The following is a 72,089-nucleotide window of genomic DNA, read 5'->3' on the forward strand; positions in this document are numbered from 1 at the left end:
CCAAATATTCTCGCTCTAAAGTATTTGTGTAATACATTTAAATAACTTTCAAGATTGCTTCAGTGCTATTTAATACAAAACCAAATAAGGCCAATTACATGCTAGACCAAACTATTGTACATATTTTAAATTTCCCATTTTTCACACTTACAGTCTGACTTGACCACATTCGCAATGCGAATAAATCAATGACAGCGAAATTTGTGCTACTCTGAAATTATTTAAATTTTTCTCTAATGTTTCTGCAAAAAAAAAAAGTTAAAAACAAATTGTTATTTAAATAATCAATGTTGCCAAATAAATACAAATAAAGTTTATAAATAGTTTTGTTTTTGATGCTAAAATAAACTAAAGCATACTTTGTGGCAATTTAAATTAGGCATACTTTTAGGAGAATTATTTTAACTAGCTGATTTTTAGGAGTATTGCATTTGCCACTTGGAGTAGACCGTTCTAGTTCAGTTCTAGTTCAGTTCTAGTTCAGTTCTAGTTCAGTTCTAGTTCAGTTCTAGTTCAGTTCTAGTTCAGTTCTAGTTCAGTTCTAGTTCAGTTCTAGTTCAGTTCTGTTCTCTAGTTCAGTTCTAGTTCAGTTCTAGTTCAGTTCTAGTTCAGTTAGTTCAGTTCTAGTTCAGTTCTAGTTCAGTTCTAGTTCAGTTCTAGTTCAGTTCTAGTTCAGTTCTAGTTCAGTTCTAGTTCAGTTCTAGTTCAGTTCTAGTTCAGTTCTAGTTCAGTTCTAGTTCAGTTCTAGTTCAGTTCTAGTTCAGTTCTAGTTCAGTTCTAGTTCAGTTCTAGCTCAGTTCTAGTTCAGTTCTAGCTCAGTTCTAGTTCAGTTCTTGTTCAGTTCTAGTTCAGTTCTAGTTCAGTTCTAGTTCAGTTCCAGTTTAGTTCCAGTTCAGTTCCAGTTCAGTTCTAGTTCAGTTCTATTTCAGTTCTATTTCAGTTCTATTTCAGTTCTATTTCAGTTCTATTTCAGTTCTATTTCAGTTCTAGTTCAGTTCTATTTCAGTTCTAGTTCAGTTCTATTTCAGTTCCAGTTCAGTTCTAGTTCAGTTCTATTTCAGTCTATTTCAGTTCTAGTTCAGTTCTAGTTCAGTTCTAGTTCAGTTCTAGTTCAGTTCTAGTTCAGTTCTAATTCAGTTCTAGTTCAGTTCTAGTTCAGTTCTAGTTCAGTTCTAGTTCAGTTCTAGTTCAGTTCGAGTTAGTTCTAGTTCAGTTCTAGTTCAGTTCTAGTTCAGTTCTAGTTCAGTTCTAGTTCAGTTCTAGTTCAGTTCTAGTTCAGTTCTAGTTCAGTTCTAGTTCAGTTCTAGTTCAGTTCTAGTTCAGTTCTAGTTCAGTTCTAGTTCAGTTCTAGTTCAGTTCTAGTTCAGTTCTAGTTCAGTTCTAGTTCAGTTCAGTTCAGTTCAGTTCTAGTTCAGTTCTAGTTCAGTTCTAGTTCAGTTCTTTAGTTAGTTCAGTTCTAGTTCAGTTCTAGTTCAGTTCTAGTTCAGTTCTAGTTCAGTTCTAGTTCAGTTCTAGTTCAGTTCTAGTTCAGTTCTAGTTCAGTTCTAGTTCAGTTCTAGTTCAGTTCTAGTTCAGTTCTAGTTCAGTTCTAGTTCAGTTCTAGTTCAGTTCTAGTTCAGTTCTAGTTCAGTCTAGTTCAGTTCTAGTTCAGTTCTAGTTCAGTTCTAGTTCAGTCTAGTTCAATTCTAGTTAGTTCTAGTTCAGTTCTAGTTCAGTTCTAGTTCAGTTCTAGTTCAGTTCTAGTTCAGTTCTAGTTCAGTTCTAGTTCAGTTCTAGTTCAGTTCTAGTCAGTTCTAGTTCAGTTCTAGTTCAGTTCTAGTTCAGTTCTAGTTCAGTTCTAGTTCAGTTCTAGTTCGGTTCTAGTTCAGTTCTAGTTCAGTTCTAGTTCAGTTCTAGTTCAGTTCTAGTTCAGTTCTAGTTCAGTTCTAGTTCAGTTTAGTTCAGTCTAGTTCAGTTCTAGTTCAGTTCTAGTTCAGTTCTAGTTCAGTTCTAGTTCAGTTCTAGTTCAGTTCTAGTTCAGTTCTAGTTCAGTTCTAGTTCAGTTCTAGTTCAGTTCTAGTTCAGTTCTAGTTAGTTCTAGTTCAGTACTAGTTCAGTCTAGTTCAGTTCTAGTTCAGTTCTAGTTCAGTTCTAGTTCAGTTCTAGTTCAGTTCTAGTTCAGTACTAGTTCAGTTCTAGTTCAGTTCTAGTTCAGTTCTAGTTTAGTTCTAGTTCAGTTCTAGTTCAGTTCTAGTTCAGTTCTAGTTCAGTTCTAGTTCAGTTCTAGTTCAGTTCTAGTTCAGTTTTAGTTTCAGTTCTAGTTCAGTTCTAGTTCAGTTCTAGTTCAGTTCAGTTCTCATTCAGTTCTAGTTTAGTTCTAGTTCATTTCTAGTGCAATTTTTTGCTTTAAAATTAAACGTATTCAAAATTTAATTAATGTTTACTAAATTTATTATTAAATCATTATTTGTTTAATTTAATTTTATTATTTATTAAAAATTCTTAGGTTTTTTATAATTATTTATTTTTTTGTTTCATTGTATCCAATTTATTTTTCAACTGTTAATAACTTATTAATGTTTGCAATTTTTTAAATATTTTATTGATATTTAATTACGTTTTTATGTATTTTTGTTTTTTGCTATAAAAATTATATTAATTATATTTTTTTTAACAAATAAAATATTGACATTTAATTTAGTCAGTCACTTAATATGTGTTATTTTAATTGGTAAAATAAATGTTTAAATTTGTTTGATTTTATTGCATTAATTTAAATGACCGATTGTTTTTTTTTTCATGCAAATTCAAATAACTTTATTTTTAGATGAAATGTTAAAAATAAAAAAAATAAATGTTTTAAAATATTAATTACATATTATATTAATTAAATTTATTAATTGCATTAAAGAGAAATAATGATTAGTTTTTTTGCTTGTAAATTTTATTACATTTTTTAATGTTAAACCTTTCACTCCTGAGTGTGGCTGGAAAGGACAATAGAAATCAATGAAGCAAGTTTAACACTGTTAGTCATTAGCCAATCATAACCCTTAATCATTTCCACCTTTCCTAGACTTTTTCACAATTTATTTAAATTTTATTAATAATTTTTGCAAATTTTAAAATATAACCTTGATGACACTTCAACAGAGCAATTAAATTTATATTTAATCCACTTAATATTCTTGTAAATAAATAAGTTTCTTTCTATAAATATTTTTATACGGAAATTACACAATACCAATTGTACAAGAAAATAAATGCAACATGTTGAATTCTTGTATTTAATTGTTTTGTTTGAGAGATTTTTTTTCTGCTGAATTCGAAAACCGCAAAATCTGTGTAACGTACAATTTGTGGTATTACTTTATGTAAATATAATGAACGTCAGCAACAGTGGCTGTAGCAGCAGCAGCAACAACAGCAATAATAAAAAAAATATGGTTTTGCATAAAATATTCATTTATTTTCATTGTTGTTGAATATAATTAAAACAACAACAACTAAAAATACATTACAACTTTAACATCTTTTCATCACCGGCATGAGTAAGGTATTTTTGGTGTTTGTTTTGTTTGTTTTTAACGAAATAATTAATTATCATCATAATGTTATTAATAACAATTGTTATATTAATAAAATAATAACAAACCATCGTAACAATGCAAACAGTTGAAATGTCAAAAATTTGCCAACAAAAAGGTACCAAACACATTACAAAACTCTTTAGCATTATGTTGGTTATTAACATTTTTCCATAAACAAACTGTTTACACTAGTGAAAGGAAATATGTGTAAATTAAACCAGTATCGTAAACTGTAGTAGAACTGAACTAAAACTACACTAGAACTGAACTAAAACTGAATAGGACCTGAACTAGAACTGAACTAGAACTGAACTGAACAATAACTGAACTAGACCAGAGCTAAACTAGAACTGAACTAGAACTGAACTAGAACTGAACTAGAACTGAACTAGAACTGAACTAGAACTGAACTAGAACTGAACTAGAACTGAACTAGAACTGAACTAGAACTGAACTAGAACTGAACTAGAACTGAACTAGAACTGAACTAGAACTGAACTAGAACTGAACTAGAACTGAACTAGAACTGAACTAGAACTGAACTAGAACTGAACTAGAACTGAACTAGAACTGAACTAGAACTGAACTAGAACTGAACTAGAACTGAACTAGAACTGAACTAGAACTGAACTAGAACTGAACTAGAACTGAACTAGAACTGAACTAGAACTGAACTAGAACTGAACTAGAACTGAACTAGAACTGAACTAGAACTGAACTAGAACTGAACTAGAACTGAACTAGAACTGAACTAGAACTGAACTAGAACTGAACTAGAACTGAACTAGAACTGAACTAGAACTGAACTAGAACTGAACTAGAACTGAACTAGAACTGAACTAGAACTGAACTAGAACTGAACTAGAACTGAACTAGAACTGAACTAGAACTGAACTAGAACTGAACTAGAACTGAACTAGAACTGAACTAGAACTGAACTAGAACTGAACTAGAACTGAACTAGAACTGAACTAGAACTGAACTAGAACTGAACTAGAACTGAACTAGAACTGAACTAGAACTGAACTAGAACTGAACTAGAACTGAACTAGAACTGAACTAGAACTGAACTAGAACTGAACTAGAACTGAACTAGAACTGAACTAGAACTGAACTAGAACTGAACTAGAACTGAACTAGAACTGAACTAGAACTGAACTAGAACTGAACTAGAACTGAACTAGAACTGAACTAGAACTGAACTAGAACTGAATTAGAACTGAACTAGAACTGAACTAGAACTGAACTAGAACTGAATTAGAACTGAACTAGAACTGAACTAGAACTGAACTAGAACTGAATTAGAACTGAACTAGAACTGAACTAGAACTGAACTAGAACTGAACTAGAACTGAACTAGAACTGAACTAGAACTGAACTAGAACTGAACTAGAACTGAACTAGAACTGAACTAGAACTGAACTAGAACTGAACTAGAACTGAATTAGAACTGAACTAGAACTGAACTAGAACTGAACTAGAACTTAACTAGAACTTAACTAGAACTGAACTAGAACTGAACTAGAACTGAACTAGAACTGAACTAGAACTGAACTAGAACTGAACTAGAACTGAACTAGAACTGAACTAGAACTGAACTAGAACTGAACTAGAACTGAACTAGTACTGAACTAGAACTGAACTAGAACTGAACTAGAACTGAACTAGAACTGAACTAGAACTGAACTAGAACTGAACTTAGAACTGAACTAGAACTGAACTAGAACTGAACTAGAACTGAACTAGAACTGAACTAGAACTGAACTAGAACTGAACTAGAACTGAACTAGAACTGAACTAGAACTGAACTAGAACTGAACTAGAACTGAACTAGAACTGAACTAGAACTGAACTAGAACTGAACTAGAACTGAACTAGAACTGAACTAGAACTGAACTAGAACTGAACTAGAACTGAACTAGAACTGAACTAAACTGAACTAGAACTGAACTAGAACTGAACTAGAACTGAACTAGAACTGAACTAGAACTGAACTAGAACTGAACTAGAACTGAACTAGAACTGAACTAGAACTGAACTAGAACTGAACTAGAACTGAACTAGAACTAGAACTGACTAGAACTGAAACTAGAACTGAACTAGAACTGAACTAGAACTGAACTAGAATGAACTAGAACTGAACTAGAACTGAACTAGAACTGAACTAGAACTGAACTAGAACTGAACTAGAACTGAACTAGAACTGAACTAGAACTGAACTAGAACTGAACTAGAACTGAAACGAGAACTGAACTAGAACTGAACTAGAACTGAACTAGAACTGAACTAGAACTGAACTAGAACTTAACTAGAACTGAACTAGAACTGAACTAGAACTGAACTAGAACTGAACTAGAACTACTAGAATGAACTAGAACTGAACTAGAACTGAACTAGAACTGAACTAGAACTGAACTAGAACTGAACTAGAACTACTGAACTAGAACTGAACTAGAACTGAACTAGAACTGAACTAGAACTAACTAGAACTGAACTAGAACTGAACTAGAACTGAACTAGAACTAACTAGAACTGAACTAGAACTAGAAACTGAACTAGAACTGAACTAGAACTGAACTAGAACTGAACTAGAACTGAACTAGAACTGAACTAGAACTGAACTAGAACTGAACTAGAACTGAACTAGAACTGAACTAGAACTGAACTAGAACTGAACTAGAACTGAACTAGAACTGAACTAGAACTGAACTAGAACTGAACTAGAACTGAACTAGAACTGAACTAGAACTGAACCAGAACTGAACTAGAACTTAACTAGAACTGAACTAGAACTGAACTAGAACTGAACTAGAACTGAACTAGAACTGAACTAGAACTGAACTAGAACTGAACTAGAACTGAACTAGAACTGAACTAGAAAGAACTGAACTGAACTAGAACTGAACTAGAACTGAACTAGAACTGAACTAGAACTGAAATAGAACTGAACTAGAACTGAACTAGAACTGAACTAGAACTGAACTAGAACTGAACTAGAACTGAACTAGATCTGAACTAGAACTGAACTAGAACTGAACTAGAACTGAACTAGAACTGAACTTTTAAATTTCTTTGGCCTACTGTAAACGCTTTAAAACAACCCTACTACAACTACGGTCTTCAAAACAAAAAAAGTACTTTTAAACATTTAGGTCAAAGTTAATGAGTATGCTTACTTTTTTTTGTAGTTTCATATTAATTTTTAAACTATGAAGGGATTTTTATATGAATATTTTTTTAAATACATTATTATTCTACATGGTTTCATGTTTTTGTTGGCAAGGCGCTATTAAGTACGTTGCCACTTTTCATTTATATACATTTTTCATTTAACATACATAAATAACAAAATATACAAACAAAATTATAAAAAAACAGAAATTAAATTAAAAAACAAAAACTTTAATAGAATTTACCATTAAAAAGGGTTATAAAGTCACAAGTACGAAAAAAAACGTAACATGATGAATATTTTTTTTTTTTTTCTGTTAAATTTACATTTTTCGGTTTAGAAAAACGTGTGGTGGTGTTTGACGTGACAGTTGACCCTCAACTATAAAAGTACATCGTATAGTTGAAAGGTTTTCATCAACAGTTTTTCTTTGTGTCATTTTTTTTCTACATTTAAATTTTTTTTTAAACTCTACTCATTTTTTATTACAATTTTCTTTATGTTTCATTTAAATTTTTTTTCGGGGTGTTAAACTCAATTTTTCATCAAGAGTTTTAACAATGTTTTTGTGTGTTGTTTAAATGTTTTTGTTGTTTTTGTGTTTAATAGGAGTTTTTCTATTTTTCGTTGAAATTTTAAAACATTTTCATTAAATTTATTATGGGAATGAACAATAATATGTTTGTGTCATAATAAATTGATTCTTTACGTTGCGAAAATAGAACTTTTAAGGTTAAATATTTTTGCAGAGAAAATGTTGAAATTTTGATAATGTAAATTGCCTCAAGTTGGCAACGCATGCACTTGACGTTTAACTTTTCTTGTAATTGTTCAATATTTCCCATAAATAATTATAAATAATGCATATTCAATACATACATATTTAAAGTTTTAAATATCATTTGACCACAATAGAATTTTTACCAATCACGAAAGAGGGATTTGAAATGCCAAACATTTAAATAACAATATAATGCCTAATTTAGAAAATTTTAATGGAAACATGGATTACGAGTGTTTTAATTTTAAAAATTGTTTTATGAATATTAAATGAAAAATTTACTAAAAACTAAAATAAATATTAATTTACTAACAGTTAATAAATACATGACACATTATGATTTTAATAATTAAACCGAAATTTTGTATGACCACTAAGCCTAAATACTATAAAATCTAAATTGCGTTTAATCTACGACAAAAACATTAATATACTATTTGTACGCTACAGATACAATTGTTCGGCTAATTAAAGTCCGAAAAATATATGTATATGAACTGAACTAAAACTAAAACAGCACTAAACTAGAACTGAACTAGAACTGAACTAGAACTGAACTAGAACTGAACTAGAACTGAACTAGAACTGAACTAGAACTGAACTAGAACTGAACTAGAACTGAACTAGAACTGAACTAGAACTGAACTAGAACTGAACTAGAACTGAACTAGAACTGAACTAGAACTGAACTAGAACTGAACTATAGAACTGAACTAGAACTGAACTAGAACTGAACTAGAACTGAACTAGAACTGAACTAGAACAGAACTAGAACTGAACTAGAACTGAACTATAACTGAAATAGAACTGAAATAGAACTGAACTATAACTGAAAAAGATCTGAACTGGATCTGATCTAGAACTGAACTAGAACTGAACTAGAACTGAACTAGAACTGAACTAGAACTGAACTATAACTGAACTATAACTGAACTAGAACTGAACTAGAACTGAACTAGAACTGAACTAGAACTGAACTAGAACTGAACTAGAACTGAACTAGAACTGAACTAGAACTGAACTAAAACTGAACTAAAACTGAACTAGAACTGAACTAGAACTGAAATAGAACTGAACTAGAACTGAAATAGAACTGAAATAGAACTGAACTAGAACTGAACTAGAACTGAACTATAACTGAAAAAGATCTGAACTGGATCTGATCTAGAACTGAAACTAGAACTGAACTAGAACTGAACTAGAACTGAACTAGAACTGAACTAGAACTGAACTAGAACTGAACTAGAACTGAACTAGAACTGAACTAGAACTGAACTAGAACTGAACTAGAACTGAACTAGAACTGAACTAGAACTGAACTAGAACTGAACTAGAACTGAACTAGAACTGAACTAGAACTGAACTAGAACTGAACTAGAACTGAACTAGAACTGAACTAGAACTGAACTAGAACTGAACTAGAACTGAACTAGAACTGAACTAGAACTGAACTAGAACTGAACTAGAACTGAACTAGAACTGAACTAGAACTGAACTAGAACTGAACTAGAACTGAACTAGAACTGAACTAGAACTGAACTAGAACTGAACTAGAACTGAACTAGAACTGAACTAGAACTGAACTAGAACTGAACTAGAACTGAACTAGAACTGAACTAGAACTGAACTAGAACTGAACTAGAACTGAACTAGAACTGAACTAGAACTGAACTAGAACTGAACTAGAACTGAACTAGAACTGAACTAGAACTGAACTGAACTGAACTGAACTAGAACTGAACTAGAACTGAACTAGAACTGAACTAGAACTGAACTAGAACTGAACTAGAACTGAACTAGAACTGAACTAGAACTGACTAGAACTGAACTAGAACTAATCTAGAACTGAACTAGAACTGAACTAGAACTGAACTAGAACTGAACTAGAAATGAACTAGAACTGAACTAGAACTGAACTAGAACTCGACTAGAACAACTAGAATTCAACTAGAAATGAATTAGAAATGAATTAGAACTGAACTAGAAAGAACTAGAACTCAACTAGAACTGAACTAGAACTGAACTAGAACTGAACTAGAACTGAACTAGAACTGAACTAGAACTGAACTAGAACTAGAACTGAACTAGAACTCAACTAGAACTGAACTAGAACTGAACTAGAACTGAACTAGAACTGAACTAGAACTGAACTATAACTGAACTAGAACTAAACTAGAACTGAACTAGAACTGAACCCGAACTAGAACTAAACCTGAACTAAAACTAAACTAGAACTGAACTAGATGAAACTCAATTAGCATCGTAGTACAATTTTCCGATTATCTTTATTTTTAATTACCATTACATATCATTATTTTTGATAAACTAAAGTACGTAGTGCCGCAGTTTTTAAAACCATAAAATAAATTTTACATTTTTAATGTTTTACTTGCCTTCATATTTTAAAAACAATTAAATAAACTGTCACATATTTTGTGTCTAATATATTTAACAGTTTATTGTTTTCAGATTTTTTTGCATAATTATTTTTAAACACGCCAATCTAAATATATTTAGATGAAAAAAACCTGTAATTATTATTTTCATTATTTATATTTTTAAAAACTGTTTGGTTTTTATATGTATAAGTTTAATCATTTATAATTAATATTGTTTTTCAAATACGAATTAAATTAAAATAAAATCATGATAACGTATTAATGAATTTTTCACACAAAGAGTTTATGGTATAAATATAATTATATTCTAAATAAACAAAAACAAATAAAAAAAAAACATGTATAATGAGAAGATTAGAAATTTAGATATTAACCTAATAAATACTGAGTTTATGATACGAAATATGCCACCAATTACAGTTAGAATTAATTAGATAAAATTTTGCAAACAAATTTTAAATTTTAACATTTTTATTTTGTGATATTGCCGGAATGCGGGAGACATTAACTTTCTGATGATTTTTATGTGGAGTAATATGATTCAGATATTTTTCATGGAATTATTTATGAATTATTTACTAGACGCATTATTTGTTTATATTATAAACAATCTTTATGTTAAATATTGTTGTTTTAAGTAATTAACAATTAAAATTGTAATATGACGAAAAAAATACTTTTTGAAAAAAGTATTTTCTTATGTAAATTAAAAACATTTAAGTGATATTACCACCTACAAAAGTACTTACGAAGGTAGACTAAAAATTGTTTTCAAAAAAAACTAACTGAAATAGAAATAAAACTGAACTAGAACAGAACTTGAACTGAACTTGAACTGAACTTGAACTGAACTTGAACTGAACTTGAACTGAACTTGAACTGAACTTGAACTGAACTAGAACTGAATTAGAACTAAAATAGAACTAGAACTGAACTAGAACTGAACTAGAACTGAACTAGAACTGAACTAGAACTGAACTAGAACTGAACTAGAACTGAACTAGAACTGAACTAGAACTGAACTAGAACTGAACTAGAACTGAACTAGAACTGAACTAGAACTGAACTAGAACTGAACTAGAACTGAACTAGAACTGAACTAGAACTGAACTAGAACTGAACTAGAACTGAACTAGAACTGAACTAGAACTGAACTAGAACTGAACTAGAACTGAACTAGAACTGAACTAGAACTGAACTAGAACTGAACTAGAACTGAACTAGAACTGAACTAGAACTGAACTAGAACTGAACTAGAACTGAACTAGAACTGAACTAGAACTGAACTAGAACTGAACTAGAACTGAACTAGAACTGAACTAGAACTGAACTAGAACTGAATTAGAACTGAACTAGAACTGAACTAGAACTGAACTAGAACTGAACTAGAACTGAACTAGAACTGAACTAGAACTGAACTAGAACTGAATTAGAACTGAACTAGAACTGAACTTGAACTGAACTAGAACTGAACTAGAACTGAACTAGAACTGAACTAGAACTGAACTAGAACTGAACTAGAACTGAACTAGAACTGAACTAGAACTGAACTAGAACTGAACTAGAACTGAACTAGAACTGAACTAGAACTGAACTGGAACTGAACTAGAACTGAACTAGAACTGAACTAGAACTGAACTAGAACTGAACTAGAACTGAACTAGAACTGAACTAGAACTGAACTAGAACTGAACTAGAACTGAACTAAACTGAACTAGAACTGAACTAGAACTGAACTAGAACTGAACTAGAACTGAACTAGAACTGAACTAGAACTGAACTAGAACTGAACTAGAACTGAACTAGAACTGAACTAGAAAGAACTAGAACAGAACTAGAACTGAACTAGAACTGAACTAGAACTGAACTAGAACTGAACTAGAACTGAACTAGAACTGAACTAGAACTGAACTAGAACTGAACTAGAACTGAACTAGAACTGAACTAGAACTGAACTAGAACTGAACTAGAACTGAACTAGAACTGAACAAGAACTGAACTAGAAATGAACTAGAACTGAACAAGAACTGAACTAGAAATGAAATAGAACTGAACTAAAACTGAACTAGAATTCTACTAGAACTGAAATGTATCTAAGTTGTTCATATTTATTTTTATTTTAAATGTACCTTTTTAGATTTGCCTCCTAACACAAATATGTATATTTAATTTTTATTTATACTGAAATATTAAGATAAAGCTCATAATCTGTGTTAAATTAGAAAAATAATACACATACACGACAGACCAACAAAAATGTATAACGGTTACCTTACAGTTCCTGTTGATGTTTGAAAATCATAAATAACAGATGGAAAACAAACGTACCCACACACACACACACACACACACACACCTGTAAAAGTGCAGAGTTGTAATTTTTGGGTACGTACATTCATGTACCTGTGCATGTGAATTTATGTTTTTTCATGCATTTAATACATTTTTCCACTTGAAGCCATTGTTCGTGTTACGCTTGAAGTAAGAAATGAAAGTGTTGTTTACAAAAAACCAATTTTAAATGAAATACAAGAAAATAACAGCCACTACAACGACAACAACAATATCAAATTATAAAGAATCATATTTTTATACCCACCATCAAAAAAGATGGGGGATATATTGATTTTGTCATTCCGTTTGTAACACATCGAAATATTGGTCATAGACCCACAAAAGTATATATATTCTGGGTTCTCATTAAATTCTAAGTCGATCTAGCCATGTCTGTCCGTCTGTCCGTCCGTCCGTCTGTCTGTCTGTCTGTCTGTTGAAAGCACGATAGAGTCCCAATGGAAAGAGCTAGAGGGTTGAAATTTCACATAAATATTTCTAACAGGTAAGGTTTGTTTGGTATTGAAAATGGGCAATATCGGTCCACATTTTCTGATAGCCCCCATACAAGTGGCCCCTCGAAAAGCAGCTTTAACAGCCATAACTTGTTTAAAAATACGAATATAGCGATAAAATTCGACATAAGGAAGTTTCTTATGATCCAAAATCATTATGCAAAATTTTATGAGGATCGGTTCATAATTGACCCTACCCCCATATAAGGTCCCCTTCAGAAAATGACTTTAACGCTCATTACTGGCTTAAAAATACTAGTATATAGATGAAATTCGACATAAGTAAGTTTCATACAAGTCAAAATCTATCTAAAAAATTTTATGAGGATCGGTCCATGATTGACCCTACCCCCCATATAAGGTCCCCTTTAGAAAATGACTGCAACGCTCATTAATGGCTTAAAAATACGAGTGTAGCGATGAAATTCGACACAAATAAATTTAATACGAACCAAATTCTGTCTACCAAATTATATTAGGATCGACCCATAATTGACCCTACCCCCTATATAAGGTCCCCTTCAGAAAATTACTTTAACGCTTATAACTGGCCTAAAAAATACGAGTATATAGATGAAGTTCGACATAAGTAAGTTTTATTCTAGTCAAACGAGGTTTGATGGTGGGTATATAAGATTCGGCATTGCCGAATATAACACTCTTACTTGTTCATTTTGTTTTTATTGTTTTGATTGTAGGTAATGAGATTTTTTTAGCTGTTACTGCTGTTATTGTTATTATTTCTTTAAATTTCCTGAAAATTAAGCGAAGGGTAAACCACAATTGTTTTTTGCTCTCACTCTCTTGGTTTCTCTCGCTTTGTAAGTTTGCTACCAAAACCATACTTTAAACATGTGTTTATATTTCTAACAAGATTTGTACGACTTTTTTTCCAGCAAAAGTTATCACAAAAGTTGGAGGTGTATGTTGATTTTGTTAGTCGGTCTGTAACATATCAAGACTCACGAACGTGCATTATACATATTGTGAGTGCTTATAAAAGTTTTTAAAGATCTCAATGTGCCTGCTTCCTCATCTACTATAAGCCCCACACTGCTTAGGTTTAGACGGATGAAATTTTCCCAAAATATTATTTATTCCACAATTGAACTGATATTAAACTAGATTTAGAACTGGGCTAGTACTGAACTGACTTAAAACTAAACTAGAACTGAACTAGAACTGAACTAGAACTGAACTAGAACTGAACTAGAACTGAACTAGAACTGAACTAGAACTGAACTAGAACTGAACTAGAACTGAACTAGAACTGAACTAGAACTGAACTAGAACTGAACTAGAACTGAACTAGAACTGAACTAGAACTGAACTAGAACTGAACTAGAACTGAGCTAGAACTGAACTAGAACTGAACTAGAACTGAACTAGAACTGAACTAGAACTGAACTAGAACTGAACTAGAACTGAACTGAACTAGAACTGAACTAGAACTGAACTAGAACTGAACTAGAACTGAACTGAACTAGAACTGAACTAGAACTGAAGACTAGAACTGAACTAGAACTGAAGTTAGAACTGAACTAGAACTAGAACTGAACAGAACTGAACTAGAACTGAACTAGAACTGAACTAGAACTGAAGTAGAACTGAAGTAGAACTGAACTATAACTGAACTAGAAATGACTAGAAGTGACTAGAATTGATCTAGAACTGTACTACAACTGACTAGAACTGAACTAAACTAAATTAGAACTGAACTAGAACTGATCTAGAAATGATCTAGAACTGAACTAAACTGAACTAGAACTGAACCAGAACTGAAACTAACTGAAACTAGAACTGAACTAGAACTGAACTAGAACTGAACTAGAACTGAACAGAACTGAACTGAACTAGAGTGAACTGAACTGAACTAGAACGTGAACTAGACAGAACTAACTAGAACTGAACTGAACTAGAACTGAACTAGAACTGAACTAGAACTGAACTAGAACTGAACTAGAACTGAACTAGAACTGAACTAGAACTGAACTAGAACTGAACTAGAACTGAACTAGAACTGAACTAGAACTGAACTAGAACTGAACTAGAACTGAACTAGAACTGAACTAGAACTGAACTAGAACTGAACTAGAACTGAACTAGAACTGAACTAGAACTGAACTAGAACTGAACTAGAACTGAACTAGAACTGAACTAGAACTGAACTAGAACTGAACTAGAACTGAACTAGAACTGAACTAGAACTGAACTAGAACTGAACTAGAACTGAACTAGAACTGAACTAGAACTGAACTAGAACTGAACTAGAACTGAACTAGAACTGAACTAGAACTGAACTAGAACTGAACTAGAACTGAACTAGAACTGAACTAGAACTGAACTAGAACTGAACTAGAACTGAACTAGAACTGAACTAGAACTGGACTAGAACTGAACTAGAACTGAACTAGAACTGAACTAGAATTGAACTAGAACTGAACTAGAATTGAACTAGAACAAAACTAGAACTGAACTAGAACTGAACTAGAATTGAACTAGAACTGAACTAGAACTGAACTAGAACTGAACTAGAACTGAACTAGAACTGAACTAGAACTGAACTAGAACTGAACTAGAACTGAACTAAAACTGAACTAAAACTGAACTAAAACTGAACTAGAACTGAACTAAAACTGAACTAAAACTGAACTAGAACTGAACTAGAACTGAACTAAAACTGAACTAGAACTGAACTAGAACTGAACTAGAACTGAACTAGAACTGAACTAGAACTGAACTAGAACTGAACTAGAACTGAACTAGAACTGAACTAGAACTGAACTAGAACTGAACTAGAACTGAACTAGAACTGAACTAGAACTAGAACTGAACTAGAATTGAACTAGAACTGAACTAGAACTGAACTAGAACTGAACTAGAACTGAACTAGAACTGAACTAGAACTGAACTAGAACTGAACTAAACTGAACTAAAACTGAACTAAAACTGAACTAGAACTGAACTAAAACTGAACTAAAACTGAACTAGAACTGAACTAAAACTGAACTAAAACTGAACTAGAACTGAACTAGAACTGAACTAGAACTGAACTAGAACTGAACTAGAACTGAACTAGAACTGAACTAGAACTGAACTAGAACTGAACTAGAACTGAACTAGAACTGAACTAGAACTGAACTAGAACTGAACTAGAACTGAACTAGAACTGAACTAGAACTGAACTAGAACTGAACTGAACTAGAACTGAACTAGAACTGAACTAGAACTGAACTAGTACTGAACTAGAACTGAACTAGAACTGAACTAGAACTGAACTAGAACTGAACTAGAACTGAACTAGAACTGAACTAGAACTGAACTAGAACTGAACAAGAATTGAACATGAATTGAAATGTAGGACATGTTACAGGGCTATCATAAATTCGGTACTGCCGAATATAACACTCTCACTCGTTTTTTTACAGCTTGTGGCAAATATAACTGCAAAATGTTGCAGAGATTTATACACAGATGGGTTGGTTATAGTTGTGGGGATATGTAGAGTATTTTTTTCTTATATTTTTAACCATTAAAATCACATTGTATGCTAATTAGATGTTTTTATTTTATGTGTATGTGTAGTGTAGTGGATTTTCTTTTTTTTAATTTTATTTAACAATATGTATGATGTAATAAAAAAAATTGTTAAACATGTTGAAATTTATAAAAATTCATATAATATACAACTTTTCATGTACAAAACATTTGCTTTTAAAGTATTATCACTTGCATATTTACCAAAAAAAAAAATAGGGTTATAAAAAAGGAAATTAAATTATAAACAGTTGGTTGTCGTTGATTTTTTCAAAAAAGATATATTCTTCTTGTTGCTAGTTAATTTTCCAATTTTATTTAAAGTCAAATTAGTTTAATTATCATGTACCTATTGAAACTTTTTTAATTTATAACGATTTAAGTTTATTACTGAGTATTAATTATATCTACTCTTTCTATTCACATAATTTATCCTTTTTTCTTTGATTATGTTTTTTATCAAACTTTCAACAGTTAAGTTTAGTATGACAAATTATTTAACAAACTAGCAGCAGCACCATCAAAAACGCCTCTTTGTCGTTGTAGTTATTTAAGATTTATTTAAGATTTGTTTTTACAAGTTTGCCTATAGAGTTAAAGTCAGCCAAATTGTTGCACCCGCATTTTTGTTTGGTTAACCGGTAATTTTTATAAAACAACATTTTAGTTTCTTTTTGTTGCTTTTTCGAAAGTAGAAAAAATCTTTTACAAATCTTCTTGTTAATGTAGGACATTTGCGGTTGGGATTTGCTAGGGGAGGAGCTTAAAAGGAAGTTAAGCTGAAAATTACATGATTATAATACAAACAAGTTGTTTTTTTCCATGATATTTAATTATACATACGTCAATGTAGATACTTAAAAAGTGTTTCTTGGTCATTTCGTATATATTCAAAACCAAAATATTGAGTAGTGTTTTAATTTTATCTTTCAGTTTGTAACGTAACGAATTATCGTTCTTAGAAAACATAAAGTTATACATTCGTGGAACTTGTTCAAAATCGAGCTATTCTACACTATTCTACACTTAGGTATATAGATAGATAGATAGATAGATAGATAGATAGATAGATAGATAGATAGATAGATAGATAGATAGATAGATAGATAGATAGATAGATAGATAGATAGATAGATAGATAGATAGATAGATAGATAGATAGATAGATAGATAGATAGATAGATAGACAGATAGATAGATAGATAGATAGATAGATAGATAGATAGATAGATAGATAGATAGATAGATAGATAGAGAGATAGATAGATAGATAGATAGATAGATAGATAGATAGATAGATAGATAGATAGATAGATAGATAGATAGATAGATAGATAGATAGATAGATAGATAGATAGATAGATAGATAGATAGATAGATAGATAGATAGATAGATAGATAGATAGATAGATAGATAGATAGATAGATAGATAGATAGATAGATAGATAGATAGATAGATAGATAGATAGATAGATAGATAGATAGATAGATAGATAGATAGATAGATAGATAGATAGATAGATAGATAGATAGATAGATAGATAGATAGATAGATAGATAGATAGATAGATAGATAGATAGATAGATAGATAGATAGATAGATAGATAGATAGATAGATAGATAGATAGATAGATAGATAGATAGACAGATAGATAAATAGACTAGTTCCTATACTTTGTTGTAATGGATGAAACCATTACCAATCAAAATGTATGAAAACAATTTTGACAAAAATTTAGTGCTAAGTAACAAAGATTCGTTACAGACGAATATATCTATCACATTTACTTGTTTGTTTTAAGAACACAAAACGGCCTTGAGGTTAATCGTAAATATAAATTGAGTTTTATTTTTAAGTTGCAATTTAAATCTTATTCTAAACTTACAAAATAAACTTGTTTTATAAACAATTTAACCGAGAATAAATTTTGAAAATTTTGTATAACCTTTAAAAAAAACAGAGGCAGGGCTTAATTTAAAATTGGCAACATGATATGGTTTTTCGTTAAGCAATAAGAAAAAAAAATCAAGAAACTTAACATAATTCAAAGAAAAAAAATAAATAAAAATATATAAGCACAAATTGGCATTGAGTTGTCTTTTTTGTTAGCAGTTCTTTTTTTCTCATATTTGATGCTACGTTTTTTTTTTTATTATTTGAAATTATTCTAGACCAAAAATTTATGTTTAAATATAAAATAAAAAGCTTGGTGGCCATTATCTTTCCATTGAAGAATAACTAACGTCTTTCTTTCCACTGGATACAATACAAATGTATTACAAATATCTGCAGCAATCTATAATTTTTAACAATCCAACACAAAAAAAAGAAAAAAAAAAGAAACAGTAAAAAAACAACCAAAATCTGTAAAAATTTTATGCCGCATTTTAATGGCGCCTTTATATGCAATTTTCAATTTATTGTATAACAATTCATATACAGAAACTTTAAGAATTGTGTCTCAAATGTTTATTGTCTCTACATACAAATACATTTATATATACATGTATACATACATGCATATGTACATAATAATAATCGTATGAATTATATTTATGAATTTTAGTATGTACAACTATAACTAACTCCTAAATAACAATGGAAAAAGCAATAATAATAAAAATAATAATCCCCAGTCTCCCAAAAATACCAAATCACATAATAAATATTTGGAAACATTCATATTTTTCCTCATAAGTACTTTATGGAGATTTTTAAAAAGTTGTTGTCTTAATGGCTGAGCTTGTCGTATAAACTCTACAATGGATTTTTTTAAAAGCCAATATGTTAGCTGTCATCATGAAAATTATATAATGTTTTATTGAAACTCTTTCATTTATTTATTTATTTATATGTACATTAGGTTGGCCCTGTTTATATGGAGTAAAAATATAGTAGTGATGTTGCTATCGAAAAAGAAAACATGGTTCTTTCTAAGATACCCTTTGTCCTTGATACAATATTTGGTGAGTTTTCAATATTTTTGAACTCGCTCAAAAGTTTGAAAAAAAAAGATCTTTTGATCCTTTAACCTAGATCAACAAATATTGACCTTAGGAAAGTAATATTTAGAAACGAAACTAGCTTTCATTTTCGGTGGAAATTTCAGTATCTTTTATCTTCTCCATGCAAACGGAACCACCCTAATGTTCATATCTACCATTCATATGCACATTTCTGCAGTTTATTGTACTGCAAGTAGTGATAGTTGTTTTGCAGTTTTGTTTCCTCATATATCATTTTATTAATTGTTAGCTTGACATTCGTAGGAAACCATTTTGAGCCAAAAAAAAATAAAAAAATATGAGGCTTAAAATCTTTAAAAAGCCATTAATTTTAAATATACTTGTAAGTAACAGTATTCACTCATACTTACCATATACGAAACACATTCAAATACCAATTATTCAATATTATTTATTGTTTATATTATTTTGTACTACACTAATGTTAGTAAGTGATGCCAAATTTTTTGTTCCTATTACATACATAGTAGGGTTCTATAAATCGACTTTCGAATAATCGAACAATCGACTTTTTGTCGAAAAAAGTCGAAAAGTCGAAGTCGACTATTTTGTTCCAAAAAAGTCGATAACTCGACTATCGTCTGTGAAAAAAGTCGAAAAGTCGACTTTGTAAATAAAAGTCGAAAAAGTCGAAAAGTCGAAAAAAGTCGATAAGTCGAAAAAAGTCGAAAAGTCGGAAAAAGTCGAAAAATCGAAAATTGTAGAAACAAGTCAAAAATAGTCAAAAATTTTAAAAAAGTGGAAAAAAAGTCAAAAACTCTAAAATAGTCGGAAAAACTCGAAAAAAGTCAAAAAATAGTCGGAAAAAAGTAGAAAGAAGTCGAAAATAGTCAAATAGTCGAAAAAATCGAAAAGTCGAAAAAAGTCGAAAAGTCGAAAAAGTCGAAAAAAGTCGAAAAAAGTCGAAAAGTCGGAAAAAGTCGAAAAGTCGACTATTTATAAAATATTTATAGTCGAAAAGTCTAAAAGACGAGTTTTATTTAAATGAAAAAAGTCGAAAAAAGTCGAAATGCAAAAAGTCGACTTTTCGTTTCAACTATAGAACCCTAATATATAGTGTTTTGTTGCACAGAGAGCACTTGTTGTACAATAATTTCGTTATATTTAAAGGCAAATCCGTTATACGTAGAAGCAAATAGAAATGTTAGATTTTAAAGATGGCAGCAAGGACTTTCAGATGAGTTGTCTTGTTGTCTTGGCGCTGTTAAAACGCCTATAGAGTGTCAAAAATTGTGTTTTTTTCAAAATTCAGGACACTAATCCCAGATGTGATGGAGAAAATCACACCAGATTTGGCTAAATATCGTGTTCTTCGTTATCCAAAAAATATGTTATTAAACTCATTGTCGCTAGTAGTTGTGGTGCCAATTGCAAAAATAACTTCTTTTTGTTACGCTCAAATGTGCTATTAGTTTGTGGTGAATGATCATTTAGTAGCATTCGCCGAAGAAGAAGTATTTGTTTACATTTTTATTTAATTATCATTAACAGATGAAAAAAATCAATATTAACAAAACATTTCGGGCTTTTTTAAAAATAAAACAATAAAACAAGTTATTGATAAGAAAGTTTAAGATAGAAACAAAAAAACAACAAAATACGTGGACATATTTCATTTTGCAAAAGTTATTTGTTAAAACCACACGAAACAATAGAATCGTTCTAAATATTTTTTAAAACAGCTGCACACGTCAGCATTTTAGTTATTAATAAATAATGGAAAATAAAGATAATCCTCCGAAATGTATACATTTAAAAGTTTCCTCCGGAGCACCAGTATTAGTTAAAGTAATTTATATTATTCTTTTTGAAAACCTAAAATAATTTCTTAAATTTTTCTTATATTTCTAGCTAACAACTAATGGTACTTCACACTTTTATACACCTATACCGGGTGGTTTTCCTCCGGGAGCTGGCGGTCAAGGTCCTGGGCCTTATCAGGTAGGACCTCATGGTCATATGCCACCACCGCCTCAAGCCGGTACACCACAACCTCAACAGCAGCAGACGTCATCAGTGGGAAATACTTCTCAGCAACAGCAGCAACATTCACCAGCATCACATTCCGCCAATCATTCACCATCGCCACCTAGTAATAACTATCACAAGGATGAAAGAACTCAGAGACAGCATACCAAATTGTTAAGAAAACTGGACAAGCAACGTAAGTTTTTAGATATTTATTGAATATATTTTAAATTGATTATATATACTCTATATTTTATATCACTCTTATTTAAATTTACCACATACATTGATTTTATTACTCACAAATATATTATGAATAATCAATATTAATTAACTTTTAAAGGTTCTGCTGTTTCATCGCCAGCACATTCTCCGTCACCCCGTCGCCAAGAGCCACAAATGAATGGTCACAATACTAATAATAATGGATCTTTAAGGTCACAACAACAACAACAGCAGCAACATAATAACAACAACAATCATCATCAACGCAAACAACAGCAACAAACACATCAACAACAACAACAACAGCAGCCACAACAGCAACGTAATGGTAATGTTTCTAATTATAATAACAGACAGGGAGCCTCTTCAGTTGCCTCCTCTGAAGAAGGTGATGATAATTTATCTTTAGGTGTTAATGGTGCTGACGGTGATGAAGAAGAAGATTATCAGGCTTCAATAGTTGAACAATTATCGACTATACAAAAGCCTGAAGTAACTGACATAACATCACGTTCAGCCAAAATTGTCTGGGAGGCACCACAATGTATTAGTGAATCCGCATTGCAGTTGATAAATATGCGTGAGTTGCGTTACAATGTCCTCCTAAGCGATCGTGCAAAAGAATGTAAATATAAAAGTCTGTATAAAGGTTCCTCGTATGATTGCATTGTACAAGATTTAAAGCCAGGCCAAGAGTATGTGGTACGTTTACAGGTGCACTATGAACATTTACATGGTACAGCCTCAGAGCCTACAGAATTTACAACGCCAGCATGTGAACCAGATCGTCCAGCAGCGCCTCGTATGGTAATGTGCACCAAGAATTCATTGCATTTACGTTGGAATAATCCCTTATGCAATGGTTCTTCGATACAGCATTATCTTTTGGAATATGATGAGGGTAAGACTGGGGCACGTGTGGTTAATGAGGCCGCTTGTAAATTTGTAGAAGCTGTTAAGACTAAAGGCAGACAATACATAATGACCAAATTACAACCCTCAACCATTTACAATTTTCGTTTGGCAGCTGTAAATGAGGTAGGACCTTCGGCCTATTCGCCTGTGTGTACCTTTAGTACCCAGGGCAATCCTCCTTCAGCTCCAAAACCTCCTACTCTGCAAGCATTTAATTCTTCATCATTGCGTCTGGTTTGGGAAAGACGTCAGTCAGATGGTGCTACTTGTATTTATGTCCTACAAATGCTAGATCGTGGCTCTGGCCATGGCTATTTAAATATGTACAATGGTCAAGACTGCTCATACGAATGTTGTCAGTTACGCCGCGCCACCTTATACTATTTCCGTTTAAGAGCTGAAAATGAAGCTGGTGCCTCTGCTTGGTCAAATGAGGTGGCCTATAAGACAGCACCAGAACGTCCAGGACGTCCAGGAAAACCTTATGCAAAGGGAAAAATTCATGGTACTCACTTTCGTGTGCGTTGGGAACCGCCTACGGACAATGGTGGTGCTGAGATACAACGTTATTATTTGGAAATTAATGCAGGCGGTCAAAAGTTCGATCGTATATATACAGGTGTTGACTGTGAGGCCTCTTGCGATCGTTTACAACCTGGCACTACCTATCAATTGAGAGCTTCCTGCGAGGGACCAGGTGGCTTAAGCCCTTATTCGGAGGTCAGTCACATTACCTCTGAAGCTGTAGTACCTGCTGCTCCACCTTCACCCTACTATGACAATCCGCCCGGGCCTTATGCTGCGGTCTTAAGACTCGATAAGCCGGAATATAATGGTGGTGCTCCCATTTTAGAATTTGAATTGCAATTGCGTAAATGCTCGGAACAGGAAACACCACGCAGTGTTTACCGTGGCAAAGATGCCTATTGCGTTATTAAAGATCTGCAGCCGGGCAATCAATATGAGGTGCAAGTGAGAGCTATTAATCGCATAGGAGCAGGAGCTTGGTCTCCTTGGTTTAAATTTAGTTCCGCTGCCGCCGCTCCCAATTGCCCAGAATCTTTAAAGGTCATCATCAAATCAGCTACACAATTACATGTTTCCTGGCAAGAACCAGCGAATAAAGGAGGAGCCCCCATTGCAGAATATAGACTAGAAAGTGCCACAGCCTCAAACGTGTCAAATGACAGCGAGTCAAGTACACCACAACCTCCTCCCTCCTCCGCATTTCACACTTGCTATCAGGGTCTACAGACCAGTGCGGATATACGTAATCTAATGCCTTTTACTTATTACTATTTCCGTGTTAATGCCTGCAATATGGCGGGTGTTAGTAAATGGTCACCGTTGGTAAATTGCCAAACGCCAGCCGCCGTGCCATCTGCTCCTCAAATCAAAGACTTGGAATTTACTTCAAACGATGCAACATTACGTTGGTCCTCTCCCGAATGCAACGGTTCAGAAATTACCAACTATACCATCGAATATGCTGAGCGCACCATCATGACTTCGGACAATGCCTGTGAGTACACCGTCACCAATTTACAACCAGAAACTTCCTATAAATTCCGTGTACAGGCCATTAATGCCATTGGCTCTGGTCCCTACTCTCTCTATGCCAAATTGACTACACTGCCCTCACCTCCAACGCCGCCCAAATTGGAATGCTCTGGTGTGGGTCATAATTTCATCAAACTAAAATGGGGCGATGGCAAAAATTTAGACTTTACCAAATTCTATGTAGAAATGTTTGTCCAAAGAGCTAAAGAATTCCAAGTGGTATACTCTGGCACCAATTGCATGTGCAAAGTCAATAAGCTGCAGGAACGCACAGCTTATACATTCCGCATTTGTGCCGGCAACGATCGTGCTGGCGTAGGCGAGTATTCAGAAGAATTTGTATTCTCTACCTCGGCCTGTCTGCCGAATAGCATTAAAGCTCCTCGTATTGCTCAAAATTTACCATCAGCTGCCTCCTCTGCGTCTACATCGTCTGCTAATGCAAATAGTGGTAGTTCGCCATCCAGCTCTTCGTCGGGTGGTGGCATAATACCATCCGGTTTGCTACCAGAAACTCCCAGTTTTCTAACCGGTTTGGGTAATCTAATGTTGGGTGTGCCTCTGACACTGGAATGGCAACATTCAAAGAATTCCTTCTCAGATCGTGTGGAATATATGCTGCAGTATGCCATTGGCAAAGATGGTGAATTTAAAAAGGTAAGTGTTGGAAAATTTGAAAAAAATTTTAAATTGATTTCAAAAATTAACATTTTTGAAAAAAAAAATCGAAATTCTTAAAGATTTTGAAATAATTTTAAAAACTTTCCATCCACTTTTCAGATATACCGTGGCAGTGAGACCAAATTTACAATCGAAAACTTAGAACCAGGTGGCCTATACCAATTTCGCGTGTGTCCCATTCGTGTTACGAACAATGGAGAAGATTTATTGGGTGCATATACACCACCATTCCGTCATCAAGTGCCACTCATACCTTCACTAGACGATATTGATGGTAATCTCTTGGGCAATGCAGCAGCTCAAATGTTTGCCGGCCTTAATGCAGCCTCTGGCAGTGCTAACCATGCCGCCGGCTCATGTCATGGTCATTCACATCACCATACGCATCATTCCCATATGGGAGGACATAGTCATCATCACAATCCCCTACATTCCCATCACAATAGTAGACACAGTGGCCATCATAATAATAGTAACGGCGGTGGTAGCAATGATTCAAATTCCAATACAAATCTTCATCATCGTTCCGTCTCTGCTTCGGCTGGCAGTTCGAGTAGCAGTTCAAACAGCAGTAGTAGTAAGAATCAGAATTCCAATGCCAATAATACACCGAGCAACAATACGCTATTGATTGGCAGCAATGCTATCGGTTTTATACCCATTGGCAGTATGGCCAGTGAACTGGCGGCTAGTTTTGCCGGTTGTGATGATCCCAATCATCATCACCACCATCATCATCATGGTTTTCCCGATGTCGCTAATCAACTTAATGCCACAGCCTCGAGTACAAGCGGCAGCAGTAACAGTTCCAATAATCCACAATCGGCTGCCTCTCTGCTGGCTGCCAGCGCCAATCAATTGTTTGCCAACAATCCCATTCTACTGCAAGCTGCAACGGCTGCCATCAGCCATCATCAACATGTTTTGGGTCATCATCATGGCGGTGGGGCTCACAATCAAAATGCCGGTGCTTTAAGACGTTTCGTTACCAAACTCAGTTCGGTCTATTCCAATCGTAAACGTTTCTCGGATCAAGAAAAGGCTGTAATTTTTATGGTTTCATTCTTATTCTTCACTTTCCTCTTTGCCACATTAGTTAAAATGTTTATGCGTTAAGTTTCTAAAAACGAATTTATATATTTGGGATCCAATAAAACTGCAGCGATTTTCTTTTTTTTTTTTAAAAAACGAAAAAGAAAAGAAAATTTTACGACAACAACAAACCTAGAGTTTTCAAAAGAGATTATTCTTGATTAGAGATCTCGTAAGAAAAACGTATTGAATATACTAACTATCTATATATATACATATATACACTACAATGTATTGGGGTTTAAGTTTATTTAATTTAATCGAAAGGAAAAAAAATCAAGGGTTTCAGTATCTTACATATACATACACACATATTTACATACATATAAACTTTAAAACAAACAAACATACATACATAATACGCGACTACCTTAGTGAAAAACTAAAACATTCCAGAATAAGTGTTTCAATTGCAAAATATAAATCTACAGTATTTTTTTTTTTTTCTTTATTATTGATTTTATTACCTACAAACGTTTTTTATGTTTAAAGAATATTTTGCTATATGTTTTTTTATTTACTACATATTTAATTGCTTGTTTTTTCTCTTAAATATTATACATAAAAACATAAATATTGCGTTATTTATATAGATATTTGCTTTTATTTGTTGTAAGAGGCTTAAACAAACAAACAAAAATATACATATATTTTAAAATTTTATAATGAAAATCCTGCCCCAAATTAAATGATAAAAAAACATTATAACAAAATGAGATCCTAATTTTAAGTTTTAAATATTAAACTACAGTTGCTGAAAGAATGTAGCAAGAAGAACAAGCGGCCAAAAGATTGGTTGTTAAATGTTAAGTTTTCAAAAAATTAAAATTAGTTTTGAAAACTAGGATCGGGAAAGGAAATTATATGAATATTGTTAAATTTAAATATAATTTCTCTTCTTAGTGAAAAAAAATTTTACTAGGAGCTTGCTCTAGAACCTTGATCTTATGTCTTGATAAATATTTTTATATTAGTTTATGTCTTGTATCAAATTTGTATAGAAATGTATGTTATGGAACACATTTTCTTGGAAATTTTATGTTTTTAAACAAATTTTTATAAAAATTCTTGCCTTGAGATAAATGTTTTAAGAGATTTATGTCTTGAAACAAATTTCTCTAAAAATAATGTCTTGACAGAACATTTTTTATGTCTTATGTAAAAATTTCTTAAGAAATTCATGTCATGAGTCAAATTTTTTAAGAAATTTATATAAAAATATACATTTTTCTAAAGAAATTTTTGTCATGACATAAATTTTAATAAAAAAAAAATGTATCATAACACAAATTTCAATTTATCTTAACAGAAATTTCTTTAACATGTTTTTGGTTTGAAAAATTTAAGACTTGAAACAAATTTCGACAAATTTTGACAGAAAGTCATGTCTTAAAACAAATTTCTATAGAAATTTTTATCTTAAGACAAATTTCTATAAAAATATATGTCTTGACACAAATTTCTTTAAACATCTATGGAAATTTTTATAAAATTAATAACTCGACAAAAATTTCTGCATAAATTTATGTCTTGACACAAATTTCAGCATAAATTTATGTCTTGACACAAATTTATATATATTTTAAAACAGTTTTCTTTAAAAATTTTGTCTTGATATAATTTTCTATAGAACAAAACAAATTTCTATAAAAATTTTTGTTTTGTTTCAAAACTTTTATAGAAATTTATGTCTTAAAGCTAATTTCTATAGAAATTTTTATCTTAAGAGAAATTTCTATAAAAATTGACACAAATTTCTTTGGAATTCTATAGAAATTTTTATAAATTTGCTAACTCGATACAAATATCTACATAAATTTATGTTTTGACAAAAAATTTTGTATGTCTTAAGATAAATTTCTTATGAAAGTCATCTCTTAAAACAAATTTCTATAAAATTTTTTATCTTGAGACAAATTTCTATAAAAATATATGTCTTGACACAAATTTTTTTAAACATCTATAGAAATTTTTATAAATTTGATAAGCAAATGTCTGCATTAGTTTATGTCTTGACACAAATTTCAGCATTAATTTATGTCTCGATACAAATTTATATACATACTACAACAGTTTTCTTTGAAAATTCTTTTACATTTATAGAAATTTTTATAAATTTGATAACTCTACACAAATTTTGAATAAGTTTATGTCTTGACAAAAATTTCAGCACAAATTTATGTCTTGACACAAATTTATGTATATTTTACAACAGTTTTCTTTACAAATGTATGTCCGCAGATAAAATCTTTTAAAAATTTCTATAGAACAAAAGAAATTTCTATAAAAATTTTTGTTTTGAGTCAAAACTTTTATAGAAATTGATGTTTTGAAGCAAATTTCTCTACAAATAATGTCTTGATACAAAATGCTGTATGTCTTAACATAATTTCCTGTACAAACACATAGCTTAAGACAAATTTCAATATAAAATGTAAATCTCGAGACAGATATCTATAGAAATTTAAGTTTTGTGACAAATTTCTAAAGAAATTTTTATCTTGAGATAAATTTTTAGAAAATTTGCTAATTTTTTAATAATTTCGACATTAATTTCTTTAAAAATATTGTCTTAATAGAAATTTCTTTAAACAATTTTTGTTTCGAGATTAATTTCTAGAGAAATTTCTATAAAAATATATGTCTGATGGCAAATTTCTTTAAAAATTGTTGTCTTGATATTAACATCATTAGAAATCTGATCGCCTTGTGACACGTTCCAATAAAATGTTTCCGTTAAGACAAATTTCTATAAAGTTTTTTGTTTTAAGACAATTCTCTTTAAATATGTTTGTCTTGACATAAATTTCTGTAGATATTTCGCCTGAAATTTATGTCTTAAGATAATTTCTATAAAAATTCTTGTGTTGATATTAAGTTTATTAGAAATTTGATCGTTTTGTGACACGTTCCAATAAAATGTTTCCATTAAGACAAATTTCTATAAAGTTTTTTGTCTTAAGACAATTTTCTTTAAATATGTTTGTCTTGACATAAATTTCTATAGAAATTTCGCCTGAAATTTATGTCTTAAGATCAATTTCTGAAAAAAATTAAATTCTATGATGAATTTCTAGAGAAATTTTTATTTTTACAGAAATTTGTGTAAAAATTTGTATTTAGTGATAACTTTCTAGACAAAATTTTGTCTTGATAGAAATTTCTTTAAAAATTTTTGTCTTGAGATAAATTTCTAGAAAAAATTATATCTTGAGATAAATTTCTTTTATAATTTTTGTCTTGATATAGAATTTCTATAGAATTTTTATCCAAAGAGGCAAATTTCTATTAAGATTTATGCCTAGAGCAGAAACTTTGTGTTCGATGAAAACATTTCTATGGAAATTTATAAAGTTTCTATAAAAATTTTGCTTTTGAGACAAATTTATATATTTGGGATCACAGTAAGCCTAATCTAAAACTAACACTTTCAATTTATTAAGACAAACCAAGATTAAGATTAAACCTTTTTATCCTATAGGATTCAATCGAGTTTATATGCAAATTTTGAACGATAAAGAATCTCGAATTTGGAATAACTTTAAGACCATTTGTTCTCATCGACTTGTTGTCACAATTAGCAACTGTTATTATTTAAAATGTTATGAAAACTCTTAAATAACGAATTAAATCCCTTTTTAATTATAATTATACTATTCTCTGTAATACTGTAAACAAACTCAAATATTTTTCACAAATTATAAAAGCAAAATATTAAGAGTTAATTAAAAAAACAAAACGAAAAAACTCTTACACTCTAAAACTCCTCTAAAACTTTCTCTAACTCTCCCTTTATTAAAAAAAAACAAATATTTTTACTACAACTTAGCCAGATTTTTTTTAAATATTTTCTTAAACTTATAAAAAAAACGAAAATTCATTAAAATAAAAAATAAATGTCTTATATATATATAAAAACAAAACTTTAAAATTTTCCCTAATAAATAATAAATCAAACACTACTCAACCATAATACTTACATATAAATATTAAAATAAAATATAATATTAATAATAATATAAAAATATTAAAAAAGTTTAAAAGCAAAGGACCATTTTTAAATAATATTGGCCTATTATTTAACCGATAAAGTTTTGTTGTCTCAAATTTTAAAGTTTAAACTGTTTATATAAAAATATAATAATATTTCTTTTATAAAACCTAAAAGTTGAGTGGTGTTAATTATTTAATTTTTTTTTTGTTTAATAATAAAAACTTTATTAAAATAAATAAATAAAAGTAAAGAAATTTATATAAATTCTATAAAAAAAATTTAATTTCTAATTTATTTATAAAATAATAAAAAGAAAATATATTCTCTTTATGTACTTGCAAGAAAAAAAACATTATTTTCCACTTTTATATATGTATAAAGTATATTTAAATTAAGTATAATAATTAAAAACAAAACAAACAAAAATAATAACGAATTCTAGTAAAAAAACATAATTTAAGTATATAAAATTTAAACAAAAAAAAAAAAAACTATTAAATCTGTCCATTATATAAAAAAAAACAACAACTAAACTAACGAATTTCTTAATAGACACGTCTTTTTCTATATAAAAATAAAAAACTATAAATTTAAATGTTAAACAATATAAAACAACAAAATTTCTATAAATTTCAAGAATTTATTAAAAGCTTTTTTTTTAATATTTTAGTTTATAAAAGTGATAAAAAAAACTTAAAAAATAATTCCATTATTATTTTTTTTTTAAATTCCATTTAATTATATTAAAAAAAAAAAACATATACATATATATATACAATTATAAATCTTAGTAAAAAGTCTTTTCTTAAATATCATTTTTCTTTTTTTTTTAAACTTATATAACTGTTGAAACTTTTATATTTAGATTTATAAAAAATGATGTGTTAGAAATATGTATAAAAAAATATGTTTAACAAACTGTAAGATGATGTATTTTATATGGTTAAAGGTTTTTTTTTTTTGTAATTTTATTATAATTTTTTTATAATTTTTATTATTTTTTTATAATTTTTTTTCATTCTCAAACTTAGCGAATCCAATTTTTTTATATTTTTTATAATTTACTATTTAATTTTTAGCAAAATTTTATTTTAAACATATTATTGTTTTTATTTAAGAAAAATATTGTGAAAGTTTTATAAAATTCTCTGTCATAGAATTCCATTAAGTTCCATAACATATAACTACGAAAAGTAAATTCCATAATTTTTCCAAAATTAAATTAAAATTCTAGTAAAATTTAAGTCATAAAACAAATTTTTTATAAAAATATATGTCTTGACATCAAATTTTACGGGAAATTTATATCTTGACATATAATTTTTTACAGAAATGTATGTCTTAACACAATCTTTTAAAATTTTTAAACTTTTTACAGAAAATTATGTTTACAAACAAAATGTATCTCGAATTTTATGTCTTACCACAAATCTCTATACAACTAAATGTCTTGAGATAAATTTCTAAAGAAATTTATGTCTAGAGACAAATGTCTATTTGTTCTAAGAAAAATGTTTATAAAAATTATATCTTCATACAAAGTTCTAATGGAATTTATGTCTTAAAACAAATTTCTATAGAAATATATGTCTTGACACCAAATTTATATCTTGACATATAATTTTTTACAGAAATGTATTAACACAAACATTTGACTGTAATCTTTTCACAGAAAATTATGTTTCCAAACAAAATGCAACTCGAAATTTATGTCTTACCACAAATCTCTATACAACCTAATGTCTTGATATACATTTTTAAAGAAATTTTTGTCTAGAGACAATTGTCTATTTGCTGTAAGAAAAATTTTTATAAAAATATTCCCTTTATATCTTGAGACAATGAAATATATGTCTTCACACAATGTTCTAATGGAATTTATGTCTTAAGACAAATTTCTATAGAAATATTTGACTTAACATCAAATTTTATTGGAATTAATATCTTGACATACAATTTTTTACAGTAATTTATATCTTAACACAAATATTTAACAAAAATATCTTTAAAATGTTTAATCCTTGGTAAAACTTTACCGAAAATTATGTCTTACGACAAATCTCTATACAACTCGATGTCCTTATATACATTTCTATAAAAATTTTCCTCTTGAGACAAATTTCTATAGAAATGTTTGTCTTGAGATAAAAATTTACAAAAAACATATGTCTGGAGTTAAATTTTTTACTTATGTATATAATGTGAGACAAAATTTTTTATAAAATTCATGTCTTCAGTTAAATTTTTATTAAAATCTATAACTTGTCTTAAATTTATTAAAGAATTTTTATCTTAAGATAAATGTTTACATAAATATATGTCCTGAGGCAAATTTCAAATAAAATTGTTTGTCTTGAAAATAATTTCTATATAAATTTTTGTCTTGATACAAATTTCTATAGAAATGTTTATTTGAGACAAAAATTTACACCAAACTTATCTCTGGAGTTATATTTTCTACAGATATTATATGTCTTGAGACTAACAATTTGTAAAATATATAAATTTTTATTAAAATCTATAAATTGACATACATTTATTAAAGAATTTTACTCTTAAGACCAATTTCTATATAAATTTATGTCTTAAGACAAATTTCAAGTAAAACTTTTTGTTTTGAAACAAATTTCTATATAAATTTATATCTTGGGACATATTTCAATAAATATATTCCTCTTAAAACAAATTTCTATAGAAAAGTTTGTCTTGAGATAAAAATTTACAATAACTTATGTCTGGAGATTTTTTACAGACAAACATTTTTCTAAAATGTATGTCTTCAGATAAATTTTTATTAAAATCTATATCTTGACATACATTTTTTAAAGAATTTTAATCTTGAGACAAATTTCAAATAAAACTGTTTCCCTTAAGACAAATTTCTATAAAACTTTTTCCCTTAAGACAAATTTCTATAGAAATGTTTGTCTTGAGATAAAAATTTGCAAAAACTTATGTCGGTAGATACATTTTTTTACTGATATAAGTGTTTTGAGACAAAAGTTTGTATAAAATGTGTGTCTTCAGATGAATTTTTATTAAAATCTATATCTTGACATATATTTTTTAAAGAAATTTAATCTTAAGGTAAATGTATATATAAATTTATGCCTTGAGACAAATTTCAAATAAAATTTTTGTCTTAAGACAAATTTCTATATAATTGTTCATCATGCGGCAAATTTCTATAGAAATGTTTGTTTTGGGACAAAAATTTGCAGAAACTTATATCTGGAGATACATTTTTTACAATATTATATATCTTAAGACTAACAATTTGTAGAAATATATGTCTTCAGATAAATTTTAATAAAAAATCTATTTCTTAACATAATTTTTTACAAAAAATTATATATTTTAAAACAAATTTTCAAAGAAAATTATGTCTTGAGACAAATTTCAAATAAAATCTTAGTTTTAAGACAAATTTCTATATAAATGTTTGTTTTAAGACAAAAATTTCTTTAAGTTTTTATGTCTTCGAAATTTCGAGAGTAAATTTTAAATATTTTCGAAAATTGTTTAAGAATCCTAAAGATTGTTTCATACATTTTACATTATTTTCCAAAATAATTAGAATCCTCATTATATAATGTTTATTTTAATAATTTTACCCATTTTTCGAACATAATTTTAAAATTTATTAGGAATTTTCGAACTATCTTTAGAACATCTGAGTTCTTAAAAGCTAAATAAGCATAATTTGCTTTACTAGACTGTGGCAAATATTTCAATAAGAAGTTACAAGTTTGGAACAAACGGGAGCTTTATAACTAACAGAAAACATTTTAAAGCATGCTTATGTCAAAACTAATCATATGCATTTTCATCTAATATAGTCATGTTAAATGTAAATTTTTCTAAAGTTAGAGAAACAATCCTTTCATAATATTTTTCTTAAACAAAAATAGGAAAAGTTTTACTTTAGAGAAGTCTTTAATTATAAAAACCTCCTGAAAATTTTATACAAATCGCTTAATGTTAATTCTTAACGCATCGGTTTTAAAGTTTCTAAATGTTATAGAATAAAAATTTGTTTAAATTTGATGACAAATTTTTGTATAAATAGTTTAAATTTAAGTTAGAAAGCAATCATAATGTTCTTTAACATCCACTGCCACTCCCACTTGTGGCATGTAACTTTGTATTTGGCAAAGATTTAGACTCATTAAAACAAAATTGTTTATAGTTATATTATAATAGAGAATCCTTTCAAGATTTTTTTGATATAAAAGTTGTGGCAAATAAAAATGGCATAATATCTGTTATATCCCAGCAGTTCGACGGGACAGTCCCGAACTGACCACTTAACCTACCACTTGTGGTGGCCCCTAGCCACCTGACTACCCAGGTAACCAACCATTTTAACATGGGCTTGTCCTACGAGGAAGTCAATCGTCACTCTACACCCTACAAAGATACAGTAAAGAAACGATTGCCTCCGCTCTCGCTTACAAAGGGGATACTAAAATGACGACTGTCTTCATTCTCGTTTACCAAGAGTTTATTTGTGACGAAAGACCAAAAACATACGAATTGGAGGTGGTAAGATATTAATGGAACTAAAATTTAAAAATTTCAAGTGTCTACTCTCTAGAATACTATGGGACAATAATGTGACGATTGACCCGAAAGATATAAATTTGAATCAACCAGATGGTGGCACATTAGTAGAAAGTAACAATCATTTCTCCAAAAGATGGGTAAAATAGCTACTTTCGGAAGTACAACAAAAAAAAACAACTTTTAAGAGTATAATCTTTAGGTTACTTGAGGACAGTAAAGAGACGACTGTCTCCGCTCCCGCTTACAAAGAGGACACTAAAGTGACGACTGTCTTCATTCTCGATTACAAAGGGTACATTCGTGAATTACGATCATCCAGGTGGTTAACTATTAGTGGAAATTACTGTCTTTTTCGTATGCATTGACACTTTGTCGAACTGCTGGGATATTTAAAAGTCCTTCTCACTTCCTTCTTTCCAGTTACTCTGGCATTTCCGGAGAGTTATTGACTTAAATTAACTGTTTTAATAAATATTTGAGTAAATTTTTTATATCCTGAAAAGAAGATCATAACTTCCAATTATTTTTAAAGTATTCGGTTTATTATCATAGCCACGCCCACTAATAAAAAACGCTTTACAACTTTTTTAGAAAAAAATCTTTTTATGTAACGAAACCAAGCTTATATTTGAGTAAAAATTTTATATTTTATATTTCCAATTATTTTTAAAGTCTTTGTTTGTTAAATACCTAATTATCATTGCCACGCCTACTAATAAAGAAAGCTTTAAAAGTTTTTGAGAAAAAATCAAGTGTGCAGTTGAGTAAAATCTTAAAACCTTGAAAATAAGATAATCACACCTATTCTGCATTTCAATTCAAATCGAAATTTTCTCCGTTTGGCAACTTTGGTCTCTAAAATAACAACTTAGAAAAACGTAGTTACGATCGTTGAAATAAAATAGAATTGCTTCTTCTTTTTCTTACGATTCCGTTTTTTGTTTTGGAATACCAATTTTTGATCGTAGCGTAACTGAATGCGGAAACGTAATCGAAATGCAGAATAGGCGTGCATAACTTCCAATTAATATTGAGTATTCGGTTGTTAAACACCTTATAACCATTGCCACGCCTACTGATATAAAATGCTTTCAAACTTTTAGTTAAAAATCTTTTTATATAAAGAAACCAAGTGTAAATTTTTTAATCAAAATGGAAAATGCGTTAAAGTGAAGTTTCAGAAATAAACACAACTTCCTAACATTGCCACGCCTACTAGTACGGAACAATTTAAAAGCTTTATTTGGCGGTTTAGCATATTTGTACCCAGAAGCCTGAATTAATAAGATTTTTTAACAATTTAAAACTTTTGCCTATACTTTATAATATTAAGCGATTTGTGTTGAAGTTTCCGTATAAATGTTTTAAAACTTCTCGAAATTTTAAAAATCTATATTAATCTATAAACAAATTTAATTATTTATAATTTATATATATTTTTTTTTTTCAACTAAAAACATATAATACATGTATAAATAAACTAAATAATAAAAAATAAATTAAATTAATATAAACAAAGTTTATAATTAAAAAGAAGTAATAGAAACTAAATTTAAATATAAATTGTTTTTTTTTTTTGCTACTTTTCCTCTAACACTTTATATACAAAAAATACAAAACAAAAAAAATAGAAAGTAATATGAATAAAATAAATAAATCAAAATTAATATAAATAAAATTTATAAAAAAAAAATAATTATTAAAATATATTTATATATATATAAATAGCTACAGAAATTTTTTGATGTTTCAAACTCTTTAAAAAACTAAAGAAAATACATAAAAAAAACAATGTTAATATGTTTATATTTATATATAAATAAAATACTTTAAAACAAATATTAAAAAACAACTAAAAACTTTTTTTTGTTAAATGTTTATATTTATATATTATATTATATATTATTAATTATATGCTCTTTATAAAATAAAACAAACATAAATAAATAAATATAATTTTCTTTTTTTTTGCTAAAACAATTAGAATTATTATTATATATACAAATAATATTATAAATAAATATTATGATTATTATTATTATTATATATTTAAATAAATTTAAAACCAATTGAACTTATGTGCATTATTTAGTGGTATGCGGTGTATTTGTAAAACAATTATATTAAAAAAAACAGCAAACAATATTAATTTATAATAATAAATAAACCGTAAATAAAAAAATAAATAAAATAATAATAATAAAAACTAAAATGAATTAAACACACAAAAAAAACAAAATCCATTAAACACTACTTTATAAATTATATACAAACAGAAATACAACTACATCTATATATTATATATTTACTAAAACAAAACAAAAAAAAACTTATAATTGTTTAACTTTTTTTATGTTTGTTTATTATTATTACAATTATGATTACGATTATTATGTGCATTATTAAAAAAAAAAAACAAAAACAAAAAAATTAAGAGAATACAACAAAATATATACATATATATATAAAAAAAAACTTTTCGTATGAAATTACGCGAATTAAATATAAATATATTAAAAATATAAAAGAAAACAAAAAAAAAAAACATTGTAACAATAAACAAAAATTACAATTATACATTATATTATTAAACATTTATTTCAATACAAAAACAATAATTAAAAAAAAAACAACAAATATATATATATGAACAATATATGATGAATAAATTAATATGGAAATATTATAAATAAAAAAATACAAATATATTATTTCAACTAAAAACATAATATGATAGGTAAGTGCAAGTAGAATATAAAATTATATAATATATCACACCTTAAAACTCGTTAAATGTTTAAGCTATTGCAAAGAAAGTTATATCAAATGAAAGTTTAAGATTTTAGCTAATAGTTCAGTAAATTCATTTTAGCCAAAAATAAGTCCAAGTAGTTGTTAATAAAAAATATAAGTTTACGCCCTTTTTTTCTTCTCAACAAGTAGGCGTGGCAATTTTATATTTTCTGAGAAATGTGGCCCATATTCCCCTTCATCCACTCACAAAATTTCATGAAGTTATCTCAAAAAACAAGCGAGATATTACTGAAATCTTCATTGTTCTTCAAGGATGCAACTTGCTGTATTTAGCATTGTTACACCAAAGTTTGGAACCTTATAACTCGAGAAATATTTCACCGATTGCGATGAAAGATATATCAGCCAAAAGCTTAGGATTTCAGCTAATAGATCAATAAATTTAATTTGGCAAAAAGTAAGTCAGAGTTGTGGAAAATAACAAATATAAATTTACGCCCATTTTTCTTCTCAACAGGTGGGCGTGGCAAGTTTTAAATTTTTGAGAAATATGCCCCATATTCGTCTTTATCTACACACAAAATTTCATTAAATTATCTTGAAGAACAACCGAGATATTACGGAAAATCTAAAAGTGTCATTGACCCACAAATAGTGAAAAATGAAATTTCAAAAAATTTGTAAAACACCAGGTCACCAGAACCTGGTAGTAGGTGGATTCCCCCACACTATTTTCTTTAAATTGATATATCTAGCAAACTACTTGAGATATTTAAGTGAATGTTTCACCGTATGATAGATTGGAAATTGGGCTACAAGATGGGCAACCTTTGGCCCGCCTGGTGTTTAGGCAATTCGGTTAAAAAATGGATTTTAAAGTTGAAATGCGTATATCTCACTTCGTAATGGACATAGGAAAACATATGATAGCTTATAGGACTGGCAATATTCCATTTTATAAATATGCCAAGTTTTATTGGAAACTTCCTGAAATCCGTCAAAATATTGAAAAAATTCGAAAAGATATTTAAGGACACAATTGCCCGTTTTTGGCATTGTTTGACCAAAGTTTGGAACTCTAAAACTCGAGAAATATTTGACCGATTGCCAAGAAAGTTATACCAAATGAAAGGTTAGGATTTCAGCTAATCGATCCGTAAATTAACTTTGGCAAAAAGTAAGTCAATGTTGTTGTTAATAACAAATATAAGTTTACGCCCATTTTTCTTCTCAACAAGTGGGCGTGGCAATTTTTTATTTTTTCAAAAATGTGGCCCATATTCCCCTTCATCCAGTCACAAAATTTCATTAAGTTATCTCAAAAATCAAGCGAGATTTTACTGAAATCTTCATTGTTCTTCAAGGATGCAACTTGCAGTATTTAGCATTGTTACGCCAAAGTTTGGAACCTTATAACTCGAGAAATATTTCACCGATTGCGATGAAAGATATATCAGCCAAAAGCTTAGGATTTCAGCTAATAGATCAATAAATTTAATTTGCAAAAAGTAAGTCAAAGTGGTTGAAAATAGCAAATATAAATTTACGCCCACTTTTCTTCTCAACAAGTTTGGAACCTTATAACTCGAGAAATATTTCACCGATTGCGATGAAAGATATATCAGCCAAAAGCTTAGGATTTCAGCTAATAGATCAATAAATTTAATTTGCAAAAAGTAAGTCAAAGTGGTTGAAAATAGCAAATATAAATTTATGCCCACTTTTCTTCTCAACAAGTGGCAAGTTTTCATTTTTTGAGAAATGTGCCCCATATTCGTCTTCATCTACACACAAAATTTTGTTACATTATCTTTATGAACAACCGAGATATTGCGGAAAATCTAAAAGTGTCATTGACCCACAAATAGTGAAAAATGAAATTTCAAAAAATTTGTAAAACACCAGGTCAACAGAACCTGGTAGTAGGTGAATTCCCCCACACGATTTTCTTTAAGTTGATATATCTAGCAAACTACTTAAGATATTTAAGTGAATGTTTCACCGTATGATAGATTGGAAATTGGGCTACAATATGGGCAACCTTTGGCCCGCCTGGCGTTTAGGCAATTCGGTTAAAACATGTAATTTAAAATTAAAATGTGTATATCTTGCTTCGTAATGGACATAGGGAGTTATATGATAGCTTTTAGGGTTCGGAATATTCCATTTTATGAATGTGCCAAGTTTTATTGGAAACTTCCTGAAATTCGTCAAAATATTGAAAAAATTCAAAATGATGTTTAGGGACACAATTGTCCGTTTTTGGCATTGTCTGGCCAAAGTTTGGAACTTTATAACTCGAGAAGGCTTTGCCCGATTGCGATGAATGTTATATCAAATGAAAGCTTATTTCATATAATTTATAAATTTACACCTATTTTTTCATTCCCACTAGTAGCGTTCCTCTTCTATTACCCAAACAAATTTCACTTGGATACTCCCACAGTTTGAGGAGCTGTTAACTGTGAATAAAAACAGTTTTTTAAATTAAATATTTTTCTTCATAAACTTGATTAATTTTTATTTAAAAAAAGAGAATAATCGCATTTTTGTTTTTTTTTTTCTGTAATGATCACTTATACATAATTAGACATTTTAAGACAACTACAAAACTACCATAAAAAAGGTCTTTTTTTGTATTAAATATGCTTAAACATTAACGTATTGATGAATACAAAAAAAAAGGGTAATTAAACATACAAATATTAAAAAAGTCAAAAGCAAACAAAATTAACAAAAAGAAGAAAAACAAATAAAAAGAAAACGAATAAAAAAAAACTTTACATAAGAGAAATATGTTAATCCATTCTAAAGAATGGACATTTTTAAAATAAAAAAAAATAGAACAGTTATAGAACCATAAGTTTGTATTGTTTAGTATTTGGATTAATATATATGTATATACGTTTAAAGTTTTTAGAAATGAAATCACAACAATAATAAAAGCAAACGTGTAGCAGCTTCAGCCGATGTAGTGGCCGTTGACATAGCAGCAGCAGCAGCAGCAGCTGTATTAATGTCTGAACTATTGCTGTTTGTACACGTTGCTTGAAGCAAATCTCAGAGTCCTGTGTGGCTAGTTTGTAATTGTTCGATTGAAATTGAAAGTTGTTCCAAACGTTGCATTAATTGTAACATATTTTCTTGAGCTTTAGCAGCATTAAAATCATTGCCATTCTCGAGAGAATCTTCTTCGGCGGCGGCCAATTCAAAATGCAATTTGGCAAGACTTTCTTGTTGTTCACGAATTTTAGTCATTTGATCCATGGTACAGCCGGAACCTGAAAATGAAAGAGAGAGAGAGGGAGAATTATAATAATTTTTGGTTTTATAAACTATTAAGAGTTTGTACTAACCAAAAGCTTTCAGTTTACCAGAATGAAAATCATCCAAAAGTCCTAAGAGAGCACGCTCCATATGTTTGACATCCGGTACTTCTGAGACAAAAGAATGATGTTTTATTGGACGTTGATCAAATTTATCACTGAGACTGCCAATGTTCGCTGATGATATTAGACCCGGATAACCAGCACTAACGCTTATTGCTGCGTTATTTACATTCGGTTTGCGTCGTTGTATCAGTGGTGTATTATCAATTACATTGTGATTGTTACTGTTAATGTTACTACTTGTATTGTGATGTTGATTTTGATTTTGATGCTGATGATAATGATGATGACTACCACTACTACTATTAATACTGCCGCCAGCTAGACCACTACCACTACTAGAACTCAAAGTATTACTAGTGGCTGTAGAGCTAATGACAGCTGCTTTAGTTGTCGTAGTCGTCAATGATGTTTGATTTAAACTACTTGTACTAGTAGTCTGTTGTAGTTTATTTACAGTCGTATTATTATTATTATTATTGTTATTTTTATTATTGCTGTTGTAGTTGTTGTTGTTATTGTTATTATTATTTTTAATGTTGCTGTTTATACAAGTCTCATCACTTAGGGTCTCGCTAGTCAATTGCGTTATGCCATTAATGCTATCACCATCACCGATATCTTCATGGTGTTTAGGCATAATTATATTTAATAACACAACACAAAATTATTTGCAAATTTTGTTTTATTATAAAATTAAAATTATTTATAATAATATTTGAGTTTAATTGGAGTTTGATGTTGCAATTGTTTATGATGATATTGTTATAGTTTTTGCAATTGGATGATGTAGTAGTAGTAGTAGTAGTTACACAGTTAAATTGTTAAAAAGAAATACAAAAAAAATAAAACAAAGAAATTAAGAAAAAAATTAATAAAAAAACATAAAAAATAATTTAAAAAATAAAACAAAATTAATTGCTAATAAAACAAATAACAAATATGAACAAAAACAAATTATAGTTTTACACAATGTTTGCTAATTTTGTAAATTTCTTCTTTAGCTAAGTAAACCAATCCTTTGTGTATGGCGCCAAAATATCGACTGTATGTCGTTTTTTATTTTGGCGTCTTTTAGCCACACGAAAGCAGTTAATGTAAATGTGAAAAGGGGGAATTAGTTATAGGGCTTTGTTTTTTTTGGTTTTAAACTTTTGGAAGGAAGAGCGTTTGTATGCATGAATTCGTTTTAATACCTTTTTGTTTTAGTGGTGGGTGGTGCAGTTTTCTTTATTTTTTTGAAGTGATTTTCTTTCTACTTGGCTGATTCGTGACTTTTTCATTGTGCCCATTGTTTGTGTTAAATGTCTTGTTCATTTTAATGTGTAAATATGAATTTTGACAATATATGACATAATAAGAGTCGCGTCTAGAGTTATGAGTTTTATACATAAAATGTATAGCAACAAGTGTGGTTTATTATATTATCAATTTATTATGTACACGCGTTTTTGTATTAACAGAAATCCTTGCAAACAGAAGTACACATACTCTCAAACTAATACTATTTTAAGTTCATTTAAAAATTTGTATATATTAATAAATTTTGTGAAATATGATTCATTTTTCTAGGGCTTCCTACATATTCTTATATACATAGCTTTTTTGTAACGAATTGCTTTTTAAAATTTCCCTTTCCATCTACAATTTTAAATATTTTTCATTTAATATTTAAGCAAATGTCCCAAAACATGGAATATTTAAAACTCCTTAAGAAAAGCTTATGTAGGTAGGTCGATAGGAGGATGTATACTACATCAAATCCGAAGAAATACACCTAGGCCACTGTCGGGCCTGTTGTGCACTCCAATTCATTAAAAAAACTGAAAGAATTATTTTTCAGTGTTCAGAAACTAAGTTTCCTGAACGTAATTCCTAAGAATCTTCCAACTAGTCAGGAATGTTATTTCCGGAATAACTTCACTTCCAAGATACTTGGATCTAACTTCGACGAATGCCTGGCAATGGCAAAGAAAGTGCTCCAGAGTTTCACCGTCCTCTCCACATGCTCTACATTCGTCTGAATCCGCACGTCCAATTTTGTATAGATGTGCACGTAATCCTGTGTGTCCACTCAGAATACGTACCATCATACTAACCGCAGACTTGCTCATTTTGAGGAGATTTCTCGTCTTGCTCTCATCAGGGTCACCCCATAGAATCTTTGTGGTTCTACCCACCGTTTCATTATTCCAAGAGGCCTTATAGGATTCTCTCATCCATATTTTTAGTTCAGCTTTTGTTGCGTCGAATGGTTTTGCGTTTGTCAGGTTAACTACATCGAGCTCCCTTCCCTTTAAAGCTATTACATTCGCCCTTTCATTGCCGACTACTCCAGAGTGGCCTGGAACCCATATGATGTGAACCTTACCTCTGGGAGAGTATTCAGTTAAAGCTTTCTTACAATCCAATACCGTCTTAGATTTAATTCTATCACCTGATATCGCCCTAATTGCCTTCTGGCTATCGGTAAATATATTAAGCCCTGTGGGAGCCATATTTATTCTAATCCAATTTACACATTACGTTATTGCTCGTACTTCTGCCTGGAAGCTTGTGTTATGATTAGATTAGAAAAGCTTATAGTAATACATTTTTTTATAAAATCGGTCAGTATCTGTCCCTCATGCTCTGTTATGAAGGCCCACTTACTGTCCAACTCCTCTAGATCTTGATCACTGACCTTAGCTAGCAGGTCGACTACCACATCCGTTGTGTCCGTACTATCATCCTTAATCATTTTTCTATTTTGTTAAACTATTTTGGATCCCACGAGTTTGAACATTCAAACGGACGATAAACACAGTGACAGCTTACTTAGACCAGTACCACTGCTACCACCTATCTTGACCTTAAAAGTGCTTATATAACGCTCTGCCTAAGGGAAAAACGCTTACTACACAAAGACCGAAACTAATACAATAGCAAATCATATCATTTATGTCTTGATAGAGGTAAGTAGGATAGAAAGACACATTCACTACCCTGACATGATAAGTAACCTTTCCGTAACCTTCCCGTAACTGAAGTATTAGTCACAGTTATCTTGCATCACGACAAGCTAGATACGTATGTATGTAAGTATGCTAATTTTTGAAAAATCCGCTTAATAAAGCTTAAGTGCAAAAGTTTTTAAAACAAAAACAGATTGCAGCGTTAAAACAAAGCTGATGTGAAACAAAACCCATTCAATTTCAAAGAAAACTAATTGGACAACTTAATCATACTGAGTATAAAAAGATACTAATGAGAGTAATGAATGATCAAATAAGCTCTAATATCACCACAAAGGATAGCCTACAATATTACGGTTAAAATATGGTAAAACGAAAATAACATAAAAAATGAAACAAAACACAAAACGACAAATAAAACAATACATAAATGAAATGAACTTTGTTTTCTTTTTTTCTTTGAGAAAAATTCATAGTTATTTTATACCACAACTGATACAAAGTATCAACTATTTATGAATATATATAATATCATGAACGAACACCAGACACGCCCTCAGCGACTGTAATGAAACATTTACTTATAATATAAAGATAGAAAAAAATAATAACAAAACCAACACCATTATCAATTATTATTCCCTTTTAACCATTGACCTCCCCATTTTTGGTTAATAACAATACAAAGAAGAGTTTAAGGGAGGTCAAGTTAAATGATGTTTTGGCTTATTTGTAATATATTAACAAAGATATCTATACCTTTTAACAACTTTCGTGGTCTCGACTTAAATTCGAAACGTTCATCATTGGTGCCATGTAAATGTGGTCGAGGACGTCTTTCATTTACGTAGGTAACTTTGGCAGATGATTGACCACCACCTATTTTATCGGAAGTTGTGGTAGTACGTTCTATTGAACAGGATGCAGAATTACGGCTGCGAGTAGTTTCGCCACTAGAAATACTCTTAATCTATAAGTAGTAAGAAGAAAAAATTATTATGCATTTCAATAACAAGTAAAACATTGTTGTAAAAACATGCCTGATCAAATGACACTCTACGCTAGATATTAAAGACCCTATAGTCAAGAATATAGTCTATTCTATAGTTGATAACATAATTTGCTCTACAGTTCAGACTTTAGTCTACTCTACAGTCCAGACTATATTCCACTCTACAGTCGAGACTATAGTCTATAGTTCAGACTATAGTCTACTCTATAGTTCAGACTATAGTCTACTCTATAGTTCAGACTATAGTCTACTCTATAGTTCAGACTATAGTCTACTCTATAGTTCAGACTATAGTCTACTCTATAGTTCAGACTATAGTCTACTCTATAGTTCAGACTACAGTCTATTCTATAGTTTAGACTATAGTCTACTCCATAGTTCAGACTATAGTCCCTTTATAGTCTAGACTATAGTCTACTCTATAGTCCAGACTATAGTCTACTCTATAGTCCAGACTATAGTCTACTCTATAGTCCAGGCTATAGTGAACTTTATAGATCGGACTATAGTATACTTTATAGTCCAGACTATAGTCTACACTATAGTACAGACTATAATCTACTCAATAGTCCAAGCTATAGACCACTCTTTAGTCCAGAATGTAGTCTACTCTATAGTCCAGACTATAGTATACTTTATAGTCCAGATTATAGTCTACTCTACAGTCGAGACTATAGTCTACTCTACAGTCCAGACTATAGTCTACTCTACAGTCCAAACTATAGTCTACTGTATAGCCCAGGCTATAGTCTACTCTATAGCTAAGACTGTATTCTACTTTATTGTTCAGACTATAGTCTAGGCTACTGTCTATTCTATAGTCCAGACTATAGTCTATCCACCAGACAAATATGCTCAAAAAATTGATTCTGATACATATATCTGAAATACTTAAAGTAAAGTATAGGAACAATATTTTTGTGCTTCATCAACATCAACACTAACACATAATACCCACATTCGTATAATCTATGAAAATGTAAGCGTAAAGTAAAACTAATAGAGATAAGACATAACAAAGTTCATTCAATAACATTTTGCATATTTACAACAATAGCAACAATCACACAATAGCAGCAGCCATTAAAAACTTACATTAATTTTGGGCACGGCCATGGGTGAGGCAGGAGTTGGTGCTGATTTGGGGGCACTATTTGTGACATCTTCTTCTGTTTCTACATCTACCAGTTTTTGACGCTCTACTACTTCATCATTGGGTTCCATATTTATCAATTTTTGTGGGTAAAGAAATTAAATTTTCTTATTTTTTTCTTTAAGATCCAGGGAATTTCTTATAAATCTTCTTTTTCTGGTCACAAACTAATTTGTTGTTGTTTCGTTTGTGTTATTTTATTTATTGAAAATTATTTAATATTTATTGAGTTTGTAGTTGAGTGTAATCATTTTGTTGGTTTTTTTATCATTTAAATGATTTTAATAAGTAAATTTTATTAAACAAAAAACACAAAAAGTTTATCAACAAACAGAGAAAAATATATTTTATTATTGATTATTCACAATAGAGAGTGCAACACAAATATGATTCACAATGTAAAGTGTTGCCACAGGTATGAATGAAAAAAATTACCATAAAACCCAAGTGGTAACATTAAAAAAGGCGAATTAGTGCATACCCAAACCAATAGTGCTGCCAAGTTTATATTTTATAGACAAATTAAAATTTTAAAGTGTTTTAATAATAATTTAATATCTTATTGCACTTTATTAATTAAATACACTTCATTAAATTTAACAAATAATTAACCCTGCTTCTTTTTGAAACCCAAGGTATAAACCATTTGCAAAATACTCAAAATACCAATGCCGCAAAGGCCGACAGTCAAACCAAACAAGGCCTTGTCAGCTGGACCACCTTTTAGGAAAACAGGCAAATCATTTTTGGCCTAAAAATAATATATAGATCATATTTTTATAAAAATATTATTTTGTTTTACTATTAATGTAGTTTACCTGGAAGATTTTCATATTTTTCGCCAATCCCTCGGGTAAAGCCATTTTTCTCAGCTAACAATAAAGTGCTTTAATGCGATTATGCAATTCTGTAATTAAATAGTTGATTACAAAACTTTTATTTAATATTCTTGTTTTAGCTGTAAAATTGAAAGTTTTATAAATTATTAGGACAGTTTTTAATTATTTTATTTTAAATATTTAAAATTTTTGTCGTCTAAATATAAAATATTGAAAATTTTATTATTTTTCTTTTACTTACATGTTATTGCAGCAATCCCAACTGCAGTATAAGTTTTTTTTGATTAAGGTATTGAAAACATCTGTGCAAAAAAGTTGTCAATTTTAAAATAGATTTTGAAATAAAATTGCACTTGGTTGCATTTTGGTGATAAAAATCGTGGGTCAATGCAATAAAATTAAATGGAAGGAATGGAAAAAAGTAACTAATAACTAACTAACTAACTAACTAACTAACTAACTAACTAACTAACTCACTAACTCAATACTAATAACTACTACTAACTAACTAACTAACTAAACTAACTAACTAACTAACTAACTAACTAACTAACTAACTAACTAACTAACTACTAACTAACTAACTACTAACTAACTAACTAACTAACTAACTAACTACTAACTAACTAACTAACTAACTAACTAACTAACTAACTAACTAACTAACTAACTAACTAACTAACTAACTAACTAACTAACTAACTAACTAACTACTAACTAACTAACTAACTAACTAACTAACTAACTAACTAACTAACTAACTAACTAACTAACTAACTACTAACTAACTACTACTAACTAACTAACTAACTAACTAACTACTAACTAACTAACTACTAACTAACTACTAACTAACTAACTAACTAACTAACTAACTAACTAACTAACTAACTAACTAACTAACTAACTAACTAACTAACTACTAACTAACTAACTAACTAACTAACTAACTAACTAACTAACTAACTAACTAACTAACTACTAACTAACTAACTAACTAACTAACTAACTAACTAACTAACTACTAACTAACTAACTAACTAACTAACTAACTAACTAACTAACTAACTAACTAACTAACTAACTAACTAACTAACTAACTAACTAACTAACTAACTAACTACTAACTAACTAACTAACTAACTAACTAACTAACTAACTAACTAACTAACTAACTAACTAACTAACTAACTAACTAACTAACTAACTAACTAACTAACTAACTAACTAACTAACTAACTAACTAACTAACTAACTAACTAACTAACTAACTAACTAACTAACTAACTAACTAACTAACTAACTAACTAACTAACTAACTAACTAACTAACTACTAACTAACTAACTAACTAACTAACTAACTAACTAACTAACTAACTAACTAACTAACTAACTAACTAACTACTAACTAACTAACTAACTAACTAACTACTAACTAACTAACTAACTAACTAACTAACTAACTAACTAACTAACTAACTAACTAACTAACTAACTAACTAACTAACTAACTAACTAACTAACTAACTAACTAACTAACTAACTAACTAACTAACTAACTAACTAACTAACTAACTAACTAACTAACTAACTAACTAACTAACTAACTAACTAACTAACTAACTAACTAACTAACTAACTAACTAACTAACTAACTAACTAACTACTAACTAACTAACTAACTAACTAACTAACTAACTAACTAACTAACTAACTACTAACTAACTAACTAACTAACTAACTAACTAACTAACTAACTAACTAACTAACTAACTAACTAACTAACTAACTAACTAACTAACTAACTAACTAACTAACTAACTAACTAACTAACTAACTAACTAACTAACTACTAACTAACTAACTAACTAACTAACTAACTAACTAACTAACTAACTAACTAACTAACTAACTAACTAACTAACTAACTAACTAACTAACTAACTAACTAACTAACTAACTAACTAACTAACTAACTAACTAACTAACTAACTAACTAACTAACTACTAACTAACTAACTAACTAACTAACTAACTAACTAACTAACTAACTAACTAACTAACTAACTAACTAACTAACTACTAACTAACTAACTAACTAACTACTAACTAACTAACTAACTAACTAACTAACTAACTAACTAACTAACTAACTAACTAACTAACTACTACTAACTAACTAACTAACTAACTAACTAACTAACTAACTAACTAACTACTAACTACTAACTAACTAACTAACTAACTAACTAACTAACTAACTAACTAACTAACTACTAACTAACTAACTACTAACTAACTAACTAACTAACTAACTAACTAACTAACTAACTAACTAACTAACTAACTAACTACTAACTAACTAACTAACTAACTAACTAACTAACTAACTAACTAACTAACTAACTAACTAACTAACTAACTAACTAACTAACTAACTAACTAACTAACTAACTAACTAACTAACTAACTAACTAACTACTAACTAACTAACTAACTAACTAACTAACTAACTAACTAACTAACTAACTAACTAACTAACTAACTAACTAACTAACTAACTAACTAACTAACTAACTAACTAACTACTAACTAACTAACTAACTAACTAACTAACTAACTACTAACTAACTAACTAACTAACTAACTAACTAACTAACTAACTAACTAACTAACTAACTAACTAACTAACTACTAACTAACTAACTAACTAACTAACTACTAACTAACTAACTAACTAACTAACTAACTAACTAACTAACTAACTAACTACTAACTAACTCTAACTAACTAACTACTAACTAACTAACTACTAACTAACTACTAACTAACTAACTAACTAACTAACTACTACTAACTAACTAACTAACTAACTAACTAACTACTAACTAACTAACTAACTAACTAACTAACTCTAACTAACTAACTAACTACTAACTAACTAACTAACTAACTAACTACTAACTAACTAACTACTAACTAACTAACTAACTAACTAACTAACTAACTAACTAACTAACTAACTAACTAACTAGCTAACTAACTAACTAACTAACTAACTAACTAACTAACACATGGTCGTAACCACAGATCCTCAAATTATGGGACCTCGGATATTTCCAATTTTCAAAACGATTCAATTTCCTCATTTGTTGTCGAAATTGCAAAAAAAAAATTAAATCTCCAAAATGTAATTAAAAAAATTATCTTCATAACCTTTAACCCAGCTCACCAAATATTGTCCCTAGGATAACTTTTTTGAGAAATGCTTTCTTTTTCGATACCTTAATTTTCCTCCCAAGAAACGGGGCCAGCCTACACTGTATATATTAAGAAAGGTTAGTACTTAAAAACGATAATACCTCCCCTTATTATATCAAATTAGAAAAGAGAAAAACAAAATAATGTATAGGAAGCTTTACAAACACAATGACAAAACAGACATAAATAAAATGTTATAACAACAATAAAAATCTATCCACAATTTTGTCAAAAAGGGGCGGCAGAAGGGGAGTTTTAACAATAGAGAGCAACAAAGTGCTCATATACACACCTATAAACAAAGAGATAAACAAGGTGAGTGTTTAGCACACACACACACACACAAATCTACATACAAATACTTTATGAGTGTGTGCTTTTTATTGAATTGAATTTTTTGTATTAATTTTATTTAAAAAAGTGAGCTGTTTAACTCCTACTGGGAAACTTTGTGCGCCTGGTATGGATTACAATAATTCTACACCGAGTGAGTTTTTATTAAAAAACCCCAATATGCATGCATGCGCCCTGATAGATGTGGTTGGATGGATGCATGCTGTCGTCAGTTATCTATCGGTAGCTGCGAGTTGAGTGTGTATGTGGTAATAAGGGGTAGGAAGAGGGGAAGGAAGGAAGTGTTATTTGTTTCTTTTTCGGTTTTTCTTAAGTTTGTTTGAATTTATTTTGTTTTTTCTATATTGTTGTTATTTTTTAACTTGTTATATCTAACAAGGTAGCTAGCTATTGCAATACGAGGAAATTTTGGTTGAAGGACTAAATAACTTAAATAATTATTTCTTTTATTGTTTTGAAAAATGTAAAAAGTTTTATTATTTTGAAGGGGTCAGTCACTATAGTGACTATAGTATAGTCATTTAAGATTTTTTTTATATTTATTATTTTGTTTTTTTTTTTTTTGCTTATTAATAAATAAGCTTTCAATTATTTCATTCACAAGAATATTTATATAGATATGTATGCATGTATATAGTCACGTATACATAATATTATAATTATACCCACATTTAAGTTTTTGCACTGTTATATACATATAATATATTTTTTCCCTACTCGTCAAAATCTTAAATTCCATCTAGCTACTAAAAGCCTTTCCGATTTTTAGCTCCCAGTACCTATAACTTTCAAAAGTTTTATTCTATGTCCATTTCGAAAAAAGCGTTCGTTCGTAAGTATAGAAATCAACAAAAAAAAATCTCTTAAAGTTTCTTAATTTCAAATTACCGCTTTTTCATTCTTAAGTTTTATGAAAGTTATTTCTATGTGATTTAAATATTCGCTCTCATCAAGTTCATTTTTAGAGATTTCAAAATCTCTTTTTTTCTTGTTAAACAACCAAAAAATGCTTTTTTTCTGAAATGCTTTTATCGTTTCATTATACAATATTCTTATTTAGCTTAATAATGCGAAAAAGAAACTTTTTGACCAGCTTAAATTCATGACACTGTAGTTTAATATAAAATATCCACAACTTCTATTCCATAAAAATGTCAAGAAAAAGCATTTAATTATTGAATAGCAGTATGTAAGCACAACCAGAAAAAAGGAATTGAGCTGCGAAAAAGCCAGTTTTGTGCTTAACGGTCAAAATATTAGAAAATACGTTGTTTATAAAGGGAGGTAGGTGCATATATGTATGTATGTAGTGCTTTTTTGGAATAAAAGTTTTTTAATAAAGCAGAGTAAAACAACAAGTACATCCATCTGATTTCATTATAGCTTCACAAAAAAATTAAAAATTTTGAGCGCGAAGGACCATTTTAACCATTCAGATCACTTTCAGTTCAAGTTCAGTTCTGTTCTTCTAGTTCAGTTCTAGTTCAGTTCTAGTTCAGTTCTAGTTCAGTTCTAGTTCAGTTCTAGTTCAGTTCTAGTTCAGTTCTAGTTCAGTTCTAGTTCAGTTCTAGTTCAGTTCTAGTTCAGTTCTAGTTCAGTTCTAGTTCAGTTCTAGTTCAGTTCTAGTTCAGTTCTAGTTCAGTTCTAGTTCAGTTCTAGTTCAGTTCTAGTTCAGTTCTAGTTCAGTTCTAGTTCAGTTCTAGTTCAGTTCTAGTTCTAGTTCAGTTCTAGTTCAGTTCTAGTTCAGTTCTAGTTCAGTTCTAGTTCAGTTCTAGTTCAGTTCTAGTTCAGTTCTAGTTCAGTTCTAGTTCAGTTCTAGTTCAGTTCTAGCTCAGTTCTAGTTCAGTTCTAGTTCAGTTCTAGTTCAGTTCTAGTTCAGTTCTAGTTTAGTTCTAGTTCAGTTCTAGTTCAGTTCTAGTTCAGTTCTAGTTCAGTTCCAGTTCAGTTCTAGTTCAGTTCTAGTTCAGTTTTACTTCAGTTCTAGTTCAGTTCTAGTTCAGTTCTAGTTCAGTTCAGTTCTAGTTCAGTTCTAGTTCAGTTCTAGTTCAGTTCTAGTTCAGTTTTCTAGTTCAGTTCTAGTTCAGTTCTAGTTCAGTTCTAGTTCAGTTCTAGTTCAGTTCTAGTTCAGTTCTAGTTCAGTTCTAGTTCAGTTCTAGTTCAGTTCTAGTTCAGTTCTAGTTCAGTTCTAGTTCAGTTCTAGTTCAGTTCTAGTTCAGTTCTTCTAGTTCAGTTCTAGTTCAGTTCTAGTTCAGTTCTAGTTCAGTTCTAGTTCAGTTCTAGTTCAGTTCTAGTTCAGTTCTAGTTCAGTTCTAGTTCAGTTCTAGTTCAGTTCTAGTTCAGTTCTAGTTCAGTTCTAGTTCAGTTCTAGTTCAGTTCTAGTTCAGTTCTAGTTCAGTTCTAGTTCAGTTCTAGTTCAGTTCTAGTTCAGTTCTAGTTCAGTTCTAGTTCAGTTCTAGTTCAGTTCAGTTCTAGGTCAGATCTAGTTCAGTTCTACTTCAGTAAATTGACTACACTATTCTATAGACTAAACAATAGGCTAGATTACACACTAGTCTATAGACAATAGTTTATAAAGTATACAATTGATAAGTTTACAGCCTATACAATAGTATACTACCCAAAGACTAAATAATACACTAGTTACTAGTCCATAGAAAAGTTAATAAATTAGACCATAGTCTAACTACCCAGTAAAAACTTTCATTACCATGTAAGGAGTTAAAATGCTAAAATTTACTTACACAATAGCATTATAAGTCATTATTTTAACACGGTGATGTCATTGGAGGCAAGTAGTTACCACAAACGAATACCAGTAATCAGAAAAAGTAATCATTGTAAATCGCATGAAAAAATGTATACAGCTTCACTGCCAAGATGACTAATGAATTAGAAAGTATTTATATAACACATTATTAGTAAGACCTTATTAGACTACATCTATGTAATCCAGACGATATGTAGTAGTCATTGAAAATTATGTTGTTAAGTAAGTAATTACAATTGAAAGCCATTACCCAGTTTTTGCTGGGTAGTAAAAAGATATACAACGATTGGGTAAAGAAACAAAGTAATCTTAAAAATATTTTATTTCAAAATTTTAATTTTCCAGTATATTTATAAGTAAAAGTTTACTTTCACCAAAAAAAATTTTAACCAAAAAATACCTCATTTAATAATAGTATTCAACAAAGTTTTGAAAGTTTTCAATAAATCTGTATAAACAAAAATTTGTTTAATTAACGAGGGCAAACTTAATTCGAAACGCTTTTAAAAAAGCAAAATATTGAAACTTTTTATAATAAAAAGCCTTCTTATTATGAAACTAGCAAGTAAGTAAAAAAGCCCTTTTCAAAAGTACAACCAAACCAACTCACAGCCAAACCCAAAAACAACAACAACAGGTTTAAAGAAAACTGAACACAAATGAATAAGAACTTTTAAAGCAGTCAAAAAAGCATATTCTAAGAGTATGGAAATAAAACTTGAAAACTGAAACACTTAAAAAAACTTATTATTCTTCCTACACAAGCAATGAAAACAAACAAGAAGCATTTTAGCTTACAAAAGCAAATTTTGCAAAAAGTTCTTCTTAATCATAATACTATATACATAGTAATAAACAAAAAGCACACACAATATTTCTACATACAATTCATATACCCATTGAAGTTACTCATATATGAGTTAATTTTAAAAAACCAACAACGTCCTCCATATTGTGGAAGCAACAACAAACACATGTGTTAAAACCATAACAAACCACCATTTTCAATTAAACTTTTTATTGAAAAACAAAATGGATCGCTCACTAACTAAAACAGTTAATAGGAGCGCAGTAATTTTAGAAAGCTCTTCACACTAAATGATTCACAATAAAATTTTATAGTAGAATTTAAAAGCAAACGTGTATATCGTCATACATACGTATGTATGTATATACATAGTGAATGAGTGGAGCAGACATTATAGAAAACAAAAGCTAATAAATTCTTTTAACAGTATTGTCAAATTAAGTAGGATTTTTGGGTATTCATAATGAACAAAATGGACTTGTTACAATAAGTAACTATTAGGGTTCTATAGTTGAAACGAAAAGTCGACTTTTTTCATTTAGTTAAAAGTCGACTTTTCGACTTTTTGCATTTTATGAAAAGTCGATTTTTCGACTTTTCGACTTTTTTCATTTAAATAAAAGTCGACTTTTAGACTTTTCGACTATAAGTATTAGGGTTCTATAGTTGAAACGAAAAGTCGACTTTTCGACTTTTAGACTTTTTGCATTTAGTTAAAAGTCGACTTTTCGACCTTTCGACTTTTTCCATTTTATGAAAAGTCGATTTTTCGACTTTTCGACCTTTTTCATTTATTTAAAAGTCGACTTTTCGACTTTTAGTATTTTATAAATGGTCGACTTTTCGACCTTTCGACTTTTTCCGACTTTTCGACTTTTTCCGACTTTTCGACTTTTTCCGACTTTTTGACTTTTTTCGACTTTTTCCGACTTTTTTCAACTTTTCGACTTTTTCCGACTTTTCGACTTTTCGATTTTTTACGACTTTTTGACTATTTTCGACTTATTTCGACTTTTTTTCGACTTATTTCGACTATTTTATACTTTTTTCGAGTTTTTCCTACTATATTAGAGTTTTTGACCTCTTTTCCACTTTTTTAAAATTTTCGACTATTTTCGACTTTTCGACTTTTTTCGACTTTTTTCGACTTTCTTCGACTTTTTTCGACTTATCGACTTTTTTCGACTTATCGACTTTTTTCGACTTTCAGACTTTTCGACTTTTATTCACAAAGTCGACTTTTCGACTTTTTTCACAGACGATAGTCGAGTTATCGACTTTTTTGGAACAAAATAGTCGACTTCAACTTTTCGACTTTTTTCGACAAAAAGTCGATTGTTCGATTATTCGAAAGTCGATTTATAGAACCCTAGTAACTATATATGCAGTTAGTTGGTTTTTGTTACATCAAATCCGAACACCTAGGACAACATCTGTGCCTCTGGGTGGGATCAAACCTGAAACACACTCTAAATTGTTAGTCATTGTACGTATGTAGGTACTTATTTGTTTGTTATTTTATTGATAAACAAAGAAATAAGCTTCCCGGTTTATATAAGCTTTTCTACTACACAATCATACATACATACATACATATGAATGTTTAATCAGTGCCCATTCAAGCACACACACACGTATGAACAAAAGTGCTTTTGTTGTGCGCTGACTTTTGTTTGGAAAAAATATAAACAATTCCCCACAAAAAATACCACTTTACTTAAAATTCTGAGCTCCTAATTAAAAATTCACATTTTGCACTATTTACAGTTGTTTTTGTTTGTTAAAACGACCCTGAGAGAGTAAAAAAGTAAACAAAATAATATTTATTTTGTTTATAACAAAAAAAAAAAACCGGTGTTGTTCAGTTTGCTGCTATTTGTTTTATAGGTTTTAAGCTCCATATATGAATGTTTACATTGCTGACTTCTAAAAGCTTATAAAGTATCTTTTTTTTTTTAATCATCATTAAAAACATACCAACAGATATGTATGCAGATAGATAGATAGCTTTGCTGTTGTTTTGTTTGACAACATAAATTTAAAAGTTTAAAAAAAAGTTACTTACTTTTTTATTTGTTTTCAAACAATTTCTCCAGCCTGTCACATTTCTCCTCCTTTTCCACATTTTGTTTTTTCAGCAGTTTGTTTGAATCAAACATTTTTCTGTTGTTGGGTGTTGGGTTGTGCCGTGTTGTCAATAAAAAATTGTTTGATCTGTTGCAAACTTTAGTTTTTTGTTTAACAGATTTTCAGAAAATTTAGATGGTGACCTTGTGTGCGATTGTATGTTGATTACGTTGATGTCAGTCAGCCAGTAAGCAATACAAACAAAAAAAAGCACTTTCAATAGACAGCAGCAGCAGTTTGTATTTTCACTCACGTTCGTATTTGTTGTATTCATTGTTGTTGCCGCCGCCGCCACCGTTCGCTGTAGATATCAACAAACCTTTTTTGCATGTACTTTCTTTTCAAAATTTCTTTGAGGTTCTCAGTGGGTATGTGTTTCGAATTTTTAAGCTAAAAGTAGCAAAAAGCTATTATTAAATTATTAAATTATTGTCAATATTGAACTAGTTAGTAAAACTTAAACTTTATTCAAGTGGTCTAGGGATAATTGCTAACAAATATGTATCTGGCATAATCCAATATTTGGGTTTTTTGAACTGAGTAGCCAACAATAATGCACCCAATCACACACTCCTTAAGTAAGTCCTGAAATATAAAGAGGATTTACAGTTATACTATAACGGCCAGATTTACACCAGATAATACTGTAGGTTCTATTCTATTGAGCCGTGCTAGAGAAAAGGTTTGATATCGTTTTAGTACTTATTAATCATTCCTTCAGGATCCCATATATGTGATTTTATGCATCTAGATTCAATTACATTTTAAAATTATTTCCTATTCCTTCTTTCCATACAGAATTTTCCATTTCTGATTTTGGCAACACGCAAGAATAAGAATAACATTCATTTATCATATGAAGTTGTATTTTGTTGTTGTTTTTCTTTTTATAAAACAAAATTCCTAATTATACCCTACACCACTTTATTGGGTTTGTGCTGATGTTTGTAACGCACAATAATATTGGTCCTATGCCCACCTTAAAGTATACCAATCGGCTCAGAATCATTTTCTGAGTCGATTTAGCCATCCATTAGCCGTCCATGTAAACCTTGTAATCAAACTACAGGTCGCAATTTTTTTCAATGAAATTTGGTACATAATCTTCTATTGTCCCAGGGACGAAGCCTATTGAAAATGGTTAAGATCGGTCCATTATTTCACCTAGCCCCCATACAACTGAACCCCCCAATAGGGCTTGTAATCCTTGTAATCAAACTACAGGTCGCAATTTTGGAGATAATTCAATGAAATTTGGCACATGATACTTTATGGTACCGTAGATGAAGCCTGTTGAAAATGGTTTACATCGGTCCATTATTTCACCTAGCCCCCATACAACTGAACCCGCCGAATAGGGCTTTTAAGTTCATAATTATGTTTAATATACTCATATCTCGACAAAAAGCTGCAATAACCAAGTTGTATACAAGACTTGATGACCCCCACGAATTCCATAATAATAGGTTCTCATATGACCCTAGCCCCTATGAAAAGCCCCCATCAAAATTTCACTTAAATGTCCACAATTTTATTCAACAATAAACGGCTTAATTATGTATATCTAAGGCAAGGTACAATTCAACTTAAATGCTTTATTATGGCAACTAAATCGCATTATATTTTTGTCAAAGGTGTAGGGTATTATATGGTCGGCCTCGCCCGACTATAATTTCTTACTTGTTTTTATGGAATTTTGAGATTTTGTCTCGTATTATTGCTCATATTTACATTATTTAGGCGCCGACTTAGCTGAAGCATGTTAGATAGAATGATTTAAGATTCGTTTCTCACAGATATCAGGGGTCTTGTGAAAACTGATTTCAACATACACACGAATATCCACCGGGACATGTTACCTTGCTGATCATCCCCATCTTGGTGTTACTGGTGGTGTTAAATGTATTCTCGGCCTTTCATTGCAATAATTTGACCTAAGGTCGAAACAGGAAGCCATATACTGTGCTACTATGGGAACGGTTAATCTGCAGGGCAGAATTTTGCACTTTGTCTTTTCCCGGCTATTGGAGAGGTGCACGTGTTGGCTGTGGTTTCAACTCAAACTCGCGGGAATACAATGTTTACTTATGTGCAATGAATTTTTGAATACAATAAACGTATGGTCGTACAAACCATATGGACATGCTAGTATTACCGATAGGATAGGAAATCTACCGGTAAATATTGATTACTGCGTCCCCAAGCCCTTCCTCCAGAGAAGCTTCAGTTTCATCATCTCGGAAAATACGGGACTGGAGGAAGATCGCTCTCCACGAAGCTTATCCGTATACACAGATGGCTCAAAACGAGGAGAACGAGTAAGGGGCGGTATTTTCATTCCAGAATTTGGAATCAAGATTACTTTTAGAATCGGTAATGATTGTAATCCAATGCAGGCCGAAATATCGGCCATAAAAAGAATGGCAAATTGGCTCTGGTATCATAAGATATCAAACAAGGATATCCTAATCTTTACCGACAGTCAAGTTGCAATAAGGTCACTGACAGGTGTATACTCTACATCACGACTAGTCCAGGAATGCCAGACATCCTTAAATAGGATGGCGAAGATATGGCCAAAGCTTGATAAAGAGCGCACGGACCATCTTCTAAGATACAGCCGAACCCAACTCAGCAAAACTATAGCTGTCATCACTGGACACTGTAAATTTGGTAACCACGCAATGCGACTTGGATTACCTTATAACGACAACTGCAGAAGCTGTCAAGATGAGGAAGAAGAGGAATCAATAGAACATTTTCTTTGCCACTGTCCGGCATTGGAGGACATCCGACTTCGGTATCTGGGACATCGATTTCTGGAGGACACCTCAGAGTTATCAGGGACTAAAATAGATAACCTAAACGCCTTTATCAGGCATATGTACTTTAATCTCTCTCTGATTATCTTATCTCCGTCTTTCAGTATCTTCTACTACTATTAATACCCCTTAATGTCTCTTCACTATCTCTCTTACCATAACTTTCTATGTCCTCTTCCTGTTTTCTTTTAATATATTTACAGGTATCACAAAGGGACCAAAAGGACCCACGTGTGCATCTATTGCAGCCTGAACTACCAACCAACCAACCATGTGCAATGAAGTCTATAATTTAGAATAAGTTCCGTGCTGTTGCCAAGACAACAGAGACCATGCAGAGGAGAGACTGTTCATAACAAACTTACTACAGTGTGTTCTCTGTTAATACCAATTATCTTTCTACCAATTAGATATCTAGATGCTGTTGTCGATTCAACAGAGGCCATCCCATCAGCGGAAGGCCATACCAAACCGAAGTAATGTTTTTGCATCTTTGACTTTATGGAACGGGTGGCCAAGAGATTAGATAGCTCGAGTTATTGAGCAATGAAGCACAAAAGGACGGTGGTGAGTCGTCTAAGAAGATCACCCATTGGTTTTAAAAGTGCCATCGTGAAATAAGGCCAATACGTCAGGTGTTCTCGTAAAGCACACACAAGGAAAGACAGGCATGGCTTAATCGACACCGCCATCAATAAGGACTCGGAATATATACATATACTTTATAGGGTCGGAAAATTGACGCACTCTAACTTAAGTATACTTAAGAACAAACATATTTGTTCTTCAAATGGTACTTTTTAAATTTTCTTTGAAAAATTTCCCTGCAAAGGAGCACCATACAGCAGGACCGCTAGCGGGCAGATATAGTTAGTACATTTTCATGCTATGATGCCCAAACTAAAGAAGATCACCCATTGGTTTTAAAAGTGCCATCGTGAAATAAGGCCAATACGTCAGGTGTTCACGTAAAGCACACACAAGGACAGACAGGCATGGCTTAATCGACACCGCCATCAATAAGGACTCGGAATATATATGTACATATACTTTATAGGGTCGGAAAATTGACGCACTCTAACTTAAGTATACTTAAGAACAAACATATTTGTTCTTCAAATGGTACTTTTTAAATTTTCTTTGAAAAATTTCCCTGCAAAGGAGCACCATACTACAGGACCGCTAGCGGGCAGATATAGTTAGTATATTTTCATGATATGATGCCCAAACTAAACTAATAAGGTAAGGAGAGGGTCTAAGCATTTTTTTACTCATTTAATGGCAAATTCACTCATTACGATAAGTATATTTGTTGTAAAAAGAGTAGATAAAGTATTGAGTATACAATATCAAACAACTTTCAAAGTCAATGTTAAGAGTACGTTTGTGGTGCGTGTGCTTAGAGTTGAGTAAACTTTAGCTGCTCATCTTTGTTTGTTTTTTTGTTCAATAAAAGTTCTCATATTGTGTTTGTTGCTTTGTTTAATAAAGCTAATATTACGTCACTTATAGTAGATGAGAAGGTAGTTGTTGAGGTGTTTTTGTTTATTTTATCATAGTTTATGTGATTGTTGTTTTTTTTGTTCTTATCTATACAAACATATGTATGTATGTAAGTATGTTGGGATACATGTTTGTATTATTATTAGTTTTGTTGTTTTTAGAATAGAACACACATATATATATATTTGTACTTGACTTTAGCAATAACATCTCTACTAACACCAGCCTACCACCACCACCCCTTCAGGTGGTTTCTCCACTTTAACTTGGTTGTTTATATGAGTGTTTATATATTGTTTTCATACTCACATCCAATGAGGAGAAGTTGTTATTTTACTGCTGTTATTATTATTGTTGTTGTTGTTGTTGTTTTTATTATTTGATTGTCAAGATTCACTTTGAGTATAGAACACGGTCAGTTTGTTAGTACGTACACATGTATGTATGAAAGTATGTATAGATAGAACATACATATATACATTAGTTAGTATATTTATACATACATATAAGTACTATACATTATATAGAGATGGCTAATGTATAAAGAACGAACATTCAAACGAATAAATGACTGAGAATGAAAAAAAAAAAAAATAAATAAACCAAAAACGTTTGTTTGTTCTAGAGGCCCTATATTTTGAATGCTGTGCGCCTAATTGAAAATTTCACTAAAAATGTTTGTACTCTCTCTCTGGCTATGTACATATAGCTGGAAATGAAATGAAAGTATGTTGTTATTTTTCAAATGGGTTGTGCTAAACGGATCGGGAACGCGCCCTGTTAATAAAATCAACTAACTATAGAAATGGCTTCTAAAGCTTTTAAATTCTAACATTTATATTTTTCTAAAAAACTTGAGCGTTTTCCCTCCTTTTCCTTAAAAAAATTCCAAAAATGTTGCTTGTGTAGTTTTATCTAATGCAGAATGTGCTGCATGTAGCCTGTTAAATATCCTGTAAATCGTATATCTAATTTTCTAATGCTTGCCAAACAAAAGTTCCATTACAACTTTTACCAGTTAGGTACAAATGTATGTACATTAGGGTGGCCCCAAAATGGGAGTTGCTGATATTTCTGCAGCGAAAAATGCGGTTAACCTTCATCCATCACCATTCACTCCAGCAACTTCTCATTAATCCCACACACTTACTCTAGGTATACCCCTAGATCCATTCCGAATCATATACATTTGACACCAACACATTTGAACCAACTTAGTCCCACAGTCACTCCTCTGCGAACTTATTCCGAATTATTCTCTTCCCCCGAAGGGACCTCTCCAATAACCCGGACGAGACAAAGTCCGGAACTCGGCGCTGTTTGCAACTGGTTCCCGCAGTACCAGATTATAAGGCTCCAAGGAAAGCCGAGGATACGTTTGACACCACGAGTTTTTAGCCCCGGTATACTAGAGGTATGGGTAGTGCCTCTTTCCCCCCGGATTTTAATAACATCAAGATGGAGAAGATCATCAAGTTAACATGCTCCAGAGACGGGATGTCCGTGTGTATATTGAAATCAGTTTTCTGAAAACCCCAGGAGGACCCTATAGGAAAGGATTTATGGTACTTTTAAGTTTTTAAACTGTTACTTTTTTGGTTTTTCCACGATATTGAACCTAGAAACATATAATCAGACATATGGGATCCTGATGGAATTAAAATTTATAAGAGTAATTTCAATTCCATACCACACAAACGCGGACTTCCTAATGTACATACATATAAGAAAATTCTATTATTGCCCTTTTTCCCTGTTAAGCTTTTTTCTTTCAATTTCTTCCTTTTAAAATTTCTAATACTGCTTTGCCTCTTCCAGTGCGCACAATCTTTGTTATATGTTTTCTAATGTTTTTTTTTTCATTTTTCCCCAATTCCACCTGTTTGTTATCTTTTGCGTTTTTTTGTTTAACCAAACCATAATAATATTTAATTGTCTGTACTTACCTTGCTGGTTATTCTGTTTGCCTATTTTCCTAGTCAAGACTTCCCCAAGTCAGTGTGTCACTTGGTTGTTTAATAGTCGTCGTCGTCGTCAGTCTATTTACCCCAACTTTTTTATCGTTATGGAAATAAGTAAATTTGACTCGTGGAAAAAGCACTTGAGACATTTTGTTTCTCCATTAGTTGGTTTTTTTTTATTTAATACCCCTGCAAAATAAAGGAAAAAAATATATAAAATAATAAATAAAAAAAGAAATTTTATTTTTTTGTTGTTAAATAAATATGTACATTAAAAAGTACACGGTACTACAAGTAATTTTGATAGCAAAGAAAAAGCTCAAAACAATAAAAAGTTTATAAACATTTGAAAAGCTTTTAGGTGTAAAACCGCTTCCATAGAAGTACGAGATGCGATATCTGTAGTTAGTTACTTAGTTAGTTAGTTAGTTAGTTAGTTAGTTAGTTAGTTAGTTAGTTAGTTAGTTAGTTAGTTAGTTAGTTAGTGTTAGTTAGTTGTTAGTTAGTTAGTTAGTTAGTTAGTTAGTTAGTTAGTTAGTTAGTTAGTTAGTTAGTTAGTTAGTTAGTTAGTAGTTAGTAGTTAGTTAGTTAGTTAGTTAGTTAGTTAGTTAGTTAGTTAGTTAAGTTAGTTAGTAGTTAGTTAGTTAGTTAGTTAGTTAGTTAGTTAGTTAGTTAGTTAGTAGTTAGTTAGTTAGTTAGTAGTAGTTAGTTAGTTAGTTAGTTAGTTAGTTAGTTAGTTAGTTAGTAGTTAGTTAGTTAGTTAGTTAGTTAGGTAGTTAGTTAGTTAGTAGTTAGTTAGTTAGTTAGTTTAGTTAGTTAGTTAGTTAGTTAGTTAGTTAGTGTTAGTAGTAGTTAGTTAGTTAGTTAGTAGTTAGTTAGTTAGTTAGTTAGTTAGTTAGTTAGTTAGTTAGTAGTTAGTTAGTAGTAGTTAGTTAGTTAGTTAGTTAGTTAGTTAGTTAGTTAGTTAGTAGTTAGTTAGTTAGTTAGTAGTTAGTTAGTTAGTTAGTTAGTTAGTTAGTAGTTAGTTAGTTAGTTAGTTAGTTAGTTAGTTAGTTAGTTAGTTAGTTAGTTAGTTAGTTAGTTAGTTAGTTAGTTAGTTAGTAGTTAGTTAGTTAGTTAGTTAGTTAGTTAGTTAGTTAGTTAGTAGTTAGTTAGTTAGTTAGTTAGTTAGTTAGTTAGTTAGTTAGTAGTTAGTTAGTTAGTTAGTTAGTTAGTTAGTTAGTTAGTTAGTTAGTTAGTTAGTTAGTTAGTTAGTTAGTAGTTAGTTAGTTAGTTAGTTAGTTAGTTAGTTAGTTAGTTAGTTAGTTAGTTAGTTAGTTAGTTAGTTAGTTAGTTAGTTAGTTAGTTAGTTAGTTAGTTAGTTAGTTAGTTAGTTAGTTAGTTAGTAGTTAGTTAGTTAGTTAGTTAGTTAGTTAGTTAGTTAGTAGTTAGTTAGTTAGTTAGTTAGTTAGTTAGTTAGTTAGTTAGTTAGTTAGTTAGTTAGTTAGTTAGTTAGTTAGTTAGTTAGTTAGTTAGTTAGTTAGTTAGTTAGTTAGTTAGTTAGTTAGTTAGTTAGTTAGTTAGTAGTTAGTTAGTTAGTTAGTAGTTAGTTAGTAGTAGTTAGTTAGTTAGTTAGTTAGTTAGTAGTTAGTTAGTTAGTTAGTTAGTTAGTTAGTTAGTTAGTTAGTTAGTTAGTAGTTAGTTAGTTAGTTAGTTAGTTAGTTAGTTAGTTAGTTAGTTAGTAGTTAGTTAGTTAGTTAGTTAGTTAGTTAGTTAGTTAGTTAGTTAGTTAGTTAGTTAGTTAGTTAGTTAGTTAGTTAGTTAGTTAGTTAGTTAGTTAGTTAGTTAGTTAGTTAGTTAGTTAGTTAGTTAGTTAGTTAGTTAGTTAGTTAGTTAGTTAGTTAGTTAGTTAGTTAGTTAGTTAGTTAGTTAGTTAGTTAGTTAGTTAGTTAGTAGTTAGTTAGTTAGTTAGTTAGTTAGTTAGTTAGTTAGTTAGTTAGTTAGTTAGTTAGTTAGTTAGTTAGTTAGTTAGTTAGTTAGTTAGTTAGTAGTTAGTTAGTTAGTTAGTTAGTTAGTTAGTTAGTTAGTTAGTTAGTTAGTTAGTTAGTTAGTTAGTTAGTTAGTTAGTTAGTTAGTTAGTTAGTTAGTTAGTTAGTTAGTTAGTTAGTTAGTTAGTTAGTTAGTAGTTAGTTAGTTAGCAAATTTCAATTACTCGTCGTCTAGTGTTACTACAAATATGTATTTCCTGCATAATTTTCATCTATTATTTTACAATCTTTTTTTTGTAAATCCCATTAATCATATAAATGTTGCTACCGTGTTGCAACATTCTGATATCCCTCTCCAAATAGTAGCCATGTTGTTTTTTTCCAAACATTAGTTTCTCCAGCTGCAGTGCTGCTGCTTGTTTACACAGTAAAAGCAGTGAAATGAATACGTGTTTTTTCCAAAAAGGAAAATAATTTATGTATTGTTTTTCTGCGTCTGTTGTTGTTTGTGTAATAAAGTTTTTGTTTCTTTAAAATGTAATGAGTTTTTAGCACAATGTGAGCTATAAAAGCTGGTCACCTGGTGTAATTAAGCAAATCGAATATAATAAATTATAATTTTTTAGAAGGAGATTTTTTTTATAATATGATATTACACATAAAAACCATAAAGAAAAAATACACATTTTAAAAAGAGGGGTGTTGGTGGAAATAAAGTTATTTATTTATGTAAAATTATTTATTATTATTACGGTAGTTACAAACTTACATACATACATATGTAAATATTAGGTATATTTGTTATTTAAAATACATTTACGCCTGTTCATTTATATTATCTACATATAAAATAATAATACTTGTTAATAAGATATTAAGAGATGAGATACTTTTCAGTTACACTAAGTATACAGAATACTTGGGTAGGAACGATTTAAAAAAGAAATTAACATCATCAGACATTTCCGTTAAATGTTAAGAGGTTTTTTAAACATCTAAAAAGGGTCTCTTATTAAAAGTTTATTTTTAGGTTAAAAGAGATCTTTTATTTGCATTGTAAGTATAAAATATAATTGAACAGGAATTAAGAAATATTAAAAAGGTGGCCTTAAAATGAAAATATGACTGTTAAAAATTACATTACGTATGAATGTAAACACAATGCACATTGGGGTAAACGTGTTGATTTGCTTAAAAATTTTGGAAAACTTATTTTTTCAACAATTTTGCAACATTTCAGAATGTTCGCGAACTAGTTCAAAGATTGGAGCTATAAACGAATGAACTAGAACTGAACTAAATTAGAACAAAATTAAAACTGAACTAGAACTGAACAAGATAATATAAATATTGTAAAAGTAAAAAATTCGACCAAGTCACTAAAAATTTCGAATATTAAATGTATCCCACAGTGCAGTATTTTTAACTAGCGCCAAAAAAAAATATCATAAAAGTTTGTGTAAAGAAATGAATCTACACACAGATACATATGATATAGGTAATACATACAAGTTAAAAACATACTTTAACATTTATTATACACTAAAATTTATATGTTTTACAAAACTGAATCCCTTTTTTGCCAGTTTGGGTCACACATTATTATGTTTGACATATTTGTGTTAGTTAGTTGTCTGTTGATGTTACTGACTTTTATTTCAAAACTTTTCAGAGTTTGCGTCATTTCATGTTATTCTATTAGGTTTACAGAATTATTAGTAGAGATCCAACCGGTATAACAGAAATAATAATACCCAGCCGACGCGTCGATTATTATCGTTGTCTGGTAGTTGTTGAACTTTCCGATAGTATGTGTGTACGCGCGCGAATATTGTCCGGTTTTATTTCAGTTGTCGTTGTCGTTCTTTTTTTGCACAATCCCCAAAGAGCCACTCAGCCACTCGCTTTTATTCATCTTTTGATTGTGTATATTTTATTTTGAGTTCAACGAACGTTCTCGCTGAGTTTACACACCTCTTTATTGATGTTTTTGTTATTTACTCCAGCATGGGTCATTGACAGGGCATTGATATTGGAATAACATACATACATATGTACGTTTATACGACCATACGTATGCCGGTCATTAGGAAATATTAAGGATAAAGTAAATTTTTCACTCGATACCGATTTTATTTCTCTTTAACCATTTAAATTTTCTCAAAGTCTAGTCTATTGTCTAGTCTATAGTCTAGTCTATAGTCTAGTCTATAGTCTAGTCTATAGTCTAGTCTATAGTCTAGTCTATAGTCTAGTCTATAGTCTAGTCTATAGTCTAGTCTATAGTCTAGTCTATAGTCTAGTCTATAGTCTAGTCTATAGTCTAGTCTATAGTCTAGTCTATAGTCTAGTCTATAGTCTAGTCTATAGTCTAGTCTATAGTCTAGTCTATAGTCTAGTCTATAGTCTAGTCTATAGTCTAGTCTATAGTCTAGTCTATAGTCTAGTCTATAGTCTATAGTCTAGTCTATAGTCTAGTCTATAGTCTAGTCTATAGTCTAGTCTATAGTCTAGTCTATAGTCTAGTCTATAGTCTAGTCTATAGTCTAGTCTATAGTCTAGTCTATAGTCTAGTCTATAGTCTAGTCTATAGTCTAGTCTATAGTCTAGTCTATAGTCTAGTCTAGAGTCTAGTCTATAGTCTAGTCTATAGTCCAGTCTATAGTCTAGTCTATAGTCCAGTCTATAGTCTAGTCTATAGTCTAGTCTATAGTCTAGTCTATAGTCTAGTCTATAGTCTAGTCTATAGTCTAGTCTAGTCTAGTCTAGAGTCTAGTCTATAGTCTAGTCTATAGTCTAGTCTATAGTCCAGTCTATAGTCTAGTCTATAGTCTAGTCTATAGTCTAGTCTATAGTCTAGTCTATAGTCGAGTCTATAGTCTAGTCTATAGTCTAGTCTATAGTCTAGTCTATAGTCTAGTCTATAGTCTAGTCTATAGTCTAGTCTATAGTCCAGTCTATAGTCTAGTCTATAGTCTAGTCTATAGTCTAGTCTATAGTCTAGTCTATAGTCTAGTCTATAGTCTAGTCTAGTCTAGTATAGTCCTAGTCTATAGTCCTAGTCTATAGTCTAGTCTATAGTCTAGTCTATAGTCTAGTCTATAGTCTAGTCTAAGTCTAGTCTATAGTCTAGTCTATAGTCTAGTCTATAGTTAGTCTACTAGTTAGTCTATAGTCCAGTCTATAGTCTAGTCTATAGTCTAGTCTATAGTCTAGTCTATAGTCTAGTCTATAGTCTAGTCTATAGTCTAGTCTATAGTCTAGTCATATGTTAGTCTATAGTCTAGTCTATAGTCTAGTCTATAGTTCTAGTCTATAGTCTAGTCTATAGTCTAGTCTATAGTCTAGTCTATAGTCTAGTCTATAGGTCTAGTCTATAGTCCTAGGTCCTATAGTCTAGGTCTATAGTCTAGTCTATAGTCTAGTCCGATAGTCTAGTCTATAGTCTAGTCTCTAGTCTAGGCTATAGTCTAGTCTATAGTCCTAGTCTATAGTCTAGTCTATAGTCTAGTCTATAGTCTAGTCTATAGTCTAGTCTTACAGTCTAGTCTACAGGTCTAGTCTATAGTCTAGTCTATAGTCTAGTCTATAGTCTAGTCCTATCAGTCTAGTCCTATAGGTCTAGTCTATAGTCCTAGTCTTAGTCTAGTCTATCGAGTCTATAGTCTCGTCTATAGTCTAGTATAGTCTAGTCTAGTCTAGTCTAGTCTAGAGTCTAGTCTATAGTCTAGTCTATAGTCTAGTCTATAGTCTAGTCTATAGTCTAGTCTATAGTCTAGTCTATAGTCTAGTCTATAGTCTAGTCTATAGTCTAGCCTATAGTCTAGTCTATAGTCTAGCCTATAGTCTAGCCTATAGTCTAGTCTATAGTCTAGCCTATAGTCTAGTCTATAGTCTAGCCTATAGTCTAGTCTATAGTCTAGTCTATAGTCTAGTCTATAGTCTAGTCTATAGTCTAGTCTATAGTCTAGTCTATAGTCTAGTCTATAGTCTAGTCTATAGTCTAGTCTATAGTCTAGTCTATAGTCTAGTCTATAGTCTAGTCTATAGTCTAGTCTATAGTCTAGTCTATAGTCTAGTCTATAGTCTAGTCTATAGTCTAGTCTATAGTCTAGTCTATAGTCTAGTCTATAGTCTAGTCTATAGTCTAGTCTATAGTCTAGTCTATAGTCTAGTCTATAGTCTAGTCTATAGTCTAGTCTATAGTCTAGTCTATAGTCTAGTCTATAGTTTAGTCTATAGTCTAGTCTATAGTTTAGTCTATAGTCTAGTCTACAGTCTAGTCTATAGCCTAGTCTATAGTCTAGTCTATAGTCTAGTCTATAGTCTAGTCTATAGTCTAGTCTATAGTCTAGTCTATAGTCTAGTCTATAGTCTAGTCTATAGTCTAGTCTATAGTCTAGTCTATAGTCTAGTCTATAGTCTAGTCTATAGTCTAGTCTATAGTCTAGTCTATAGTCTAGTCTATAGTCTAGTCTATAGTCTAGTCTATAGTCTAGTCTATAGTCTAGTCTATAGTCTAGTCTATAGTCTAGTCTATAGTCTAGTCTATAGTCTAGTCTATAGTCTAGTCTATAGTCTAGTCTATAGTCTAGTCTATAGTCTAGTCTATAGTCTAGTCTATAGTCTAGTCTATAGTCTAGTCTATAGTCTAGTCTATAGTCTAGTCTATAGTCTAGTCTATAGTCTAGTCTATAGTCTAGTCTATAGTCTAGTCTATAGTCTAGTCTATAGTCTAGTCTATAGTCTAGTCTATAGTCTAGTCTATAGTCTAGTCTATAGTCTAGTCTATAGTCTAGTCTATAGTCTAGTCTATAGTCTAGTCTATAGTCTAGTCTATAGTCTAGTCTATAGTCTAGTCTATAGTCTAGTCTATAGTCTAGTCTATAGTCTAGTCTATAGTCTAGTCTATAGTCTAGTCTATAGTCTAGTCTATAGTCTAGTCTATAGTCTAGTCTATAGTCTAGTCTATAGTCTAGTCTATAGTCTAGTCTATAGTCTAGTCTATAGTCTAGTCTATAGTCTAGTCTATAGTCTAGTCTATAGTCTAGTCTATAGTCTAGTCTATAGTCTAGTCTATAGTCTAGTCTATGTCTAGTCTATTGTCTAGTCTATTGTCTAGTCTATAGTCTAGTCTATAGTCTAGTCTATAGTCTAGTCTATAGTCTAGTCTATAGTCTAGTCTATAGTCTAGTCTATAGTCTAGTCTATAGTCTAGTCTATAGTCTAGTCTATAGTCTAGTCTATAGTCTAGTCTATAGTCTAGTCTATAGTCTAGTCTATAGTCTAGTATATAGTCTAGTATATAGTCTAGTCTATAGTCTAGTCTATAGTCTAGTCTATAGTCTAGTCTATAGTCTAGTCTATAGTGTAGTCTATAGTGTAGTCTATAGTCTAGTCTATAGTCTAGTCTATAGTCTAGTCTATAGTCTAGTCTATAGTCTAGTCTATAGTCTAGTCTATTGTCTAGTCTATAGTCTAGTCTATAGTCTAGTCTAGTCTAGTCTATAGTCTAGTCTATAGTCTAGTCTATAGTCTAGTCTATAGTCTAGTCTATAGTCTAGTCTATAGTCTAGTCTATAGTCTAGTCTATAGTCTAGTCTATAGTCTAGTCTATAGTCTAGTCTATAGTCTAGTCTATAGTCTAGTCTATAGTCTAGTCTATAGTCTAGTCTATAGTCTAGTCTATAGTCTAGTCTATAGTCTAGTCTATAGTCTATTCTATAGTCTAGTCTATAGTCTAGTCTATAGTCTAGTCTATAGTCTAGTCTATAGTCTAGTCTATAGTCTAGTCTATAGTCTAGTCTATAGTCTAGTCTATAGTCTAGTCTATTGTCTAGTCTATAGTCTAGTCTAGTCTATAGTCTAGTCTATAGTCTAGTCTATAGTCTAGTCTATAGTCTAGTCTATATTCTAGTCTATAGTCTAGTCTATAGTCTAGTCTATAGTCTAGTCTATAGTCTAGTCTATAGTCTAGTCTAGTCTAGTCTATAGTCTAGTCTATAGTGTAGTCTATAGTCTAGTCTATAGTCTAGTCTATAGTCTAGTCTATAGTCTAGTCTATAGTCTAGTCTATAGTCTAGTCTATAGTCTAGTCTATAGTCTAGTCTATAGTCTAGTCTATAGTCTAGTCTATAGTCTAGTCTATAGTCTAGTCTATAGTCTAGTCTATAGTCTAGTCTATAGTCTAGTCTATAGTCTAGTCTATAGTCTAGTCTATAGTCTAGTCTATAGTCTAGTCTATAGTCTAGTCTATAGTCTAGTCTATAGTCTAGTCTATAGTCTAGTCTATAGTCTAGTCTATAGTCTAGTCTATAGTCTAGTCTATAGTCTAGTCTATAGTCTAGTCTATTGTCTAGTCTATAGTCTAGTCTAGTCTATAGTCTAGTCTATAGTCTAGTCTATAGTCTAGTCTATAGTCTAGTCTATATTCTAGTCTATAGTCTAGTCTATAGTCTAGTCTATAGTCTAGTCTATAGTCTAGTCTATAGTCTAGTCTATAGTCTAGTCTATAGTCTAGTCTATAGTCTAGTCTATCTAGTATAGTCTATAGTATAGTCTATAGTCTAGTCTATAGTCTAGTCTATAGTGTAGTCTATAGTCTAGTCTATAGTCTAGTCTATAGTCTAGTCTATAGTCTAGTCTAGTCTAGTCTATAGTCTAGTCTATAGTCTAGTCTATAGTCTAGTCTATAGTCTAGTCTATAGTCTAGTCTATAGTCTAGTCTATAGTCTAGTCTATAGTCTAGGATATAGTCTAGTATATAGTCTAGTCTATAGTGTAGTCTATAGTATAGTCTATAGTCTAGTCTATAGTCTAGTCTATAGTCTAGTCTATAGTCTAGTCTATAGTCTAGTCTATAGTCTAGTCTATAGTCTAGTCTATAGTCTAGCCTATAGTCTAGTCTATAGTCTAGTCTATAGTGTAGTCTATAGTCTAGTCTATAGTCTAGTCTATAGTCTAGTCTATAGTCTAGTCTAGTCTAGTCTATAGTCTAGTCTATAGTCTAGTCTATAGTCTAGTCTATAGTCTAGTCTATAGTCTAGTCTATAGTCTAGTCTATAGTCTAGTCTATAGTCTAGTCTATAGTCTAGTCTATAGTCTAGTCTATAGTCTTGTCTATAGTCTAGTCTATAGTCTAGTCTATAGTCTAGTCTATTGTCTAGTCTAGTCTAGTCTAGTCTAGTCTAGTCTATAGTCTAGTCTATAGTCTAGTCTATAGTCTAGTCTATAGTCTAGTCTATAGTCTAGTCTATATTCTAGTCTATAGTCTAGTCTATAGTCTAGTCTATAGTCTAGTCTATAGTCTAGTCTATAGTCTAGTCTATAGTCTAGTCTATAGTCTAGTCTATAGTCTAGTCTATAGTCTAGTCTATAGTCTAGTCTATAGTCTAGTCTATAGTCTAGTCTATAGTCTAGTCTATAGTCTAGTCTATAGTCTAGTCTATAGTCTAGTTTATAGTCTAGACTATTGTCTAGTCTATTGTCTATTCTATAGTCTAGTCTATTTTTTTTAATTTTCCTACTAGATATTATATTGTAAAAATGTTTACACAACAACAGTAATGACGACAGCAACTGCCGTGGTGATGAAGATGACGATGATGTGTGTATAAATTGTTTGATAAGACGACGAGGAGGAGCATCATCAGAGACTGCAATTGCGCTTACACTTTAAAACGTTGTAAAATACACACATAAATGGATGAAAACAAAAGCTTTACATTATGACGTTTATCAACACATCTTTTATTTAATTTCAACGACATCGACAGACGAAGCAACTATGAAAATAGATAACATAATGGTGAGGAGCTAGAGCAGCTATGTATGTAATATGTTGTCTATATGTAAGTGTAGTAATAGGTACTATTTACAGGGGTATGAGTGCAATATTTTTTTGCAATTGTAAAGAGTTGAACTCAGGAAAATTGTCTTAAGCTAAAGAAGTACTGCATTTGAAATATGACTGGATGTACTGGAGGAGACAGAATATACTTAAGAGGAGAATTATATAAACTCAGACAAGCAAACATACATGGATATGTATGTATGTGCACGCATAGATTGAGTGTGGCAT

General features: G+C 30.5%; 3 protein-coding genes across 5 annotated transcripts; 1 reads left to right on the forward strand and 2 right to left on the reverse strand.

Annotated features, from left to right (window-relative positions):
• The first annotated feature begins 20,805 nt into the window (after positions 1-20,805).
• Positions 20,806-25,864, forward strand: LOC119610574 (fibronectin type-III domain-containing protein 3A). The gene is made up of 4 exons (XM_037965853.1): positions 20,806-21,124; positions 21,188-21,500; positions 21,648-24,661; positions 24,785-25,864. Exons 1-4 carry the CDS (start codon positions 21,053-21,055, stop codon positions 25,799-25,801), a joined length of 4,416 nt encoding a protein of 1,471 aa, XP_037821781.1. The 5' UTR covers positions 20,806-21,052; the 3' UTR covers positions 25,802-25,864.
• Positions 25,865-39,577: 13,713 nt separating this feature from the next.
• On the reverse strand, positions 39,578-45,985 carry LOC119610575 (coiled-coil domain-containing protein 28B). 2 transcript variants are annotated; one of them, XM_037965855.1, is made up of 4 exons: positions 45,542-45,985; positions 44,194-44,404; positions 40,448-40,528; positions 39,578-40,372 (listed from the first exon to the last, which is right to left on the reverse strand). In XM_037965855.1, the coding sequence occupies exons 1-4, from the start codon at positions 45,668-45,670 to the stop codon at positions 40,152-40,154; spliced, it is 642 nt and encodes a 213-aa protein (XP_037821783.1). In that variant the 5' UTR covers positions 45,671-45,985; the 3' UTR covers positions 39,578-40,151. The 2 variants fall into 2 exon arrangements, with proteins under 2 accessions (XP_037821783.1, XP_037821782.1); XM_037965854.1 differs by having other exon boundaries at positions 39,587-40,372; positions 40,448-41,101.
• Positions 45,986-46,127: 142 nt separating this feature from the next.
• LOC119610576 (cytochrome c oxidase subunit 7A1, mitochondrial) lies at positions 46,128-46,740 on the reverse strand. Of its 2 annotated transcripts, XM_037965856.1 has the most exons (3): positions 46,680-46,740; positions 46,418-46,506; positions 46,128-46,350 (listed from the first exon to the last, which is right to left on the reverse strand). In XM_037965856.1, the coding sequence occupies exons 2-3, from the start codon at positions 46,460-46,462 to the stop codon at positions 46,207-46,209; spliced, it is 189 nt and encodes a 62-aa protein (XP_037821784.1). In that variant the 5' UTR covers positions 46,463-46,506; positions 46,680-46,740; the 3' UTR covers positions 46,128-46,206. The 2 variants fall into 2 exon arrangements, with proteins under 2 accessions (XP_037821784.1, XP_037821785.1); XM_037965857.1 differs by lacking the exon at positions 46,680-46,740 and having other exon boundaries at positions 46,418-46,528.
• Positions 46,741-72,089: the final 25,349 nt, after the last annotated feature.

Source organism: Lucilia sericata, unplaced genomic scaffold, assembly GCF_015586225.1.
Source record: "Lucilia sericata isolate MDLA Ls3-8-SP2 unplaced genomic scaffold, ASM1558622v1 Contig001234F_arrow, whole genome shotgun sequence".
NCBI lineage: Eukaryota > Metazoa > Arthropoda > Insecta > Diptera > Calliphoridae > Lucilia > Lucilia sericata.

Excerpts from the sequence above, each read along its gene's own strand:
- LOC119610575 (XM_037965854.1), bottom strand. The coding sequence starts at position 45,670 with ATGGAACCCAATGATGAAGTAGTAGAGCGTCAAAAACTGGTAGATGTA. Across the intron at positions 41,102-44,193 it reads ACCACGAAAGTTGTTAAAAG|ATATCGGTGATGGTGATAGC; the intron begins GTATAGATATCT and ends AACACCATGAAG. Across the intron at positions 40,373-40,447 it reads TGGTAAACTGAAAGCTTTTG|GTTCCGGCTGTACCATGGAT; the intron begins GTTAGTACAAAC and ends TTTCATTTTCAG.
- LOC119610574 (XM_037965853.1), top strand. The coding sequence starts at position 21,053 with ATGGAAAATAAAGATAATCCTCCGAAATGTATACATTTAAAAGTTTCC. Across the intron at positions 21,501-21,647 it reads AAGAAAACTGGACAAGCAAC|GTTCTGCTGTTTCATCGCCA; the intron begins GTAAGTTTTTAG and ends TAACTTTTAAAG. Across the intron at positions 24,662-24,784 it reads AAGATGGTGAATTTAAAAAG|ATATACCGTGGCAGTGAGAC; the intron begins GTAAGTGTTGGA and ends TCCACTTTTCAG.
- LOC119610576 (XM_037965856.1), bottom strand. The coding sequence starts at position 46,462 with ATGGCTTTACCCGAGGGATTGGCGAAAAATATGAAAATCTTCCAG. Across the intron at positions 46,351-46,417 it reads AAAATATGAAAATCTTCCAG|GCCAAAAATGATTTGCCTGT; the intron begins GTAAACTACATT and ends TATTATTTTTAG.